The 71,600-nt window shown below is 44.3% G+C and overlaps 4 protein-coding genes across 4 annotated transcripts; 2 read left to right on the top strand and 2 right to left on the bottom strand.

Annotated features, from left to right (window-relative positions):
* Positions 1-17,070: 17,070 nt before the first annotated feature.
* On the bottom strand, positions 17,071-18,334 carry LOC127760832 (DNA damage-repair/toleration protein DRT102). Its single transcript, XM_052285134.1, has one exon. The coding sequence runs from the start codon at positions 18,189-18,191 to the stop codon at positions 17,253-17,255; it is 939 nt and encodes a 312-aa protein (XP_052141094.1). The 5' UTR covers positions 18,192-18,334; the 3' UTR covers positions 17,071-17,252.
* A 1,948-nt stretch (positions 18,335-20,282) lies between these two features.
* LOC127775975 (protein kinase and PP2C-like domain-containing protein) lies at positions 20,283-27,424 on the top strand. The gene is made up of 12 exons (XM_052302292.1): positions 20,283-20,541; positions 20,615-20,732; positions 21,248-21,414; positions 22,454-22,521; positions 22,609-22,832; positions 23,802-23,853; positions 24,293-24,815; positions 24,890-24,959; positions 25,035-25,254; positions 25,342-25,446; positions 26,053-26,148; positions 26,911-27,424. Exons 1-12 carry the CDS (start codon positions 20,421-20,423, stop codon positions 27,103-27,105), a joined length of 1,959 nt encoding a protein of 652 aa, XP_052158252.1. The 5' UTR covers positions 20,283-20,420; the 3' UTR covers positions 27,106-27,424.
* Positions 27,425-28,404: 980 nt separating this feature from the next.
* On the bottom strand, positions 28,405-30,726 carry LOC127775985 (bidirectional sugar transporter SWEET2a). Its single transcript, XM_052302302.1, has 6 exons — positions 30,425-30,726; positions 30,194-30,230; positions 29,854-30,070; positions 29,234-29,392; positions 28,939-29,058; positions 28,405-28,846 (listed from the first exon to the last, which is right to left on the bottom strand). The coding sequence occupies exons 1-6, from the start codon at positions 30,510-30,512 to the stop codon at positions 28,736-28,738; spliced, it is 732 nt and encodes a 243-aa protein (XP_052158262.1). The 5' UTR covers positions 30,513-30,726; the 3' UTR covers positions 28,405-28,735.
* Positions 30,727-45,826: 15,100 nt separating this feature from the next.
* On the top strand, positions 45,827-48,755 carry LOC127766539 (uncharacterized). The gene is made up of 2 exons (XM_052291613.1): positions 45,827-46,196; positions 47,765-48,755. The coding sequence occupies exons 1-2, from the start codon at positions 45,928-45,930 to the stop codon at positions 48,675-48,677; spliced, it is 1,182 nt and encodes a 393-aa protein (XP_052147573.1). The 5' UTR covers positions 45,827-45,927; the 3' UTR covers positions 48,678-48,755.
* The last annotated feature ends 22,845 nt before the right edge of the window (positions 48,756-71,600 follow it).

Raw genomic sequence — 71,600 nt, 5'->3', positions numbered from 1 at the left:
AACCCACTTCATTGTTCTCTTTTGTCAAGAACTGATCGAACTCTATAGAATTCTGCAAGAGGTACCGCATGGCAAAGAACGGTATATTTGAAACTACAGTGAGCAATCACTACAAATTTAATATGATTCACTCTGTTTAAACTGGTGGGCACAACCAAGGTTTTTCAATCTCGGCCATTAACCGCTTGGTTACCGCGGTAACGAGCTTACGGGTGTACATGAGTAACGGAAATTGATTGAGGTTATGATGAAATTTGTTCGAATCAAAAACTGTATTTAAAAATAAAAATAAAACTCCTTTAAATACTATTACCAAGTAGCTATATAGTAAGAAGTTATGAGAAAATATTGTGATTGGTTGAGAAAAATAAGTAGTTGGATAAATTAAAAGGTCAAATATTGTGATTGTTGGATAAGAGAATGTAGTAAAGAAGTTACTTCTTCTGTTTCATATTATAAGACTTTTTAGCAATGCCCACATTCATAAGTCTAGATTCATTAACATCTATATTAATATGGGCAGTGCTAAAAAATATTATAATATGAAAGGGGGGAAGTATTATATTTATAAGGAAAAAGTATGAATTACCCCCCGAACTATCGCGGTCATCCAAATTACCCCCCTAAACCATAAAACCGGACATTCTTTACCCCCAACTATACAAACCGGACGAATTATCCTCCTCGACCCAATCCGCGGTGGTTTTGGTCTACGTGACGTACACGTGGCATCCCAATCAGCGTTTTTTTAATAAAAAATTGTGGAACCCGCATGTCATACTCTTCCACTTTCTCCTCTCTCTCACTCTTCCTCTCTTCTCTCTCTCACTCTCTCTCACTCTTCGTCTGTCTCTCTCATGGATCGGCGGCGGAGGGAGACACGGAGCGCAAGTGCACACGGCGAGGCGTCGGTGGCGTCGCGGCGACGGCCGAGCGGAGGCGACTGCGGCGGCGACCACCGGCGCTGCTGGGTGAGCGGCGGCGGGTGCGGCTGGACGAGCGGAGGCGGCGGCAGTGGCGGGCTCGACTGGGGGAGCGGCGGCGGGCGCGGCTAGGCTTCTCACCCACTGCGGTTGGAACTCGATGCTGGAGTCCATCACCCATGGCGTGCCGGGGCGACGTCGCACGGTCGGTGACGGCGCTGATGGACGGCGGCGAGCACGCCGGCGAGAGGAGCAGGAAGGCGAAGGAGTACGGGGACGGCTGGACGACGACGCCAACGCCGCCTTGCGCCCCGCCGTGCCCGTGGTGCCCGTGGCGCGCGTGGAGCTGGAGCTGCTCCCGGTGGTGAGCGAGGGCGACGTCGCGCACCGCCCGCAGTGGATTTCCGGCCGCCGGACGCCGCCCGCCTCTCCACCACGCCCGCCGCGCCCCCGCCACACCCAGCGCCGGCCACCAACTCGCCGCTCCACATCCGAGACAGAGAGAGATTGAGAGGAAGAGGGGAAGAAAGAGAGAGATTGAGAGGAAAGTGGGGAAGAGAGAGAGGTGGGAGAGTATGACAGGCGGGTTCCACTATTTTTTTTATTAAAAAAACGCTGACTAGGATGCCACGTGTATGCCACGTAGACTAAAACCACCGTAGATTGGGTCGAGGGGGTAATTCGTCCGGTTTGTATAGTTGGGGGTGAAAAATATCCGGTTTGGTGGTTCAGGGGTAATTCGGATGACCGCGATAGTTAAGGGGGGTAATTCGTACCTTTTCCTATTTACAATATATTTTAGGATAGAGGGATACAAAAATTATTGTATTCTGCCGAACAAAGTGACGTTCTCACGTGAAATATCTAGTGCACCAAGCCAAATGAGAACAAGGGAATTAAGAAAAATGATTAATGGGCCAAGAACCCGGCCGGTACTATTTACAAGGCTTAGCCATCTGCTATGAAAAATACGATGTGTAATATTTTTAAATCCAACTAGTAAAAATATCCGTGGATTACAAAGGTCCATGCCACTAACAAACAATAGATTTAGGACTTGAGACGTCAACATACTATAAAGTGGCGTTTTCTTTTAATATCTAACCGCTTTTTCTTGTATTCTGTTTCCTTTTAAACTGTACTCGCAGTATATATATGAACTTACATGGTTGGATGCACGTAGGTACAACGAATTGTAAAAAGCTCATTTTGGTATAGTAACTTTACTTTCGTACGAATCTTGACTTCCGTGCGAATCAGGCTGCAATTATCCACGCAAACAAAATTATTGTAACGTCGCAAACTGATGGCATGGTAGCTTACATCTATTACTATGTTTTGGTGATCTTATTGCAATCCAACGAAAATGATAACTTAGATATGTAAAGTAAATGTTCTTTTTTTTTATGTATAGGACACAATTTATTTCATGTCTTGGAAAAATTCTATCCTCTATGTACTCATATGATGCTCACTTATATGTTCGGGACCAAGGAAATTTCTTCCATGTTTTAGTCTCCTGAAAAAAAATAAATTTAAATTCTCAGACACACCATTACACCAAAAAATTATTTTAAAAATTTTATTTTCATAATTGGTCATTTTTAGTTGTTTCACTTTTTTGTCTATCTAAATATTGCAAAAATCAAACAAATCTATTTATCTCATGTTGGTTGGTGATGCTAGCTGATTTGCTACCCTCACCATCCTTTAGTTTAGCGACATGTGGTGATAAACAAGACGTAGAAAGAGTGACGGGTAAGAAACCATGTAGATCAATCTGGTGAGCGCGCAAATTATAGCGGTAGATTGAAAAAGAAAAGAAAAAGAAGAGCCGCTGCATGTGCGTAGCTAGACCACATGGCGCCACAACCCAACCATGAGTGACCGGACAAGTGCAAACACGTAAATGAGTGGGAAAAAAAAGAAAACTAAAAAAATAGAGAAATATTTTATTTGTAAAATTCTTTGCAAATTATTTGAGGCAAGTATCGTGACAGGATATCCTATGTTTCGAGAAAATAAAAACAATAATTAGAAAAACTAATTGACATAAATAATTTACTCTTTGTAAGATTAAATCCTGATAACCATTTTTTAAATAAAGGGACAATTGCTTATTTGACCCCGTTTTGAACTATAACTGTCAATTTGACCCTACTTTTTAAAGTTTGTTTATTTGACCCTTCTTTTTAAAAACGAAGCTGCCGTATGACCCCCTTTCCACTACTCTGTTAGGGTTGGATAAAAGAAAAAAAAAGACAATGCTACTAATATTCCTAATGCCCAAAATACCCTCAGAAACCCTATCCATCTCTCTCGTGTGACGCTCTCTCTCTCGTTCGAATCCTGAGGCGGCGGCGGCGCTCATCTGAGGGGGCGGCGGCGATGCTTAGAGTGCGCATGGAGGAGCTCTGAAGGGGGAGTCGGGGGGCGGCGGGCGGCGGCGAGGGGGTGCTCGGCCGGCGTCGGCGAGGGGGCTATCAGGGGGCCGCGGCGGGCATCAGCGGCGGAGGGACGCGGAAGGAGCGGGTCCGTGCCGGCGCCGGCTCGTGGAGAGCGGAAGCGGCCGCGGTGGTGCCACATGGAGGGGACGAGTGGCCGCACCGGCTCGTGGGGGACGTTAGCGGCGGCGGCAGACGGGCATGGAGGGAGTAAATCCGCGGCGCCGCCGCCTCGTGATGGGAGGGATCAACGGCGGAGGGGAGCGGAGCGAGCGGATCCACGCCGGCGCAGCTTCGTGGAGGGAGGGAGCGGCGACATGCGGGAGCTCGGCGGAGGAAGTTGCGGCGGCGGTGATGTTGCGGATCCGACGGCGGCTCGATGGCGAGGAGGCGGATTCGGCGATGGCTCGACGGCGGCGGCGGCGGTGCTCGGCGTCAGGCAAGGAGAGGACGGTGGCGCCATTCCTCGATCTGGACGGGGAAGACGAGTTGCTGTGGCTTCAAAGAGGACGGCGACGCGGTCTTCTTGTTCTGAACAAGGAGGAAGACAACACAAACGTGTGTGAATAAGAAGGGCAAAAACATCAATTTTTGTTTAAGTTAACACCGTTACGTTGATTTAACGGAAGAGGGTCAGATCTGATCTCCAGTTCTGAAAATGAGGGTCAAATGAGCAAACTTGAAAAAGTAGGGTCAAATTAGTAGTTAGGTTCTAAAACAGGTCAAAAACGCAATTGCCCCTTAAATAAACTAGCAAAATACCCACGCTTTGCTATGGGTAAAAGAAAATATATGATAACATGTTATAGACATGTTTGTTTATGTGAATGCATAATATTCACTTCATTCAAGCAAATATTAGACTATTTTATAATATCAGAAAATATCAAGGACTAATTTATAAAAGTATAAAACTAGAGAGGGTGGTGGCTCACCACTAGTGTCTTTTATAATAGTAGCAAGTATCGTGACGGCATATCCTATGTTTTAAGAAAGTAAAAACAATAATTAGAAAAACTAAAGGACATAAACAATTTACTCTTTTCTAAGATTGAATCCTGATAACCATTTTTAAATATACTAGTAAAATACCCACGTTTTGCTATGGGAAAAAGAAAATATATAATAATATGTTATAAACATATTTGCTTATTTGATACGTAATATTCACTCGATTCAAACAAATATCAGACTATTGTATAATATGAGAAAAATATCGAGGACTAATTTATAAAAAGTATAAAAGTAGTGGTGGAGGTAGAACCACCAACACCAGTGTCTTTTGTAGTAGTATAGATATGTATTTTCTGCTTATATATAATATTTAGATATTTCAACTTTTATGAAAACGCTACAATTCTAATAAAGTATATATTTTCTCTTTTTCTCTTAATAGTATAAGTAATCTAAGCTATATAAAAAAATATTGACCATAATATACTACTGTCCTAATTGATTCGTCCTGACCTTTGAAAAACAAAAAATAAAATTCATTTAAAGATCGTTTTGAAACTCTAGTATTTAGAAGAATAAATGCATAAAAATCCAGAAGATAATAAAGCGCTTATCATTCAATATATACGGTCCCAAATGACCAAACGGATCGATGAGCAGCACTATCATGGGGTCGGATGGCTTGGGTTACTAGAGTACCTCTGTCCTCTCACTAACAAACCATCTCCTCCATAACGTGGTTGTGGGTGTTGGATCCATATCTGAAGTCTTGTACTAAATTTAAGCACCCCGATGCTTAAAATTGTAAAAAAAAAAGTAAAATGTTGAATGTGTGCTTTTAAAAAACGTTATTGTATTTATTTATACCCGTCACGCAAGTTCATGTACGTTCATGTACGTTGAGTATAGTTTTTTTTTCCCTTTTTCTCACGATATTTTTGAAACGTGCGCTGTGCGTTGTAGTAGGGGTTTGAAGGCCAATAATTGTGGCCTTTTACAGTTATAGAGATATTTTTCCATATAATTATCCAAAATCCCCACGCATTTTTTAGATGTTTCTTCATTTTCTTCTAATTTCCTGATATCTGATAATTCAAAACATTTGACTCGATAAAATCGACACATTGCGCAAACACCCTTGATATATTTTTTTTCCCGACCGGTCACCGTTTCCAATCCTATTGGTCTTGCCGTTCGAATTGAAATTTCGATTAGTAAATTTTTGTTTGATTTTTGTCAGTACCCCAGACGCAGTTACGTACTGCGGTAATCATCCATACAAATGGGGTGGCGAGTGGCAATAACCTCCAAGATCAGAGTTGCAAACCCTGGCACGATCGATACATCGATAACCTGAGCCATCTACTTATTCTTGATCTAATGATTCAAATCGACAGAGGTCGACGGCCGCGGCGGTGGCGGCGGCGGCGGCGGCGGCGGCGAAGAGGGCGTCGCCTCATGCATGCGCTGTGCCTGCTGCAGGTCGATGAGAGAACGCAGGCGCGCGGCGAGCTCGGCCTCGCGCGCGCGGAGCAGCTCGTTCTCGGCGTCCACGGCGGCGCACCGGCCCACGGCCTCGCGCGCGGCCACCTCCACGGCGCCGTTCTCGGACCGCAGCGCGGCCGCCTGCGCCGCCAGCCGCCGCCGCCTGCGCGCGCGCGACCGCGAGCGCTGCTCGGAGTCGGAGTACTCATCCCGCTTCCGCTTCCCCTCCTCCATCACCCGGCCACCTCCGATCCGTCAGACAAAATACCGCTCCAAAACGATAAGTATTATCAATTCGAAGAGAACGTAAGTAATTAATTACTTGGCTACTTGATTGATTTGCTCCGGGGACAACTCTTAATTAACAAGAGTAATTAACGACTTGAAAACTCTTGCAGGGTTTGGTTGATGATTAGAAGATGTAGAACCAGTAGAGGAAGGAAGACGACTGCACGAGAGCAAAGCTAGCTAAGCAGTGCGGCGCTGCCACTGCAAGAGAGCGACCAAACCTTAGTGAGTGAGGGGCGAAATTTATAGCAGAGGTTTTGCTTAGGAGTTAAGTAAGATCCTACTTTAGTGGGGTATACTTGGGCGATGGAAAAGAAGACGAAAGAAAGAAAAGAGAAGAAAGAAAAAAAAAAGGTGAATCAAACGAAAACGGACGTGATAGATAGGAGGTACTCCTACGCGACGGACGTCCGACGGATTCCTAAAAATCGGACGCCCTCAACGTTTTCTTTCTCACATAGCTCACACACACACACACACACACACACACACACACATATATATATATATATATATATATATATATATATACTTATTTTCTAAACTATAAATGCTATTATCTGATAGATTATTTATCTAATCTAAGGTATAATTATACCGTCGTACTCGTTAGAATTTAATCTTTGTAACAAGATCTCATATGATAATATTTTAATAGAAATATCGAGCATTGTTTCACCCATTATAGCAAATTGCTTCATCATTTAATCAAATGTGTTTCAAAGATATGCAACACTTAAAAAATATTGACTCGAACATCAATAACCACGGCATGAAACATTTAGTTCCAACTAGTGAAACATTTAAAAATAGGCATGTGAAACATCAATAACCACTGCGTGAAACATTTAGTTACAACTAATGAAACATTTTAAAAAGGGCATGTGAAACATATGTACAATATATTCACAAGAATTATTAATATTGCTAAAACATTTTGTAGACAACAATTTTTTTTCTGCAACAATTATAATTGAAATAGTGAAACATTAAAAATACTTATTGAAACATTTAAATAATATTGTGCGCAATATTAAAAAATATGTTGTAAAAAAATATCAGAACATATCAAGTAAAATCTTGTTGTAAAGATTTAATTATAACAAATACAGTGGTATGATTAGATCATTGATAGGATAAATAAAATATAAGAAAAAGTTGTTTAAAATGTGAAAACGAAGTTGTTATACTGAGCATCTAAGCACAAAAAAAATAATCGCAACATCATTACACAAAAAAGCATCCTAGCACCAGACAAACGTATACTAGTCCTAGCATGATGGAGATGTCCGATATTTGTGATTGCATCGGACGTCTGATTGTAAGTATTTTCCGATAGATCGTATAGCGAGAACTAGCTAAACCGCCTGCCAAAACGGTGCATTGGTATATAAATATCAGCAAATTTACAAGTTCAAATTTTGATTTTTTTTTTATCTGGAGTTCAAATATATGTTTAGATTATTAAGCTCACGAACGTGTGACAAATCTATCTATCTATTACTACCTCACGAATCTGGAAGCATGAAGAGCAATCTGTAGAGAAATTTTGAATTGTTTCCCTTAGCGTATCACTATGCCCAACGTATTCGGGCGCTCTAATCATGCTGCTCTCATCCTCCTTTGGTTGGAGGGAGTTAGTGATGAGAAATTAGAGTTTATGATATCTGTAAGTTTAAGTCTATAGTTTGGTTAAAAGATTTGGGAATTCGAGGGGGTTTGGGATAGGGAATTAAAAGGTCCAATTCCCACCAATCTTTTATCTGGGGGAGGCTAGGGAATTCGATGTGAAACAAAATAAGGGATGAAAAGTAACTCCCATAACCAATCCCACCATCAACTTCCTCCTTGAAACTCCCATTCCTCTTCTCTTCTCTTACCAAACAGGCCGTCCGTTCCTCGGTGGCGGCCAGCCGGCCACCACAGGCAGGGTGCCCAGGCTCCACCGCATTAACCAATGTATTATCACTTAATAATTGTCTAATTTAATTACTTCTTTTTGTGGAGGCTACGACACCAGCAGCCGTCAAGGGAACTTGTAGATCCGCTACTGGCCGTCGTGCTGTTCGCCCTTTCGCCATCGACGTGCGTGTTGTTCGTCCATTATCAACACAAGCTATGCGTCCACGCACCTTTTGAATAGTGGAGATAGAGATATAGATGTGTGTGCGTGTCCCATTTTAGATGTTTAAGTCCTTCTTGATTCATAGGAGGGCTTGAACCTCTCATTAGAGCAAGGTCAATAGTGCAGCCCACTACTAGCTTCAAATTATCTATAGCCAATTTATATAATAGTTGCTTACTATACTATTTGCATCTGGTCCCACCTGTTATACACACATTACGTCTTGGAGTCCATGCTGCAGCTGGCTACTGATCTGTAGCCCGCTGCCCTTCTCTCTTTCTTTATCTCTTTAAAATATGTTTATAGTTGGCTTATAGCCTGCTATTATACCTACTCTTACATGGGTGCTATTAACCTCCGTCAATCTAAACAATAGTGTCATTAATGTAGATGGGTGTCTTTCCGTAAGTTATTCCTTCACCCTTGCTAAAGAAATAAAGGGCCTGTTTGGAAAGTTTAAGATTATGAGAAACAGCTGGTTGGTAGCTAGTTTCTCAGAATCTGAAAAAGCTAGGTTTTTCAGTTTCTGGCGTTTAGTTCATTTCCTGAATTATACAACTACAGCTTCTCAGAATCTGGACCAAAAACTGAACTGTTTGGGGAGCTTTTGATTCTGGGAGAAGCTGCAGCAGCTAGAAGCTCCCCCAAACAGACTCAAAGGCTCCTCACTGGTTAAATGTCTCAAACAAAACACCCAATCCTATAGATACATCTGGACATATAGACTTTTTCTAGAACGAAGGGAGTACTTATAGTTTTTTGGGTAAATTGGAACCATGCCATTATAATTTTGTAAAGTTTGAGATATGCCATCGGTATCTCAATGACATGTAGGACCCATATGAGTCAATGACATGTGGGTCAGGATGGCATATCTTAAATTTTATAAAATTATAATGGCATGGTTCCAATTTTCCCTAGTTTTTTTTATAGCTTAATTTGGTATGTTTGTTATAACTTGTAAATATCAAATTTGATACATTCTCTGTCTAAAAAATCCAATTTTAAAGATGAATCTGGACAAATATGTGTCCAAATTTATCTCTAGAATATAAGCAAATGAGTATATCTGTAGTCAAATTTGTTATTTTTTTTTAACTTGTACAAGTCAAATTTTAACCTGTAATATGCAGAGTGATGTAATACATATTGATCTACATTATTTTAAAAAAAAAACATAACCATTTATTAGTTAGTATGTAATAACGAGTGGACGGCCAGTTGATAATTAAAACAGGCTCCCCAAACACAAGTGGAACATATGGATCACATCTAATACTCCCTCCGTCCCAAAATATAAGTAATTTTAGCATAGTGTCAAGTCAAATATTTATAACTTCGACTATTAATCACTACTATTATAAAAATTGAAGATGTTTTTGCTGGTACTTTGGTACGTAATCCGTGTATGAGTCGGTTTTTAAGTTTGTTCGCTTTTGGAAATATAGAACCGTATTTGAGTCAGGTTTTAAGTTCGTTCCCTTTTGAAAATACGGATGGAGTCGTATAAGAAATCTCTTTAAAAATTCGCATGCTAACTTGAGATGATCAGACTTCTAATTGTAGCTCGTGATTTTCTAGAAAAATATATATCCAAGCAAATTCTTAGAGTGAATTTCACCTAAACTAAACCGTATACAATAATAAGATTAAAATAATCTTCACCCGTTGCAACGCACGGGTATTTTTTATAGTAAAATAAAAAAGATCAATCATGTAATATTGATATTACTATATTTATCATTAAACAAACCGTCATAATATACAACTCTTTTTATTTAAAACATCTTGCTTTTATAAATATTCTTGATCAAAATAGCATCTCGAAGACCGTGTCGAAGTCCAAAAATACTTATATTTTGGGACGGATGGAGTATCTTTTACCTTCAAGCAGTGTTATGGTCACCTTCAAGCTTATGATAGACGAAACTGTTTTTTTTAAGGTTTGTTATAAATTAAGACGGGCATTCGTAATACCAACTTAATAACTCGAATAAATCAATTACCATCCACAGATCACACAGGGATAAAACAATCACAAATCTGCTTACAGAAATCTACAATACCCGCGACTCCAACCAAGAAGCAAAAAAGGATCTTGATCGATCGGCGAAGATGGACCATTCGATCCTGCGTGCACTAATCATTAGCCGGGCTAGACGAGCTCAGGGGTAAAAAAAAAAAAAAAAAAAGGAGAAAATGATATTGTGCCATCTTTAAAAAGGGTTTCGCTCAAATACCATGCTGGTGGTGGGTTTTTTTAAAATGGCACTTTTAACCGAATGTTACATACCTGAATGCTACTTTGGACAAATTGCCCTTGGCTCCTTCGTCCACCTGCCGTCGAGCGCGTAGTTCGCCGACCGTCGCGCCCTTGAGGCGCTCGGACTCAGCTACCATCCTCCAGCGGGCGGTGCCCCAGTCACAGGTGGTGAGCGTGCTGTGCTCCTCGTCCACGACGTAGATGGTCTCGCCGTCGTCCGGGGGCGACGCTGCCGCGGGGCCCTTCCAACCGGCGAACATGCCGGGCGGCATGTCCTCCCAGCGGTCGGCACTGAGGTCGAACACTACACGCTCCTTAGCGCCGCGGCTGCGTAGGTTGACCATGCAGACCTTCCCGCCGGAGCATACGGCCTCCGCGGCGTCGCGGCTGAACCGCCCGTCGTGCAGCGGCAGGATCGGCTCCCACACGGCGGCGGGCGGCGAGGCCGCAGGGTCCCACAACGCGCCGGAGCAGGCGACGGCAGGTTCGTAGCCGGCGCGGACACCTCCAGTGACGAACACGTGACCGCGTGCCGCGCTGGCCATGCACCAGCTATCCCCGCGCCGCTGGTCACCGACGAAGGTGGAAGAAGGGTAGAAATAGGGGTATTTTCGCCTGTTCGGGTATTATAGCGTGTAGGCTTCAGTTGAAAGTGGTATTTTAAAGAAACCCACTCCTAAAGTGGCATTTGAGCGAAACCCGTTTTTGAAGATGGCACAATGTTAATTTTCTGGTAAAAAACAAACAGAACCAAGACCTAATTAACTCAGGGAATCAGGATGATTGTTCGCCAGAGTAAAATAAACGGCACGCAGGCCGACGGCAAAGACGGGACGCGGGCCGACCACGTTGGGCCCAAACGAGTAGAATACAAATTAAGGGACATTTAAATAGTGGTTGCTTGGGTTTAGTCCCATACCGGGGAACCAAGCCGGCACGCTGCTCCTCAATTGGTGGCCACGGCGCCATCCAGGCGTGCCAAAGTGGAGGCACACGAAGAGCACGAGTGAGCTCGTGTGCTAGTTGGCAGCACGGCGTGCGTGGTATATGTGCACGTAGCAATATTTTAAACAACTTACTTATGAATTGATTTGATGAATTCCCTCTGAGCCCTGAGGAGCATCCGCCACACTAGCAGCCCAAGCGCGTGACACATGCGCTATGCAATCATCTTTTTTTCTCTCTTTTTAATTTTTTTTATTGAAAAAAAAAACTAGAAACATACTACACGGTTCAGAATACAATTTATTGAAACTGAAACGACCTTTGATATCCTTTGCATAACATCTTCTATTATAATAGGCTAGATGAGAGATGTTTTGACAAATATGCACTAGTTCTGATGATAGTAATCTCTCGCATCCTTAGCCAATATGTCTGCGCTCTGCCATCTTGTTAATTTCTCTGAGAATCCATTTGTCCTGCATCAAATTGTCCGGAATATTTGTTTGAATTTGACTAAGGAAAGGCCTCAGACTCCAGTGTCCTGGCTCATCTTCAAAGTTTCTCCTTATCATTGCGTTTATCATCTCGTTGTCGGTCAGGAAAATGGTACCTGCTAAGTCCAAAAAATTTGCTACCTCCATCGCCATTTGAAGAGCCAACAATTATCCCTGCAAAGATGATCGAGCTACCAAAATAGTAGCTTTTAGGGCAGATACAATAGCAGGCTATAAGCTAGCTATAAACATATATTAAAGAGATAAAAGAAGAGAGAGAAGAGCATCAGGCTACAGATCTGTAGCCAGCTGCAGCACAGACTCCAAGACGTAATGTGTGTATGACAGGTGGAACCAGGTATTAATAGTATAGTAAGCAACTATTGTATGAATTGGCTATAGGTGATTTAGAGCTAATAGTGGGCTATACTATTAAACTTGCTCTTAGAAAAAGTGCATTTTCAGTGCTTGGTATGTGGAAGAAGGCTCCAATTCCAGCATGGTCATCCACCAGGCTGCATCAACATAACACCTATTACCCCTCGGAATATCTGGTATTCTTATGTGAGTAGTAACTTCGTCATGTTCGTCTTGATTTTCCTGCTGAGATGAGAATTTGGCATAAGTCTTCCCCATTGCTTCAGCTGCAAAACAAACATCAGTAGGTTCTCTATGTTTATTCTGAAATTTTAAGTCATTCCTATATTTTTCATAATTGCCACAAAAATAGATATGTTAGCCTCAGAAATTCTCCAAGTTAGTTTACTGAAAGGACAAGCAAAAAGAAGATGATAATCAGACTCCAGCTGCCCACATCTGCCAAAGTTGAGCGAAATATCTCTCATTCTGCAATTTAGCCTCTGGGAGGAAGAGCCTCTGAGTAATCTCCAAGCAAAAGTCTTCACTCTTGGAGGAATCAGTTTATTTTTCTAAATTTGATTCATGAGGGGAAGGGTTTGGGTGTTTACCTGTTGAACATTTTGATTATCCATTTTAATTACCTGCGACATTTCACTATCATTTTTTAAGAAATAAAAATTACCTGTGACATAGTAGATGCTACGGTACGAAGGAGGTAATGCATCATCTTACTGCCAAGGTGACCGCCTATATCTTGGCAGTTCCAGCTCAGCATCGTTATGGCGCTCGTGGCGCCTTATGGGCTAACACCGATGGCCCATGAACAGCGCAACCATCTTCCTCCATCCCTTTCTCCCCACCTCCAGCAGCAACAGATTGAGCTTGATGGACAATTTGCAAAACTTCCCTCCGGTCCAACCCCATTCCCACCAAAACCAGAAGCACCATCCTCCACTCTTCCGAAGGCAGCAAATGCAGAAGCAGAGCTAGAAGCCCTAGAATCCTGACACCAACACCCATCAACCATACCCAGAACTTGAGGGGGGTGTTTAGATCCCACCCCAAAAATTTTTACCCTGTCACATCGAATGTTTAAACACCTACATGAAATATTAAATATAGGCTAACAAAATAATTAATTGCACATATTGTGACTAATTTATGAGACAAACCTTTTAACCCTAATTGTTCCATGATTTGACAATGTGGTGCTACAGTAAACATTTGCTAATGATAAATTAATTAGGCTTAATAAATTCGTCTCGCGGTTTACTGACGGATTCTATAATTAGTTTTTTTATTAATGCCCGAACACCATATGCGACACCCTATAAAATATCTGATGTGACACGATAAAACTTTACACCCCTGTATCTAAACACCCCCTAAATGGGATTTTAGACTCGTGTGATGGGATGATTCTCCTCTGCAATATTGTCCTCTTACGTGGGTTCACTGACATGTGGGCTCACATGTGGGCTCGTTGGTTGTGGGGCCCACATGCTAGCCACTCAAAGTCAGAGAGCAATATTGCAAAGGATTTGTTTACCTTGTGATAAAATATATCATGTCAACTTGGTAATGCACACTAGCCATGTGCATGACAAATGGGCTATGCAATATTTTTCTTCTTTACGAGTATACCTTTTACACTGCCTTCATTGTGTTTCTCAATTTCTTCTCCCTAAGCAACATCTCGTTTGGGAAATGCAACACTAAAAAGGCAGAAAGGTGCATCTTATCTTTCTTCTTGCTCCACCTCCAAGAGGCCAAAACAACATGATGTCTTGAGCCCTTATTGACATGCATGATGCATCTAGCTTAGAGGGAAAGAAAACAATAATATGTTCATAAGCAGAACAGACTCTGCAGTTCAGAGATCTAGCAGACATAGATGTGTCGTCAGCCATGTGAAACAAGCAACTGGAGCTTTTGTTGATCATCACCAGCATCAACTGGATGGGTGAGAATTCACCAGGATTCAAGGATAATTATTTCAGCATCATGTTTGTGGCCAACATTTTATAATATAGGATGTACCCGTTGATATCAGCCAAAAATCGGGCACAGATCATCAGTGTTGTAACATCAGAATGCTGCTTGTGGATGTCATTTTTTTTATGCTGTGGTTGTCAAGCTGTCAACCATGACTGCTTCCAAGTTCTCACCAAGCAAACATAAAGAAAATATGCATAAATTAGGTAATTGCTACTCAAGATTTCTACAGTTTCCTGGTAGAAAGATAAACTAAACATATTACCATATCATAGAAAGGGTATAAGGTCCCATTCTGTGAGGTGCAAAAGGCCTTTTTGTGTGCGTTTTGATTAAGTTTAGCTACTAGTGCTCAAAGCCTCGACAACAAGAGAAGCTGCTACAACATAAAAGACATATCCAAAAGTAGCAGGACCCATAACTGAATGAGGCAGCCACGTCATGCAAATTTGCAATGTCGAGAATCACTATAGTTTAAATACCCACTTCACTGTTATCTCCTTTCAAGAGATGGTGATGATTTCTATAAAAATTCTGCAAGAGACTGCAATTTAAAGAATGGTACATTTGAAACTACAGTTAGCAATCATTAAAGTTTTGCAATGATTTACTACGTTTAAAGTTTAAACTGGTGGGCACGAAACATTGTGTTGAGGCCAAAACAATAAAACAAGAATAAGGCGGAGAAAATATAAGTTGAGGTTAAAAAGAACATAAACGGATGAAACACATAAAAACTGATCAATGTGATACCATTCGGATTTCTAGAATCAATGAAGCCGGACATCTGACTAGGATTAACATTCTACAGCACTAAGAAATCTGAAGAACAGCAATAACGCATGCCTATGACAAGTGAGAGTTACAACTTACAGGTGATACCTTAACTTAACAGAAAAGAAATGGAAAGTGCCATGATATGGTCCCAAGCAAGTCAGAGATCATGCGCGTTATGAGACAATTATGGTGCTGATAGATTGAAGATGTTTGAGGGTAGAACATAATAGTATCACTGATTGACTGTCCCACTGATGTTCATACTGCTTTTTTATATTAAGTTGGTGCATACTTAGAGTGGTTTCCATCACTTGGTACATCAACAGAATTGCTTACTTTGTGACTGAATGATGGCAGCAGTTATATGATTGATGCTTGAACTCCATTATGCATGATAGTATCAGTGACACATTAACAACTTGGAAAGAAAAGAATAAATGCCCTTCAAGGACAATACACACTGGTGTAATATTAAACAGTAAAAGGTTACCTGGGTGACAATATCTTCTCTACGAAGCATGTTCGATAACAAGCATTAACAGGAAGCAAGATGGAGAGAATTACAGATGAGGAGAAGAACTAGCACACCGATAACAAACCTAATTCTCAACCAATCAGAACCCAGATGTGAACTCTATGGATTGTAAGAACAGAAACAGCAACTTACATGCCAATTGCACAATTATCACAGTAAATGGTTGTGTTATTAGCTATTTGATTTATACGAATTTATATAACAGAGTTATATTCATATGCCGATAGCAGATGGAGGAGACATGATGTCAGTTTTTACTACTTTTTTAATCTATGATCAAACACCTTACTTGTAAGCTCTTTCTGCTTATTCTCTATGAATTAAATCCTTGAAATCAGGCCAAAACACTTTCCCAGATGTGGGGACAACACTATTATAATTGTGAAGTGAAATGTGGTGCATTAGAAATGGAAGAGAATTTCCATTTTCTGGGGAAAATCACCTAATGTGTGGTTTTGGAGCTAAAACTATCAGGTACTCCTGTCAATTCACTTAATTGTATTGGTATGATTATAGAACTTCATCACTGAAAGTTATCTAACATACCTTCCTATGGACAAACCTCACAGAATTTGATCTATCTCAGATTCTTCAGGCTCAAAGAGTACTTTCAGAGAGGAGGCCAGAACACTATCACAGTATAGCAGCTATGAGCCATGAGAGCAGCCCAACCACTGGACATTGTTCCAAATGTTTTGCAAGATACTTCTGCATTGAGCTTGCAGGGGAGCAACAATAGGCAAATATTTTGCAACCAAATTTGAAACTGCAACTAGTTTATGGTTAATCTATCGCGAAGACTGATCTTTGGTTGTTGCCATACAAAAGGAACTACGTAGAACACTCCTTGTTTTTTTTTTCAACGATATTGCTTGGCTTGTAATCAAATCTTGCCATCCACAACAAGTCTCCAAGAAGTTGACCATGCTAGAACTACTGCAAACTCGAAACATTACATTGTTTGAAATTCTGTAAGGTTTAAGAGTCCTGAGAAGGACTTTATCCTTCAAATAAAATGCTCATCAGATGATTGTCACATTGGAGCCTAAAGGTGAGATTTGCAGTTGAATTTATGGAGCAGGTTCAACACTCCATTAGAACTACAATTGATTCATAGTTAAATAACCCAAATTTCTCAAATGTTGATTTTATTTTATCATCTGATTTCTATTCAATTTCTGAAACAACTTTAAGCTGGACTTATTAACTTGTAGTCTCTGTGTTCTTAACCTCTACCAGTTCAATGCTTTGCATCAGAGATAAAACTATCTTTTAGATGGTCATTTTCCAGCAAAAAATAATCCAACTATTTCAGACATTCTGGGACACTGAGAGTCATGAAACAAATAGAATTAAGTACTATTCAAGCCAAAACACTCTCGTGGTTGCGTAACAGCTAACATTAAATAATTGACAACCATAACAATCAACATAATTGCCACAAATTTGTGGAAAGGCATGAGTTTCAACCTTGACCAAGGATACAGCAACCTTGCAATACGCATTTTATTATCCAGCTCAGTATGTACAAGCATATCAAGGTCAAACCAGCAACATTCTGTAGAACAAAGCATGGTAGTACTAAAACACAAGGAATGGGGACATGAAGGGCACCTTGGCAAACAACCTCATCATCACACATGGGCTATTGGGCCATGGCAGCCTCACTTGGCGGTTGCTGCTCCAAGCTCCGCATCGATGGCGCTGCGCGCGGCGTCGAGGTCCTCGTCGAGGAAGATGTCCCAATGGCCGTCCCAGCGGATGAAGAACTCGGTGTCCTCGAAGTACTTGACGCGGTGCACGTCGCCGGCCGGCGTGAAGAGGAAGTCGCCGTCGACCAGGTCGTAGCTCTCCTTCTTGGTGAGGTTCCAGACCTTCTTCTTGCCGCTGATCACCACCAGGTCGTGGCCGAACGTGTGGTGGTGCGCCGGCTCCACGCTCCCGGCCTTGAACCGGACGTACGCCGACGTGGGGCTCTCCCGCACGATCCGCATCTCGCCGCCGGGCATGATCCCCACCGGCTCGAACTCCATCCCCTTCCTCAGGCAGCAGATGGCGCAGGCGGAGTCAGGGACGGAGGGGACGTCGGGGATGGCGGCCATCTCGGCGGGCGCGGAGTCGAAGAAGCGCTGGATGTCGTCGGGCCAGGGGGCGTCGCCGGAGGCCGGGCACGGGGCGCGGAATGGGGTGGCGAGCCAGGCGTCGGCGATGGCGGCGGCGGCGTCGGGCGGGGTGGAGGAGCCGGAGAGCGCGAGGACGTTGCAGGCGTTGATGGAGCGGGTGTTGACGGCGTCGGCGGCGGTGGCGCAGTGGGTGGCGTAGACGCCGGGGTACTTGTTGGCGAAGATGGCGACGCCGGCGCCCGTGCCGCAGACCACGACGCCGCGGGCCTCGATGGCGGGGTCGGAGGAGGTGGCGGTGGCGACGAGGCTGCGGGCGACGGCGGCGGCGGCGGCGTAGTACTTGTCGACGCCGAGGTCGACGACGTCGGCGACGGAGGGGTGGGCGCGGAGGTGCGCGACGACGGCGTCCTTGAGCGGCTGGCCGAAGGCGTCGGCGGCCGCGAAGATCTTGAAGCGGCGGTCGGCGGCGGCGGCGGCCATGGGGGATGGGGCGGTGGATGTCGCGGTTGCGGGGCGCGGCGGGGGCTGGATGGATCTGAGGGCGAGGCGAGGGGAGGGAGCAGAGCAGTGGCCACAAGTACGACAGCAGCAGTGAGTGAGCTGAGTGAAGTGAGAGAGGTGACCGCGGTGAGGAGGACGACCACGACCAGGGCGGCGATCGTACAGATATTTTATCTGTTCTTCTTTGGTTGCGTCGAGTGACACGTTGGTAAAGGCCTAAAGAGACAAATTAAGTTATAATAAGGAAATAGGAGGATCATTTGTCTGGAGGTTGTAATTTTGATAACTTAGGCAGTGTTTGACAAATATCTAAGGGAAATAATTTCCCACTCTTCTTTAAATCTTAATCATTCATTCTCTCTCATCCATTTAATCATAACTCTTCATTCATTTCCCAATCCCAATCTCACTCCTCATTTCCCATTATCCAAACACACCCTTAGGTTTTACTACGTCTGCCTAAAATAAGTGCAGCCATGGTAATCCGTATCTAGCATTTGACCGTCCGTTTTATTTTAAAAATTTATGATTTTTTTTAAAAAACTAATCACACGTAAAGTATTATTAATATTTTATCATCTACTAACAATAAAAGTACTAATAATAAAAAAAAATTCAAATAAAACTTGGACATGAGCAGTGCAAAACTGCACTTATTTTGGGACGGATGGAGTATTTAGCATAGCTCTGAATCTCAATCTACAATACTCCCTCCCGAAAAAGAAAAACAATCCTAGATTTGAACTGGACACATGATTAGATTGTTTTTGTATGGATGGAGTAGATTTGATGTTTGTATATTAAATTGATTTTATTGGAATGATTGTAGTTCTAACTCTAGGGATCCAATGTTCGGATGATGAGAAATTTGGGATTACACCTTTAGATATGGATTTAATTCTAATACCGCTTGCAAATGACATATAAAATGGCACCTCATCTCCACTATAATGTCATTTCTTGCCTTTGTATAAAATAAGAATGAATTTGCCTTTTCTTTTTTATCATGAGAATGAAACACCTTTGGTTGAGTCGATTTAACAGGTCAGGTCTTCTCACTCTTACAATATCCGTCACTAACCAATGGCATCAACCATCATGCTCCACCTCCACCCACTCAAAATCCATTGTCACCATCCTTCCGGGAAAACCTAGCTTGATCCTACATATTCTCTACAGTACCTCCTCGATATTCTTTATTTTATCGTCTAATAGCTGTCAAATACTATAACTTTTGATAAGGGGGTTGTGTCGCTGATGCTTGCGCTCGGAACTCACACAACAATACATAGTCTTAGCTAAAACAAGACAGCCAAATACTTGGGTGCTAATTATACCACTCGAGCCATTGGTTTCAGCAACAATTTTCATTTCCCACTCCCTATTCTTAACTATCACAATAAACAAATAGTGTACATATGGCAGCCGTGTAGCTAGGGGTGTTTCTATTGTACCTTGATACTCATACTTATTTGACTTGGGCTCAATCCATTGCAAGAACTTACAGTGATCTCCACTTTCCCTTACCCATTGTGACTTGTTAGCATAGAGTTGGCCTAAATATATATCGTATTATCGTGATACCAAATCATCATTCATCCAACTTATGAGAGGAAAGAGTATAGGGCCTATTCGGCTGCCAGCGCTTGTGTTGTGCGGCTGCAACTAGCTGCCGTGTAGCTATAGAAAATACAAGCCGAATATATTGATCATCTTTTTGCTGAAGACTGGACTTGAAAACTTTTGACTTGTGATCGTTTATTTATTATTGTATTTAAAATTACAAAGCTCTAGAACATTGTAGAACTAATACGTTCTCTAATGTAACCTGAACGGAATCATTGGCTTAAGAAAATGACGATGCCAGCTGACGCTTGAGCGCAAAGTGAGCTCTCTTCCACAGCACAATTGCACACCTCAGACGAGACTGGTGGTGGGGTCAGGTGGGTTACTCGTCGCCTTCAGCCCCTGGCATGTGGATCCGTACGTGAGGGTGGGCCCCACACGTCAGCGAGGCAGACAAAAGACAAGGGGCGAAGTCAACGAATCCCATTTCTCGAGTCGTTGGCCGCCTCCTCGCCACGCCGCCCCTGCCCCGTCCACAGGCACAGCCCATACGATTTCCCTTCTGAATCCGCCTGATCGCCTCCTCCGCCACCGCCGTGTTCGATTCGTCTTCCCGCGGCGGCGGCGGCGGCGGCGAGGAAGATGGGGGTGGAGGTGCCGCCGGAGGAGTCCAACCGGTGCGTGCGCGGGTGCTGCCGGAGCGCCGCCATCCCGCTCCACCTCCCGCCCTCCTCCTTCTCCCTCCTCTCCCCCATCGCCAAAGGTAACTAAATCCTCTCTCTCTCTCTCTACGCTCTACTAGTTCTGACGAGGAAAATGGAATGTGCCGCGCGCAGGGTCGGAGAGCACGGTGTACGAGGCGCGGCTGGGCGGCGAGCGCGTCGCGGCCAAGAAGCCCGTGCTGTCCACCTCCGACGACCTCGACAAGTTCCACTACCAGCTGCAGCTGCTCTGGTGGGTACTCCCCATGTTTGTTCCGTTGCCTGTCGAGTTTCTCTCACTGTTGTCGTTTGGGTTGCTGATGCTCGAGATGGAAGTTAGTGCTCATAACCGATGGGATAGCTAGCATTTTATAGCTTGGCAGAGACTTGTGATCATAAATTTATCGGTGAGTCAGGATGACCACCTGACCAGTGCTTGTGTTCCATTATTGCTTGATCGTTAGGCGGTAATCTTTTGGTGCAAACAGAGTGTTAATTACGAACCCTTATGCAATAGTATATGGTAGCTTTAAGCTGTTGCAAATATTGATTGATTTCATGATGAAAAGCAGGGAGTTTAGTTTCTTGGATACTTGCCGACACTTGTAATTATGACATGTAACGCTTGTAAAACTTGCAAACTATCATTTCAGCTTTCAACTCTTGGCTTGAAAATGGTTGTTTATATCCTGAATAAGTGAAAACATACTTCTTCAAGAATTGCTCTTGACAGGTTCATTGAAATAAAATGGGTCTATGTCTGTGCAGTGAACTGGATCACCCAGGGTTGGCGAGACTGGTCGCAGCACATGCACGTCCTCCGAATTACTTGATGTTCTTTGATTTCTTTGAACCTCCAAACCTTGCGGACAAGATACATGTTGAGGAGTGGAACCCTTCTGTGCAGCAAGTGGTCACCATTGCCACTGATCTAGGTCCCAATTTATTGCAATCAAGTTTCCTTTTACTCTTTGAGAGATTGAATCGTGTCATGTGTATGTTTCTTTTCTATATTAGAATAAGACAAAACATGGCTGCCTTCAAACCGGGAATGCTGTTGTTTTAGGACCCATCTTGATATGTTTGATTCAATCGTGAGTTGGCAGTTCCCCACTTGTTTCAAGCAATTAAGCAACTTTTTAACTCCTGTATCACTTCTGAGCTTGACGCGATGATTTCTTGTCATCGTATCATACGTATTCTGGACTCTATAACATGTGAGTTCTGGCCTACATGAACATTTTCTATTTCTCAATATAACTTTAATATTATCTACTGCGTTTAGTGACTTCTTTTAGAAACTAGTGAGGGTGTAACTTGGTTATGTTCTTTTGTGCTAGCAATTTTAAGTAAGGTAATTAAGATCAGGATCCTACGCAGAATTGCTTTCATATGCTCTAGATCACTATTTTATATGGCTAGGATCAGGATTGCAATGGTCATGTAGTATTTTCAATGCAGATATATTCTGAAAACCCTTGTTCTTGATCTTAGAGTAAATAATGGCACGATAAATGTTTCCGACACATTTGCAGCATTTCTGTTGAAAATACCGAATTTTTCCCTATCATTTTTGTCCTTTCACATGTAGCGATTTTTGAACGATTTTTCATTTCCTTTTTATTAATATACCACTGTATTTCTCTGCTAACCTTTTGTGGTACGGTGCTTATTATGTAACCGAATGCACAAATGTAAAATTAATTCATGGATAGCTAATTTCCCCCCTGAATGTTAGGTGAAATAAAAACAAAAATATTCCTCCTGAAATATAGATAAGAGGATGATAGTAAGATCTTCTTAAAGTCCATGAACCAAGTATGAACAATTAGTTCTTACTAATTCAGAATGAGAAATATGTCATTGTGTTTAGTTTGTTATTCTAATTTGAAGTTTCTTGCTGGCTCTAACTTGAATTGAACATCTGTTGTTGATAAAGCGCAAATTAACATTTATTTTCAATGTATATTGCAGCAAAGGCTCTTCAATACCTAAACATCCTTGGCATAGTACACAGAGATATAAAGCCTGCAAACATTTTGGTAATTTTGTCTTCTATATTGAATGATTTAAGTTCTACACATAATGCATTTCTACATACATTAACAAAGTCTAATAATTGTGTACAGATAGATAAGGACTTCCATCCACATTTAGCAGATTTTGGCTTAGCCATGTACCAGAAGGACATCAAGCATGTTTCAGTTGAAAACTGGAGATCATCTGGCAAGCCTACTGGTGGTTTCCATAAAAAGAACATGGTTGGGACATTAATATACATGGCACCAGAAATTTTGAGAAAGGACATACATACAGAGAAATCAGATGTATATAGCTTTGCAATATCTATCAAGTAAGCCATTTCTCTCTTGGTATTAACTGCAGTTTGGCCTCATATACTTCAAATGTGTACTCCATTGCCTGAGAAAATACGTTTGTGTTTTCTTGGTGGTATGCATGACATATTGCCTCTGTTTCTGTTAAGTACCATATAACCAGTCCACGCATATGTAGATGGTTGCTTGGAGGTAAATTGCCTTTTCTGTGTTGGAGGATTTGGTGTTTCCCATATAGACTTGCATTACATATACACTTCTGCTAGGTGATGTATTCTATTTTTTTTTTGTGCGGGGAGATATATTCCATGTTGAACAAATGTTGGACATGGAAACCTACACGAATGTTCTCTCATATCTGTAACTAAGGGCCATGATCACAAAATGTGATATTCCTATCATTTTGTTCTCTGTTGTTGAATACTAGTTCATATAAATCACGTTTTATTTTGGTTGTGTGGCTTGCAGTGATATTAGCACTGTATTAAGATAAGCAACCAATCAACCAATTTTTATTGTGTTATGATCATGTCTTGTTAAGTCCTGCAAGAAAATATATACAAGTTTAACTTTTAAATTTTAATAAATGCTTTGACATGGTGACTGATTGACTATATCTAGCTGCATATCTAGTCGTGCAACCTGGTTTTGGTGACAACACAGTATACTCATCTGCATACACATGCTGCTTCTGTTGAACTGTGAACATTACGGATTTCACTTCCACTGATAATAACATGACTGTAAAAGGGACGAGGGACACATTTGGCTAAATTATACTAATTGTATACTTTGGCCAGCTGATGTGAAATGCTCATTTGAAACAAAGCTGCATGGTTCCAAATGTTACTTGCACACTCTGTCCCACTCTTTCTCAGGCTTTTTCTTACCCTGTGTACATAAAATAATTCAAAACAAATGAAAATACTCAACTAGCTTAGGTTTTCATGTATTAACAGTTTCATTTTTTTTTCATCAATTTACAGTGAGCTACTTACGGGTGTGGTGCCTTATACAGACCTACGAGCAGAAGCACAGGTACGTATTTTTTGTTCTTTATCTTTGTCTCTTTCACATTTTCACTCCAACAGCACAGGTTGTTGTGTATGGTTTCTAAATTATATAACATCATTTTGTTAAAAATTCTAATTGGACATGCATCTAGCCATCCCCACACTTGAATACCATTTATTTCATGCTGCCCTAATGGAAAAGGTACATTAAGTGCTTTGACATTCTATCCCATTTAGAAATTTGGGTTGTTTGCTATAATCTTTAGTTCCTGTTGACTATTTCTGTTATATCCAAATACTTGAAATTATAGCATCATTTATCTTCATATATGATTGGTTGTACAATCATGCATGTGCGCCTCTAGCCCTGTATTAGCTTTAATTACATATATAATGCCATTGCTGAAGCAAACATGTGAGATACATTATTTTCTACAATTGGGAACTCATTGATTTTTCTCTAGGCACACACCGTTCTTGAAATGACTTACACCGAACAACAACTTACAGCAGCAATTGTTTCTCAAGGATTGCGCCCAGCTCTTGCCCTTCCTAAGTCTGGTGCTCCACCTAGCCTCTTGTCACTTATCCAGCGATGCTGGGACTCTGATCCTCAACAGAGACCATCATTTAAAGATATAACTGAAGAGTTAAAAATAATTGAAAAGCATATAGCTGTAAATTCTTGCTCACTAGCATCTCCTGCAAACAAGAGTCAAAATGGCAACACAGAAGTTCACCACTATCAAGAAGCATTGAGCTGGTTGAACCAAGGGGAGTTGTTTGCAAAAGGAAACAAATTGGACAGTACAGTTGACCATTGGTCTGATATTTTCGATCAGTCCTCTAAGTACTGTCCAACATTAAGTTGGGGATCTTTTGCAACATGTGGTCGAAGAGAAACAATGGAAGATACCCATTTTATGCTTCCCCACATGAGCGAAGAAAAGGATCTGCATGCATTTGGCATTTTTGATGGTCACCGAGGTCTACAACTCAACAATTGACAATGTTCTTTACTAACTTTTGCATTACCATATCTTACACCACAATTTCTACAGGTTCAGCAGCTGCTGAGTTCTCAGTTCGAGCAGTCCCTGGTTTTCTCAAACAGTTTAATTCCAATACAAGGTATGGAATGGATGCAAACAATCTGATGACATTTTTCATGCCTGAAGTCTCAATCTGACTTCTGTTTTCTCGTAGCCCAACTGATGCCCTTACAGAAGCATTTGTAAGGACTGACATAGCATTTCGAGAGGAATTAATTCTTCACCAGAAGTCAAAAAGGATAACCCAGAAAAATTGGCATCCTGGTTGCACGGCAGTGACAGCACTGATAGTGAGAAACAAGCTTTTTGTAGCGAATGCTGGTGATTGCCGGGCAATTCTGAACCGTGCTGGTGAACCATTTCCTATGACCAGGGTCCGCATAATATTTCTTCTTTATTTTGCACGCTTCTTGAAATTTAAGCATTATAACATAAGATATGTTTTCATTCTGCCTTGGTAGGATCATATTGCTAGTTGTCCAAAGGAAAGAGAACGGATTGTAAAGGAAGGAACTGAAGTCAAATGGCAAATAGATACATGGCGTGTTGGTGCAGCTGCTCTTCAGGTGCTAGCTTTTGCTCTTTATGGCATGTGCTCGCATGAGTATCATTCACTATGGTAGCCATGATTAGCTGTAGATGCATGATATAATCATTAATTTTGATAACAATAGAAAAAAAATGCTCACATAACATTATACGCCCTCTATCCATGAGTTTTTTTTCAGTTGGTTTTAGAACTGTTGAAGTGATATTATGCTGTTTCTGCAAATGGGGTTGTCAGCTACGTAAACAGCAAGCAATATTCCTTTCTGTACTATGAATAATACAATACGGAAATGCCTATTGGAACTCAGCCAAGGTATATGCTAGCACACAGTGTCCAAAGAAGGGCATGGATTTCAAGCTTACCTTGCTGAGGTCCAACCACAGATACATACGCTACTCTGCCCAAGATTCTACTTGGGTTAATTGGTTTGGGAATATTATTCGTTCTTATCCCCACCTCCCCCCCCCCCCCCCCCCCCAAAAAAAAAAATCGTTCTATGCTTTTGCACACTATGAACGATCTCTTGACACTTGCATCGGCGTAATTATACTATTTCTTGCAGAAATAAAAGGATAACCGTAAGGTCTGTAGTTTACACAAACGAGTGGTTATTTTTTGACAGGTCACACGGTCCATTGGCGATGATGATCTTAAGCCAGCAGTCACAGCACAACCTGAGGTTATAGAAACCATTTTATCACCTGATGATGAGTTCCTGGTATGTCCATTTTGTTTCTCTCATCTGTGCGGTTTCTTTCATTCTCATACATCAATTTGTTATATCTTAGAATACCAAAGCTAACACCAGTGTGGCATAAAAATTATTATGTCATTATTGTTCGATCGCTGTTAATCTGTTCAGTTGAATGATTGGCATCAGCTTCGGAAGTTTGGCTGTGAATGCTTGTCTTATTTCAGCCAAGCAATACCTTTATTTCTCCCTTGTAGAACACTGAGCAATTACTGCCACCAAAATATAGTAGTAAATCCAAGCCTATGTATGAAAATTCTTAAGTTCTGAGAAATAGACCAATGGCCCTTTTCTTTATTTTGCTTTCATATCTTATAATGATATCAGAGATCCAGTATTATTTACTTCTCCAAAATTTCTATTATCTGCATTGAATGGGCAAATTACTTTTTCTAATTATTTGTTAGGGAAGTAACTAAACTACGTTTCTTTGAGAAACCCCTCAACATGCCTGGCTCTGCTTGGCTGCAATGAAACTCTTTCAACGTTATTGGGCATTATGCTTCTAATATGTATATTTGTGTTGTTCCTAATTTAATGTAAACACCACCATTCAAAAAAGAGAGGTCATTGCAAAGTTTCGACTTCATACATACTACTCTAGAGATGAACCTCAAAACAGGGTATCTAGTTTTGGTGCTTCTGCGAACACCCAAGAGATGCACTGAAACATGGCATCAAAGATAAGAAACCTCATTATAGATTCACACTTCATTTGGTTACCTGTAGGTGATGGCAAGTGATGGATTGTGGGACGTGATGAGCAACGAGGATGTCCTGTCCATCATCAAGGACACAGTAAAAGAGCCTGGAATGTGCTCCAAGCGGCTGGCCACGGAGGCGGCAGCGCGTGGCAGCAAGGACAACATCACTGTCATCGTTGTGTTCCTTCGCCCCGTCTCCACTGCTGAGCGAATATACTAACCACAAAGCCTTGTTGGTAACTTCATCATTTGTCAGAATTTTTAGATACTATTATCACCACTGTAAAGGAAAGAAGCCACCGATTCGTTCTTGTACACAAATTGGATTTGCTGATTACCCTGTCTAGGGCAGAAAGATGATTAATCTTTCTGATAGGAGATATAGCATTCTTTCATTGGTCAATGTTTATGCAACTCTGATTCATCTCATTTGTGCACCTTCCAGGCCAAAAGAACAAAACATATTTATTCAATACTTATCTCAATAAAATTTTGTGGAATTGTCGATGGTCCAACTTTAAATGTTTCCACCATATTTATTCAATACTTATCTCAATAAAATTTTGTGGAATTGTCGATGGTCCAAGTTTAAATGTTTCCAGTTCCTCGTTGTATCAACACCTGCTAGAAATCGTTGAATGATTCATACAGGTACCGAAATTTTGTTCGTCAAATACGGATAATCCGGAGGCAACCTGTCGTTGCCAAGCCGTGAGGCACGTGAAAAATAATTATTGGTCCCAAGTGTACTTATCTTAATAAATACAGTAACTGTCACGAGATATCTCATGCATTCATGCAAGGTCAAATAACCCGACTTAAAATATTTTTTTTCTATCATTGTCTTCACATTAATGTTGTGTACAAACCACAATCGTGGATTAAGTCTACGCAACAATGATGCTGTACACTTAAGGAACCTGGTACCTATATTCAAATATAAAAACTTGATCACATTACAGCGAAGCTGACCTGTTACCTGTACAACAAACGATCACTCCATCTCAAAAAAATAGAAAAAGATCACTTGCTTAGTTGTGCCGCTGTGTACGAATAGGAGAAATCATGAATCAGCTATCTTTCTTACAGAAACTTGAAATAAATCGGATAACCACGGCACTTGTTATATCTTCAGAAATTTCTGATAACCTCAATCTGGTGCCAAACAGAGATATCAACATCAGGTCAACTTTCTCCTCTGAATTCAAGCTTCCTGGTTGTAATTTCGTCCAATTAAGGCAATGTAACTGACATTTGGATGAAGAAAGCAACTGAATTCATCAAGGTCCAGTTGCAATTTAATACTATCAACTGCTCTGTACTAGAAATCAGTAGAGGGGTGACGTTTCTGTATTCTTGTGTTCAACAAAACAAAACGTGCAAGCTGTACTGAGACACCAATAGCTTGCAAGAAAGCGATCCCAATGAAAGCTACTCCCTTGGAAAGCCAAGTTGAGACCACTTGAATTTTCTCACCAACCTTTGGCTAAATCAGGAGCCAGAAATTTAGAACAAATAGTAAGTGTTAATGCTTGCTTTCGGATTTAGCTAGATAAATTTCACCTCTTACAGCTCCAATTGTAGATTGTGACGATTTTTGTTTCTGATATACAAAGGTATCCAAGAACCAAGAAATGATGTGGCAGCTAGCAACAGAGCTGGAAAACTACTTTCAATATGGTATACCAAAATCTATTTGTACATTTCAAACCACAAAACAATTTTACAGAAGAACAGTAAACACCACCACCACCACAAAATCCAATATGTGACAACTGATAAGAGAAGCGATGATTTTCCAAGAAACAAAGGCAGGCAAATTGCTTGCAGGACCTTGTTCCTTAGCATGCTCATGTATGTGTGACTAGCAATGGGAGGCTGTCCTCTCTTGATCCTTTTCTGAAGTAGCCATAGAGCACCAATTGAATGACACCCAAAACGGTTCCAATCCCATTTGGAATCTGAAATTGACAATTCAACAAGATGAATGCACCGAACAGATATAATGCTAGACAGCCAACTAAGCAAAAGCAACAGCTAACTGGAATCTTACATATATGAAGAAATCATGCAGTAGAACTCCATATGCGAAGAACGATACGCTCATCAAGAACATAGAGAGTGACAAATAGAAGGGCATGTACTCCACGCTCTTCGTCCTGATCACCAGATTCTGTTGAAGACAAAAAATGCATAAAAGAAAAGGATCAATACACTGTTGCTAAGAATATTTCAAGAACATGAAAAGATTAGTCAAGGCTAACTGTATCAAAATGCACAATGTTTACTTGAAACTACAATTTATTGTGGATTATAAAAACTAAGAAGTGCAATTCATTAGAACTCACAATGATGGACAAGGGGGACGCAAACATGAATATGAGGGACGCAACACTGAGGTAACCGACAAACAATTGCCGTGTTTGGTGATCAAACAACGCCAGACTAACATACACAATTAGAGTGAACACGCCGAACACCATAACCAGCAGGCTGGACACCTTCACCTGCAGCAACATACCATTTCATTAGAGAATTTTTACGGTACAATATACTACTAGTATATACCATCGGTATAAATGATCTAATGGTGTAGATTGATTTGATCTTCTACTCAATTCGATTTCGATTGCAGTATAAAATTTGAAAGGTAAATTTGTCTTTTTTTTCTATCGTCAAATCATGTTGCCGCCACGTGTCTCATCTATAAAATGGTGGTCAGGACAGTCCTGCACTAATACACAACGAGATCTAGGACAGCGTACTTACAATTAGATTAAATCTGAACCACAAATTACTACAATATCTTTTTCAATTTTCTATCAAATTCGTAACGCGCGCTTCTTTACACTGCCAGTAAATACTGATAATATAATGGTAAGGGAAAAAAAGAAGAAGTCAATGGTCAGAAGAGCATATGCTGGGAATCTGATGAAGGTGGCAGGGAAGGTAAGGTAAGTTAAGTTGCCCTGTTCTTGGCGTCGGCGAATGCGATGAAGGTGGCGGTGTAGGCGAGCTGGAAGAGGGCGCCGATGGAGTTGACGGTGGCGACGAGGACGACGCCGTAGGAGACGAAGGGGAGGCCGTACCAGAGACAGATGAGGCAGTTGAGCAGCGAGTAGATGTACGGCATCGCGGAGAACTGCTCCGTCGATCCGTTCCGGACGATCCTCTTGAACGTCGGCCTGCAATCAAATCCAACAACAGCCATTCTCAGTTGTTTGGCATTGCAGCGATTCGACCAATCCGGACCAAGAAATCAGAAAATCACAAGTGGGGGGGAAATCAGAGAGTGGCCGGGGGCTTACAGCGGGGAGATGAAGAGCACAAGAGCGAAGATGTTCCCTGCAGTAATGGGTGACAGACAGCAAACATGAATCAAATAAGCACAATCAACTGCCAAGAACATCTGAAACCTCTCCCCAATCCAACCAAGATTACCAAGAAGCAAGAAAGGAAAGAGCATCGAAGCACCCCAAAAATGGGAAGAGAGAGATAGAGAGAATGGGAAGAAGACGAAGAAGAAGCAATGGTAGTACCTGCAATCCCAGCGCCATAGCAGCAGACGTCGTGGAAGGGGGAGCCGGTGCTGGTGGCCGCCACCGATAAACCGAGAGCGTTCATCATCAAAGGAAGCTAGAAACAAGAAAGCCGGCGGCGGCGGCGGCTCGGCGGTGGGAGGCTTTGGCCTTTGGGGGAGGGAGGAATCCGTAATCCGGGGTTTCTTTCTCTCTCTAGCTGTTTCTTTGGTTGCTGGTTTGGGCGGCTGGCTTGGCTGCCGTCGTACGTGTCCCGTCCGCAAGATATAACCATGCGGGGGTTCGGGGGATATGTCGCCGTGAAATCGTGGGGAGATTTTCTTTTTTGGTTTTTTGTCGAGGATAAATCCTCGTCGTTTTTCTCTTTTAATTTCCCTCGTGTCATGTAGAGTAGTACTCCACCAGGACGAACGATACGATAGTAGTAGTACGATTACGCGTATCGGGTCGGTCTCATCCGGAGAGCGGATGCGTGCGCGGCGCCCGGGATGAGAGTCCCGCGCACATGCGTACTATACATGTAACTACGACTTGTTGTCTGTCTCCTGCTGCTACGTGGGTCTCGTCTCTCTCTCCCCGTCTTGATGTGGATCTGCCAGCTACTTCTTCCGTGGTTTACTGCTTCCTCTTGTGCTACTTCTTCTCCTCCCTCGACCTTGTGCACTGGCGATTGGTGATGGAAGGCAACCGTATTGATCTTTTCTGGAAACTATAGCGCGTGGTAAACCGTAAACACTCCATAAAATTCCTGTTTTATGGCACCATCCAGGCAATATTTATTCCTTTCATCCTAAAACACGGCTATTTAATATTGGTAAATTTTGCTACAAGACATCGTAATTGTGTGGTTTTAGCTAAGGGACACCGTGAAAGTGAAGACATCCCATAATCGTGGATATTTGCCGATGGACACCGCGTTATTTGCCGTGCTGACGTGGCGGACGGGAGGCCTTTTTTTTGACACGGTCGGACGTAAATACCCCTGTGCAAGAGATAATAAGGTTATGTGGGGACCACTTGACGGTGTCCCCTCCTTCTCTTCTTTTTCTTCTCTCTCGATTTCTTCTCCTCTCGATCTCTCCTCCTCATCTCTCTCCCTCTCGTTTCCCTTTCTCCCCACGTGCGTGCGTGCCCGAGCGGGATGTGGCAGGCGCATGACGGCGCAGCCAGCGACCGGCCGCAGCGGCTCGGGCTGAGGCGACGGTGGCAGCCTGAAGGCGGCCCGGCGGCGTCGGGTGGATGGGGAGGCAGTGTGGTGGACGGCGACAGCGTCGGGCAACGCCGGCGGTGAACGAGCCGCCGAGCAAGGCCATGGGCCACGCCGCCGTGACGAAGGCGGACACGGGCGGCACGTCGCGGAGTGCGCGCCAGACGGTGCTGTTGCACTTGAAGCCTGAGCCGAAGCTGATCTGCCAGACGCGGTGGCCGCGGCAGACGCGCCCCTTGGCCTCGGTGTAGGCGAGCTTATATCAAAGCGAGCTGCTGCTGGTGTTAATTGCACATTAGGCTCAACATCCCGACCTCTCTCTTTGATTTCCTGCATCAATCAAGCTACGCTTGGTTAATTAATTAACTCACATATTATTGTATATCACTCATTATTGTTTGTTCTAGATCGATCACTTTTGTGCGTGTGGTTACCTCGATGGTGGAAGCAAGAGCAATGGCAGTAGGCGGCGGCGGCGGCGGCGTGAGCCAGATGCAGCCGTCGTCTTCGCTCCACCACTCGGCTACCGCCTGAGGCAGCAGCTCCACTTCCGCCGGCAGGCATTGGGTGGATGGGGAGAAAAGGCCGGCGCAGCGAGGAGGTGCCGGGGCAGCGCCGGGCAGAGGAGGCGGAGGTGGAGGCGTTGGGTGGTCGCGGAGGCGGCGCCCGTGCGGGCCGGCGCTCGCAGTGTGGTTGTGGCCTCGAGCAAGACGAAAACGGCAGTGGTCGCGGTGGCGATTCGTTCGGCGGAGATGGAGGCCGGAGGTGCTGACAGTCGTGGTGGTGAAGTGGCAGTGGCGCGGGGGTGGTGCTCGCGCGGGAGATGTGGCCGCGCGTGGTGGCAGCGGCCGAGCGTGACGATGGCTTGGCGCGGTGGCGGAGAGGGGAAAGTGGTAGCTGGCAACGGTGGGGAGTGGCCTGACGGGAGGCCCTTTTTTTCTGACGTGGCACAAGGGTATTTACGTCCGACCGCGTCAAAAAAAACAGACTCCCGTCCGCCACGTCAGCACGACAAGTATCCTTTAGACGGCGCGGTGTTCATCGGCAAATATCCACGATTATGAGATGTCTTCCCCCAAAACTTCACTTTCGCGATGTCCTTGAGCTAAAACCACACAATTGCGATGTCCTGTAGCAAAATTTGCCTTTAATATTAGGCTGAGTTCTTTTTCCAACTTTTTTTAACTCATCTTACTCATGTTCCGTGTGCACGCTTTTCAAACTAGTAAACAATGTGTTTTTCATAAAAAGTTTCTATACAAAAGTTGCTTAAAAAATTATATTGATCAATTTTTTTAAACAAATAACTAATACTTAATTTATCACTCGCTAATAGTCTATTACGTTTTTCGTGCACTACAAATGTGTTTCCAACCAGTGGCGGATCCAGAAAATCGATTCGTTAGTGTCATAACGTGTCTATCGGTGTCATAGTATGCTAATTATGTTTATATCATAGTGTTATAATATATGGATAAGCAATTTTATTATAGATTTTGCCGAAAGTCGTCGGTGTCGCCTGACAGCGGCCATTCTACTGTAGATCTGCCCCTGTTTCCTAACCCTGGGAAACGAACACAACCTTAGGCATAATGTGTATTACTACTACGAAAAGGAGTTTGGACAAAAACTCTTATGAAAAAAAATGAACATATTCGACTACTTGATACAGTCATAGAACCTCTGCAGTATAGTCAGGAAATTCATTGTTATTAAATACATAACTCATTCTACATATTAATTAGCTGCATTGAAAAAAAGTAGGAAAAAGTACACGCAAGGTCCCTCAACTTGTTAGCCAGATACAAAATCATCTCCCAACCGTAAAACCGGACATCCGGCGTCCCCCAACTTACAAAACCGGTCACAATAGGTCCCTCGGCGGTTTTGACTCCGGTTTTATCCTACATGGTGGCTGACTCAGCGTGGGACCCACGTGGGCCCCACATGTCAGTATGACATATCATCTCACTGTTTCCCCTCTTTTCTCGTCTCTCTCTTCCATCTCTTCACTCGCGCCGAGCGTTGCTCAGCACGGCGAGCCGCCGAGGCGACGGTGGTCGGCCTGGAGCTCAGCGGGGCGAGCCAAGAGAGACGGCGCTGCGGGCTTGGTGCAGCGCGAGCTCAAGATGTTCTCCGAACACTCCACGCAGGGGCGGCAGGGTCATCATCGTCGAAGGCGGCGTTAGCAGCGCCGGGGAACGGGTTGTCGTCATTGTCGTTGTTGTCGAGGAGGCTGAGGAGGTCATCGGCCGTGGAGATGAGGAGGGAGCGGGAGCGGCGGCGGGCGCGGGAGCAGCAGCCGCGGTGCGGGGAGGTGGCGGGCGAGCAAGCGCGGCGGCCTGTCCAGGTCAACCTGTCCGGCGAAGGCAGCGTGTGAGCATGGCGGCCAGCGAAGTGGAGTAGAGCGGTGGCGGTAGGCGGGTGAGCACGCGGCGACCGGCGAAGCTGAGTGGAGCGAAGGCGGCCTCGGGTCACGTTCCCGGCCTCCGCCGGCGTTGTCACCGCACGAGCCACGTTCTCGACTAGGGGTGGAAAAAAAGCTTGGGCTCGTGAGCTCAGCTCGGGCTTGGCTCGAGCTCGCTTAGCTCGGCTCGGCTTGAATGCCAAACGAGCCAAGCCCAAGCTTCCTTTTAAGCTCGGGTCTGAAACGAGCTGAGCCCGAGCTAGCTCGCGAGCCGCTTGATTTGGCTCGTGAGCCAAGGCCATCATGTATTTATATAGATGATTTTATTTTCTAGTGGAGTTATTATTTGTCAATATGTAATTTATCATCTATATTTTGATATTTTGATGAATTTAATATATAAAGCTATTTTAATTTTACATGTTGATGATTTGTTATCGCTTTTCTTAATGATTACAAATTATATAGCTTCAATGGAAGGCTCGCAAGTCAGCTCGAGTTGGCTCGAGCCAGGAAACGAGCCGAGCCAAGCTCATGTTTTAGCTCATTTCCCTAACCGAGCCAAGCCATGCCAAGCCTAGCTTGTTGCAAGCCTTTGCAAGCCGAGCCGAGCCAGGCTTGGCTCGACTCGTTTCCACCCCTATTCTCGACGCATAGTGCGAATCTTGCCGAGCCACTTGACCAGCGTCGTTGCCACATCACCACGGTTCAGAAGCCTTAGCACGCGAAGCTGAGGAGCCTCTAGCTGCGAGATCGACACCATCTTCCTCCTCTCCGGCCACTAGTCCTCACCGTTGATTTCTCTCTTTCCTTGGTGAGCTAGAACTCGATTCCTCGCGCATACACCTTCCTGGGGACATTGCTAAGCCCCTAGACATCTTCTTTTAGCAGCGCATCGACCGGAGTGGGCCGCCGCCGTGAAGCCGACGCCATCCGCCGTCGCCAAGCCGATCCCGAGGTCGCCGTCGTCGTCCAAGCTTTACCAAGTCACGAGCTATCTCGAGTAAGCACCTAAGAAGGCCGACCCTCTTCCCCACCGCGTCGGTGATGCCGTCGACGCCGCATCGGCCCTCCTCTCCGCATCGATGATGATGGCTGCAGCCGCGCGCCGCCATTGCCGACCGCACGAGGGGGACGGGGAGGCCGGCAAGCTCGTGCAGCCCTAAGCTCGCGCGCCGCCACCTGGGAGCCGCCGTCACCGGCCGCACCACCCTCTGGCCGTGCGCACCACCCCTGTGCGAGAGCAGAGAGCGAGAGGGAGGAAGGGGAGAAACAGAGAAAGAGAGAGGGTGCTGACATGGTCTTCATGACATCTGGGGCCCACGTGGGTCCCACGCTGAGTTAGCCGCCACGTGGGACAAAACCGGGATCAAAATCGCCGAATGATCTATTCTGACCAGTTTTGTAAGTTGGGGAACGCCGGATATCCGGTTTTACGGTTGGAGGACGATCTTGTACCTAGCTAACAAGTTGAGGGACCTTGCATGTACTTTTTCCAAAAAAGAAAGTGCAGGAGAATAGGTCCAACACATTTCTGAAAGTGAAATTGGATAAGGATCCTGTGCAGTTTGAACAGGGATCGCAACTTCAGCAACAAACAACATTCCGAGAATCAGGATGAAAGACATTAATGGCTCTTCAACTTGACCAGATGGCCTACAACATGCACGCACAGTAGCTGTTACAGCACTACCGACAACAGGATTTTGTGGCCACGGCATTTGCTGTACATTATCTCGGACTCGGAGCAATCCATATTGTTCTCTTTTGATCCAACAGTGTCTTTTGAACCTGACTGTTTTTGCTTTTGGGGTCTTGTAGCTTAGGTTAGTTAGTTGTGAGTTTGTTCTAGATGTGGTTTTCGTCAAGTTTTTTTTAATTAACTGTATATACTATAAGGTGTCTTATTTTCTTTTTAAATAGAGACACCTCCTTCTATATGTAAAGCGTTATCAACCGCCTAACAGTTTAAAAGTAAGTTGTCGTTAATTAAGTTATTGTTATGTTGTCATTAATATTGCTCGGCCTCGCTTCTGGTATTTTTGGGTTGAAGTGGTTGCTATTTGAAATTTTTAATTGAGCAGATTACCTTATAGGGGCAGGCGCATGATTTTGAGGGTTATTCAAAATTTGCACTATAGTATCTAACACACACACCCACACACATGGCATTGATGAAAAAGAATAATATATTTATTGAAAATATAATTAGTTGTGAAGGAGATAGGGGAAAACATGGGTATTCGAATGGATACCCAATGATCCCCTGGCCTCGCCCCTGTTACCTTATTTCTCTAGTACTAGATGGTGCCTCGCGCTTTGTTCCGCGATATAAGTTAAATAATGGAGAAATGATAAATTATTTGGATTGAAATTTTCAGAATGATGATTTAGCATGTGCATGTTTAGTTTTAGAATGAAATAATTTGTAGACATAATTACTATATGCTTGCATATTGAGTTTTGTGTGCTTAATGCTTGCATGTAATTTTTAGGAGTGCTTGCATGTTGAACTTTAGGTGTTCAGTAGGCACTAGAGAATTGGCGCACCAAATTGTGCGCCCTTTTATAGCCCGTTCAATAGGATTAAATTCTTCTAGTCTTTAATAGGATTATCTTAATTTGTATTAAATTCTTGCTTTAACATGTCGATCATATTTTGTTGAAAATCATCATATTTCCATCTTTTTATATTATGTGTTTTCTATGTAAGTCTAATTATTTAAGATATCTAATCTCAAAAAAAATATTTAAGATATGTAATATTTTTAAAATACTGATTATTTAGCCTCATATTCAACTTAAATAAGCCATGATCCATCAATAAAGATTCGTAGGTAGAGCCTAGTACATGCTTCTTTAGTTTATTTAGAAATTATCATCTTAGCTACGTTGGCAGCTCACCTCTAGCTTGTTGGTGGAAGTTTTCTCCTTTAGTTTTTACATTTTCTTTACCTTGACTTTTATTTCTCTTCAATTTTCCCGAAACTTTACGTACATGCTTTTTTTAGTTTATTTAGAAATTATCATCTTAGCTACATCGGCAGTTCACCTCTAGCTTATTGGTGGAAGTTTTCTCCATTAGTTTTTACATTTTCTTCACCTTCACTTTTGTTTCTCTTCAATTTTCCCTAAACTTTTCTCTTCAATTTGATTGATCGGAGAAGACATATATAGAAATAGATATAAAAATATACAAATATTAGATAATGATCTAATTTTAAATAATTAGAAGGGTGAGGCTTTGAACCCAGATCTTCTAGCCCACCACTTTGTGAAGCTAGCCGAAAAATCCATTGCGTTTATCTGTAGAAATGGATATTGTATTTGGTTTGATTGAATGGGGCAGATAGTTTACTTGAAGGGGGAGGATGGTTCGGAAGACTCTAGAATCTGGATGACTTTTGTTTTTTTTACTTTTACAATTTTTTCCTTGATGATAATCTCATATTTATCTAACAAGTTATCCCTGCCACGTGGACTAATAGTTGGTCGGTAACCAGCCAGCTTGAGATGATTTGACTAGAAAATCGGCGAGCCATTTGGCACGCCCTTTTTAACCCATCCTTATACATACATCAATTTAGAAATTTCGAAAGATTTTTAGTAGGTTTAGGTCAATTTCCTTACATTCTTAATTCAACATGTGGAGTTATTTAATTAAAAATTATCATATTTTCATCTATTTATGTTGGAGTTATTAAAAAGAGTTTTTATGTAATTGTAACATCGTTTGAAATATACTTATTTTTAAAGCATAAATTATCGAGCCTCATCTTCCGCTAAATAAACCATGGTCCATTTATAAATAGGTTTTGCAAATGGGCATTTTTAAATAACGACCGTAGTGTTTTTTTTACGTAAAAAAGATCATTAATAAAATAAAATTCTCCCTCCATTCCAAATATAACAGTTTTTAGTATTCAAAATTTGTCTTATAATATAGCAAAATATAGCAATTGATTAACGACTATCTTATCTCAACCAATCATAATATCTCATTTAATTTGTCCACTTAATCACATAGTCTCTTAATGCCTATGCCTAACTTCAATCAATTTTATAGATCTTATAATGACACAACTTTTCTCACCAACTTAAAAAAATATTGTTCTATTTATTCCGCCCCCAAACAATTTATTTCTAACGATTCTCCTACAAATTAGTAGTGGGGAGAAATACCACTATTGTCCTTATCAATTCCTTTTTTTTTCTAAATTCCAATTAAATGTGTATACCTTGGATTGATTGGCCAAAAAATGATGTTATTCTGCGGTAGAGGGAGTACGTAACAAACCTTTTAGAGCAAGTACTATAAAACATCCTAGCACAACCTGCAAGGAGCCACATTGAATTAATGGGTGAGGTGGAGGTGAATTTGTGTGTAACTTAACTGGGTAAGTTTCTTATGGTAGAACCAGCACACTCGGGTTTAGCTAATTATTCTTTCAGTGGTAGACGATGTACCCGTCAACAGAGATGCGTCCGTGGTGATATCGTCAATCTCAAGATATGCCGGCCTAGTCATTCGGAGGTGTTCATAGGATTAGGGTGTGCTTGTGTGCATTCATTGGGGTTCATAGAGATGAGTGCGTGCGTATTATGAGTGTGTACATGTACTGTGTTTTAAGAAAGTGTGCGCACCATTGGCGCACCATCTATATAGCCTGTATAAACTATATTTATACATTGAATATACATACTATTTATTGTTTTATACTATGTGGCAAGTTAAAGGCATGTTTTGGTTAGTGCCCAAATGAACCTTCCAAAAATTTTGTAATGTAAAAAAATTGATAAATTGACAATAATTTTAAGTTTTAGTACGATAGGCTAAATGTGTTGTTCAAAATTCTTTATGCATCACTAATATTTGATAACAAAATGCATCCACATATTTATATTTTATCCCAAAATAGTATGCTTTAAAATGGCACCAATCTAAACAAGCCATGCGTAATTTTTTAGTACTAACTATTTTTGTTGTTATGAGACGATAAAACATGAATAGTATTTTATTTGTGACTTATGTTTTTATTTTTTTTAAAAAGATAGACGGACGATTAAAGTTGGATGTGAAAAATCATGAGTGGACAGCTGTGCTCCCCTCAGTCCTCCTGAATATGCATTTTTCACCGCTGTTCCTATTTCTCTTTTTTTTTTTCTGTCATCACGGCCTCAGGCAGCCTGCATCGGAAAGCATACACAGGCGGACAGAGAGAACAGAGAAGACGTTGTCGTTGTTCTCCCTTTGTTTCTTTTCTCGCCACTGCCGGCAGGCATGCGGGCAGATGTTGAGCTGCTCATTTCTCTCTCATATTCTCCACCTCATGACGTATCACCTCCTGCAGCGAAGCTCAGCGTGGTTGGTGGCCGACGGAAGTTCTGCTTGTGGTCCAGCGTCGATTTCCTCGGATTTTACGGCTCAACAGGTCAGCACCGTCTCACGATGAGTGACGGACGAATCCGGCAGAAGAAGGGGAAGAAAAGAGAGGAGATGGCGTTGTGCGCGGTGGTTGTCGGCCGACCAGATTTGTCGTGTGGCGTTGCCAACTGCAATCGCCCTTCTCTTCCCCATCCTAAAAGAAGCTTCTTTTAGGATCGAGGTGGCTCTCCTTGCCTGTTGATGGTTGACGATGGCGATTTGTGGGAGGGGAGATGGCGGCGGCTCGCGGGCAGGCAAGATTGACTTTTTTATTTTTATCCTTTTTTTCTTTACAATCCGCACCACATTTTCGGATTTTTCCCTATGCATTAATTCCAGATTTATCTTCAATTGGAACAAAGACTCAAAGATTGCAATGTGGGCAGATTTTTTTACTGAATTTTTAATCAAATGGCTATGCGTAGTGACAAAACTATGGAATTAGGCAAGGGACGGGGCTAACTGCTCGTTGATTTTTTTATTAGATTCTTTTTTTTTTCCTATAGGATTTTTTTCATCTGCTTCCTGGCTGTTCTAGATGACGAAGTTTGTAAAAAACCCCTCTTAAAACTTGCAATATACATTTAGGTCCACTGGACGTATTTTACACCGTTGATATACTATCGTGCGGCTGATGGAGAGGTGGGATACGTGGCGCCCTTCTCCATCCGAGAATTCGGCCGGTGCTCTAACCGTGGTGCCACGTGGGCCAATCAAGAGCTAGGGTTCTAACCCTGAAATCGGTATTAAAGATTTGATTAGCTAGAAATTAAGAAGAGATTCATATTCAATTATGGTATATGGTCTGTTATTACATAGCAGCCCGTAAATACAAATTGCCTGTAATCGTACAGCCTCATCATTTGGCTTTTTTCGTAATAAGCCAAAACGGCTTATTAGAAAATAAAAATGAATTTGTAGGTAAAACTTTTATATATGTGTTCTCGGTGACTTAAAAGCCAATGCTGAAAAAGAAACTACGTTGAAAATATCTCAAAATCAATGTCAAAATTAAGTTTGAAAATTCAAATTTTGGCTTTTTCTTTGGCTGAATAGGCCATCCGATGGGAGCCGTAGAAGTTTCGATTTCTTTTTTTTTCTTTTTTTCTTTTTTTTTTTTGCAAGGAGGGAATTCGATTTCTGTACTGCCATCGCAGCATAAGTTCCGTGATCTGCAGCATAAAAGCCGCCCAAGACAGGAGACGGGGTGACGAACGGGTGGCGAGATAAAGTCCGATCGGAACGATGGCACGCGAACGCGACGGCAATATTGTCCCTTGCTCGTTGTCACCTTCTGACAATATTCGAGCATATCTCCATGCATAATCCTAGCCGCTATCAACAGCTTAATCCTAGCCGTGTCGTGCTTGCCGGCCTGTGGTTGCCACGCGCTCGCTAGCTTTCGCTGTGCTTGAGCTGTTGACTGTTGTGCATGTCCTCCCACCTGATCGGACCAGTAGAAAAAAACCGAAACCAGAGCCCTCATTAGTTTGGTTCAATTAAAAGACCGTATATACAATAGATTCGATCTTCTAACCAAACCAAACCGGTAAAGGGCTTAGGGTTTTTTCGGTCGGACCGTCGGTTCGATCTATTTCTAATAACTATGCCTCTAACTTCTAACTTAAAATAGGGAGATAAATATTACTCACATGTGAAACCCACACGTTAGTGACACACGTCTTTCTGATTTAAGTTAAGTTAGGGTAGCCTGGTCGTCATCCTATCTCGATCTGCCTCACCTACGTACGTGACCTGATTGATTCGATGATTTGGCCGGGTTTGGTGGCCAATGGATGATATAGGCCATGCCGCCTTTCACGTAATCGTACCAATCGGTAAAAGTGACGTTTGGTCGCTTTCGTTGCCACGCAAGCTGCTTGCTCGCCTCACTGGCTGGTGTGTATGTGTTCGTCGATCGTTCATGCCTGTTGATTTTTTATCAGCCTGTCATCGTTCATGTCTACCGTATGTGTGTTTGGTGATGTCACGGGTGAGGCATATGCAACCAGTGGTGTCGTTTTCTTTTTGGCTAGAATAAGCAAGTAGCCAGAGTGGTTCAGCAATCCATGAGATCACAAAAAGGAAAAAAAAAAAAGAAATTGGCAATGCAACAATGGAAATGCTGCTCATCCTCTCTCTAGCTCGGATGAGTCGGATGGTTCTTGCTTGGGTTGGGTCAGGCCCTCAGCCTATGAGAAACTCAGATTACATATATGTTTCAGCCCATATTTAGAACTTTAAGTCATTTACCGTCCCTCAACTCTATCTTGAGTTCATTTGACATCTCTAAACCCCAATACCGGAAATCTTCACCGCTAAACTATACAAAACTGTGCAATTAGGTTCCATAGCAATAGAGATGTCTAGTTCCGCTGATGTGGCATCCTAGTCAACAAAAATAAATAAAAAAATATGAGCCCCACCTGTCAGCCTCTACTTTCTTCTTTTTTTCTTCACATGCCTAGGAGGGAGAGGGGGGGGGGGGGAGAGAGAGGCGGCCGGCGAGCTGGGAGGGAGGGGAAGGCAGCGGTGGGAGAGGAGCCTCGACACCACCTCTGGGTCACGCTCACCGCGGGCCTCCTCGAACTCTGACGCGAGAAAGAGCGGGGCGGAGAGCCAAAGGCGGCACCAGCAGGAGGAGGGCACGGCGGTGCACGCACCGTCCTTGCGGGGAGGCGCAGTGGGCCTCCTCGAACTCTGGCGCGAGGACGAACAAGGCAGAGAGCCGGAGGCAACATCGGCGGGAGGAGAGCATGGCGGCTTGTGCCATTCCACACTCCGTGATTTGCGCCGACACTGCCGGCCTCGCCATCGTCGCCAGCTGGGACACCAAATCTGGGGAAAGTGGAAAGAGAGAAGGGACGGATGCAACCTCGCCGCCACCCCTCTATGCCACGTCGACCTGCCGTGGGACCTCAACATATGCGCTTCTGGGCTTCTGGGCTTCCTCGGGGTTCTTGTCGACAGTGAGATGGACCTCCAACTTCTCCCCGGTGATGGCTTCGCAGCCTACTCCTCACCTTGCTCACACCTCCTCCTCCTCCTTCGCTCACGCTTCTTCCGAGCCCCTCTACGTCTCATCTCTCCTACCACCTCAGCCGCCTCACTGCCCCTCCCCCTGTCGGCGCTAGCCGTCAGCCATTGCAGTGGAGAGAAATGGGAAAGTAGAGAAAGGTGGAGAGTGACTAGAGTAGAGGGGAGAGGAGGATTGGAGGAAGAAGAGAGGGTATCCACTGACATGTGGGTTCGGTCAATGGTAATTCAACAAGGAGGGCCCAGTCAACTTGGCACGTAAGCATAAACAACCCCCTATATACTGCCACAGGACCTAATAAGGGGTGGAGATTTCTGGTATTGGTAATTGAGGATGTTATACAGACTCGGCGTAAAGTTGAGGGATGGTAGATGAACTTATTCCTTAGACTTTTGAGTTTTGACACCGATTGCCGGTGTTGGATTGGGCTTTATGCTCTTCCTGGAAACATTTCATGTTTTGTTTTGTTTGTTTTACTATTCTGAATTTTCGACCAAAGCCCTTATGTAAGGTTCTGCTTTTTGTCAACTTTGTGGTGCTATAGAAACTACTCTCTCTGTTTCAGGTTATAAGACATTTTGACTTTGGTCAAAGTCAACCTATTTCAAGTTTGACTAAGTTTGTAGAAAAAAATAATAACATTTTCAACCCAAGACAAATTTATTATGAAAATATATTCAATTATTGATTTAATGAAACTAATTTGGATTTCCATATCAATATCATATAAATAGTGGATTTCCATATCAATATCATATAAACTGGATTAGGACTATTATCTGATATGGGGCTTGAACCAGTATAATCTTTATCTCCTTGTTTGCTAGATGTCGTATCACGTAGATCCTCGTACCATCGTACCCCAATACCCTATTTATCCGGTCTACGGGTATCCCCCATCGACACTATCCTAAATTATGATTGATTCCAGGTTAATTTCTAGAATTCAAGACAAGACTAGGGATAATGCATCACAAAGTAGGAAAAGAAGCCTAGAGTCTAAACAATCAAGCAATCAATCACTTTTCAGGATGGTAGATGCCTTAGCTAAACTTATCTAGTAAGACGATTTAGCCGATATCGGCAAGAGCCCTAAAGCGAAAACTAGCCGATAGAGCTAAATCGAGATACTAAGACTAGATTAACTAAGACATATGATAGCAGATGGTCATGATAAAAGGACTAAGATATCTAAAGCGACATAATAGCCCTGATAGCACAAGCCATCGAGACGGTTACCTCTTGTCGAGAGAACTCGCCGAAAAGAAGAACAAAAAGGGTGGCGATGCGCCAAAGTTGTATTGGATTGTCTCTCCTTTTACATTGGCCTGGGGTTCATATTTATACCCTAAGTACAAAACCAGTCCATTATGGACACGACTCAAACCTTTCTAAAGATAAAATACAAACCATATACGATGGTCTCTTACCAAACCTCACAAAACCGACACAAATAACCTAATTAATAGATATAATTGCCTTAAATGAGCTCTATCTCTAATTGGCAATGACGGTTAAACCCAATTTAGGCCCATGCCGAGCCCAAGTCATACCATGTTGGCTGCATCGGCCGTTTGCCTTATCAGCTTGACCAACTTAGACTCCGTTTTTCAGCCAATACAGTGTCCAGCCGATGTGCAGTCCGACTCCAAATCTAACTCGATTCCACACCAAATCCGCTTTGATCTTGTTCTTTCTTCTCCAAATCTGATGCAAAATTCCGTTGTTAATAGTACTCCCTCCGGGCTGATAATATTAGTCGTTTTGGACAAGGGTAAAGTCAAACTTTAAAATCTTTGACTACAAATAATTTCTAAAATATTTATCTTAAAATATGAAAACCACATGTGTAGATTAGTCTTAAAAAGTACTTCCATAAAATCATAGATTTGTTGAAATTTCTATATGTTTTATAATAGATAATAGTTGTCAAAGTTACTTTTTGAAGGCCGTGCCCTTGTCCAAAATAACAAGTATTATCAACCCGGAGAGAGTAGCTGATATTGCGAATAGTAATGGCATTTATCTAAAATGGCATATTTATAGTGGCATAGATCTAAAAGAGAGACGGCCACAGTACGCTCACCGCATCTAACCCTAGCTCCGGCGAGCTGCCACCATGGATTGCCTTGTGGCCTTCTCCCGCCACTGCCAGCAGTAGGATCCTCCTTGCGACAGGCGCGATGTTTGGGGCATACAAGATCTACTACCCCTCGACTATGGTGGCCCGGTGCTGCCGCCTCGTGCAGCTGACCAGTGCGGTCGCAACCTTCCTCAAGGCCATTGTGACATTCCTCAACGCAACAACCCTGGTGTCTTTCGAAATCTTCGACTCCATCTGCTTCGTCTCGGACGAGCTCCCCCGCAGTTGGCCAAGCTCGTCGCCTCTCCCGAGGTCCTCGCACCGTCGTTGCGATATCCAAGGCCATCATTGTTGGGATAATCCGCTGAGTTGGATCTACCTTCGGGCCTAGCTCTGGCGGTGATGGGCAGTGATGCAGAGGAGACAAGCGATGGCGGCCCCTCCTCTCCTCTGCCACCTCGCCTTGCTCGGAGACCACCAACCGATGATGTCGTCTCCTTTGCCAACACTGTGAGCTCGAGGCGAGCCAGAGCTAGCGCATGGCTGCCTAGCTTCCTTCCCCTCACAGTGGCTCCCTGTCGTTGTCGCCTATCTCCGCCTACTCCTCAAACCAGCTTCCCACTGCTCTTCTTCGTCAGATGTCGAGGAATACTATGACTTCACTAGGGTTGGCCCTCTCCGATGGCCTCATCAACAAGTTCTTCTCGAAATCCGGGCACAATAGCGAAGCTCCACTGAGCTTCATGCTAGCAAGAGCATGTCCCTCCCCACGACCCTGTCGCCGATTTCATCTCCGCGACCGAAGTCCACTGCCTAGTCGTCACACGTGGCCGAACCAGCCTTCGTGCGTTCGTTGCTGCTCACCGCCAACCCCTTAGCCACGGCGTTGGCCTCCCGCAGCTGTCGTCGCGTTAGTCGAGTGCATCCTTATCATTTACATGCAGGACCTACTTCTATTTTTAATTCCTGTGATGACTAGGCCGCTACGTCAGCATACTTGGACCAAGTCAACTTGCCACATGAACAAAACCACTTTTAGAAACACCGAAGGAGTGAATTTTACACCGGTTTTTGAAGTTGGGGGAGGGGTTATATCCGATTTTACGGTTAAGGGGTGTGATTTGACCAAGGGCAAAGAGATGAGGGAGACCCCAAAGAAAAAAAGACTTACTATTCCTGAAAGAAACTACTACTACAAATTAACCGGCGGCGCGGCCCAACTGGCCCTTGCACCGGCCCACAGCGACCCAGACCCACTCGCCGTCGCCGCCGCCGCCTCCGCCTACTCCCTCCCGCGCCGCCGCCCTCCGGTTGTCTTCCTCGCGGTTGCGGCTTGGCGGCTACATGGGGAAGAAGCGCAGTGGCCATGGCCATGCCCCGGCGGCGCCGCCCAGGGCCGGGAACCAGGCCGTGTCGCTCCGCGAGGAGAGCTCCGGGAAGACGCGCGCCGACGCGGCCTCCCTGCTGAGGGTCCAGCACCTGCAGCGGCTGGCGGCGTGGGCGGGCGGGGAGGCCAGGGTGGGCCCCCTCGGCGCCCTGCTGGGGCGACGCCTCGCCGCCAACGCCGAGGCGGCCGGGATACCTCTGGCCGCCTCCACCTTCCTATGCCAGAGGTCAGGGTCACTGCTTACTTCTTACTACACCTCGGTCGGATGCTCGCGTCCTTCAGAATTTGCCTGTGTGTTGTGGGGCAAAGTACTCAATTCTTCTACTGATTTGTGGTTAATCGTCTCTCAAATTGTTGCATGATATTGAAGGAACAAAATCTGCCCCTTCCCTTGAATTTAACCATTGCAGATATTATTAGTATCATAATCCCCCTCATACCTCTAAGAAATTGCGGTAGTTTTATGCTAAGCAGCATTTTAGCCAGTTTAAGGACCTGCCCGGCTAGATACTATATCCTATATTCCTAATTTCCTATGCACCATAGAAGTATCAGGCAGCCTTTTGATGCTATCTAGTCGTGTTAGTGCAGCTATTCATATAATTTTGCACTTGCTTTTTTTTATTGGTGCAACATTTGTCTATCAGTGAGAATGACAGAGTGATATGTAGCTTTAATGAACTCAATCGATACATTTCATGAATCAGTTTTATGAGATACAGATAACCAAGTCTTGAAGTTCTTTATAGCAAATAATCGAAACCTATTTTACAGGTATATTGTAAAATCGAAACCTATTCATATGATTTATTTAGTTGGATCCATGCTTTGCATTGTGCATATCATTCTCAAACTCTCTCTTTGTGATTGATTACTCAAGTTCTAACCAAATTGTGCAAATCTCCTATTCACAAAGCAACAGTTCATATTGGCTTGAACTGATTAAGTCACTAGGTAGTATTTTTTTTCAGTTATATTTATTCTGTTATCTGTCGGCAACCACTGTTGTTGCAATACTGTTTCACACGGCTTAAAAACTGCTAGTTCATGAGAGCATCATACCCTGTAACCTTGTCCACTAAGTTCAAACAAATGATTGTGTTTTTTTTTTTTTTTGAAAATCTTGTAGTTCGTTACATTTGAAGCTTACAACGACAGTATGCTGTCGAGATGGATGAGGAAAATCCCCAACCTAGTAAGCTAAAATTGCATGCTACGGGTCTTACAAATTATTCACTATCGCCATTACAAGTTGCGAATACTCCTGCTGTCTTCCAAACAAGGATTTCCTCTTTGATTTCACACACTAATTGTTCTGTGCTTCGAAACTTCTGCTCGAACACACGCGCATTGCGCTCCTTCCACAGGAACCAGCAAATTAGTGCGAAGACAGTGTCAAAAATGTTCCTGTAGCCTGTCTGAAAATGCATTCTCGCTGTCATCCACCAGTCTGCCAGGCTCGAGTCGTTGATTGTAGGCGGTGAAACATACTATGTACTCCCTCAGTTCCACACTATAAGATGTTTTGGCCTCTCCATCCTTCATCTAGATTCACTAACATCCTTATGAATTTGGAATATATGAAGCGCATACATGGACCCATGTATGAATCTATTCAAAACCCAAAACATCTTATAATGTGAAACAGAGTGTACTTGGTAGTTCAGTTTCCTAGTTATGCTATTTTTTTTTTCTACTGTGCGTACCCATTTGTCTGGATCATAAGCATTACTACTTTAGATTAGACCAATATCTCTATAGGACTTCTGAAGAAACATTCTCTAAACTTTGCAGGTGTGAAACAGTCTTACAGCCAGGCTTCAACTGCACCATCCGCATAAAGAACAACAAAAGAAAAGCAAAGCGACGCAAGAAGTTAAACACTTGCCAGAACAGCATTTCCTACCTGTGCCATTTCTGTGGAGACCAAAACCTAATAAGGGGCAGCGGAAAGAATATTATGAAGGGCTTGTTATCATCAAGAAAGCCAGTTGGCATGGATGTTACCAGCATTAAGTTGAAAGGGGACAGTAATAACAAGAGATTAGTAACTATAAAAGAGGGCTTGGAATATTCTCAAGGAGCAGTCTCACAACTAGAGTCAACATCTGGGTTGAAACAACGAAATCTTGTAAAGAACGAGTATGAGGAGAGCCCAGTACCCAATCTTCTTGACGAATCTATGGAGAAGGAGGTAGCGTCTTCATCGGTGGAACTGAATCAGTCAGCATCAGCTACTGATGAGGAAAATGTCTCACAGAAAATAGTAGTAACAATCACAAATGAAAAAAGTACGCATGAAACTGAGCCTGTTTCTGCTAACAAAATTGCAATATGCCAACCCGATGTTCCTTCGAAAGCAGAATTTTCAGTTGGATCAAGTTTTGTTACTCCTCGAAAGAACAAAGTGGTGGATGTGACGGACCATAAGGATTCTGCAGAACTGCTCAAGACAAGAAGCATTCAGAACAAGAAAGCGGAGATGCCAAGTTCAGTTACTGGCAAGGCCCCTACAATGCCTACCAAGTCAGCTCCAAACGATGGTATGAAAAATAAACCTGTAGCAATTGGTTCTGCTCAGATGTCTGGTAGTTCAAGGAAGCGGGCAAGAAAGGGGTGGACTACGCTAAAACAGATTGCTGAAAAGGAAGAGCTTGAGAGAAAAGAGAAGATGGGTAACTTTGTAATTCCATTCTTTATGCAATAAGAGATCTTACAACTCACGCCAAATGTAAAGTTTATAGTTGGTGTATTTGTTGAGAATTGCATACAAAAATTTTGATCATATTTTGAGTTACTAAAATTTGACCATCACGCAGTATAAACGAAACATGAACTGCCCAGAGGTTAAGTGGGGGAAAAAATATCTTAACGAATGGATTCCGGTATTATGGCCGAGTTTAGTTGCAAACTTTTTCTTTAAACTTTCAACTTTTTCATCACATCAAAACTTTTCTACACACACAAACTTTTAACTTTTCCGTCACATCGTTTCAATTTCAACCAAACTTCTAATTTTAGCGTGAACTAAACACACCCTATATAGCAAATAATAAGACACACCGAGCCTTTACCATTACAAACTTATTAGCAAGAGTCGTATTTAGTTCGGTGCCAAAATTTTTTTGACGTATACAGATACATTTAAATTATTAAACGTAGACTAATAACAAAATAAAAAAACAAAAAACAAATTATAGATTTCGACTGTAAACCGTGAGATGAATCTTTTAAGGCTAATTAATCCGTCATTAGCAAATGTGGTTACTGTAGCACTTATGGCTAATCATGGCGCAATTAGGTTTAAAAGTTTCGTCTCGCAATTTAAATGCAAACTGTACAATTAGTTTTTTTTCTATATTTAATGCTCCATGCATATATCCAAATATTTGATGTGACGGAAAAATTAGAAGTTTGAAGAAAAAAGTTGAAATCTAGGCACAGCCAAGGTTGAAATCCCATAAAGCCAAATTAGTCATCAGGCCCTTGCACATGTTGGGCGGGCAGGTGCCGATCGAGCCAGCAGCCGTGCCGTGTGGGGTGGCGTGGAAGTCGTTGAGTTGACGAAGATGCGGTTGGCGTCGCCGAGGTCGCAGCCGATCGATGGCGTCATGGCGGGGACGATACGCGGTTCGGGCTACCGGGTTTGGCCCCCAATCCCACGTGATGACGTCTATTGCGGTGTTTAGTTCCACGGCATGGTGGGGACGCGGCGGTCCAGAGAGATTTGATTTTTTTAACCAAATTTAGTGTTCTTTTCTTCTGAAGATAAAGATTAAGTTTTTTACGTAAAACGATGTGGTATTAACGTATGATTGATTGAGTTTTAATTATTACAAACTTAAAAAATAGATTAATATAAGAAATGCACCATTTTAGCGGTTTGAAAAGTGTGCCACGAAAATCTTAATCTTCATCCAACTCTTGTTGGACAAAAGAATGTGACCTAAGTACTAACCATATGCTTTTAGGTGCCAATGGCTTTGTTTGTTTGGTGTGTATACAGGGATGCTCTAAACTGGGGTGGTGTTTGGATCCATAAGTCCTAGGGACTTATTTTAGTCTTAGAACTAATCACTTTAGTCCATGGCTGTTTGGTTATAGGGACTAAAAGGGACTAAAGTTCATTAAATGCGCTGCACAATGACCATATTACCCCCTAAAACCATGCAAAGTGGACTGCACCATGCCCCTTGCTGCAGCATGCCGTTTGCTGCCGCTGCTAGCACTTTGCAAGCAAAACCATTGTTGCTGCATGACAGCACAACCAAATGCAAGCCAAATCAATGTTTCATCCCAACATCACATGATTTAATCCATCATATTTGGACAAATACACACCTTCAGCAAGCCGAATCACAAGCAATAACCCCTCATCATTTTCATCATCAATATCATAGCCCAATCACAGAAATTCAAAGAAGCTCATACACATCTCAAGTTGTTGAAATACATCACATAAGTTCCAATGTTACAAATTACAAGCACTCATGGTTCAATTGACAAGTTAAACCAAATACAATTCACAATAAATTTGAACCATTCATTACATTCCTTTCAAAGACCACAATCCATCGGCAACCCAGTCCCGAAATTAGTTCATGACATGCGAGTCCAAATCGTTTGTTGGTTCGCTAGATGGAGAAGAGGTTCCACCCAATGGATCATAATTTTCATCTTGGTCACAATTGTCGAACTCTGCATCATTTGACTGTCTCTAATGAAATTATGAAGTGCTATGCATGCATGGATAATTCTGCTTTGCTTTTCCTGCGAGTAGCTAGGTAAACTAAACAAAATCCTCCACTTGTTCTTCAAGACCCCAAATGACCTCTCTATGACATTCCGACACGAAGAATGGCAGTAATTAAAGTGCTCCCTTCTTCCCCTTGGCAATGTGCTTTCGTTGTACTCTTGGAAATGATATGTTATACCCTTGTATGGTGCTAGATAACCCAGCCTATTTGGGTATCCCGAGTCTACAAGATAAAACTTTCCTGGAGGTGGCTTTGGAAACTTGGCACTAAATCTTTGCCAAAGAACCATTGATGTCTTTGCTGAACTGCAAGAAGTTTGGGTGAGAGCTAAAGGTGTTCCATCAATTGCTAGAAGTGAGAAAGTCATGATGAAGATTGCTCACTTTATTGGTGATCCTATGGAAGTGGATGCCATTAGCCTTATCAGAGAGACAATTAGGGTGAAAGCGCTCTGCAGGGACCCATCAAAAATCTTTGGGACCTCTGAATTTTTTTTTAACAGAATTGGTTATAAGATCACATGGAATCCAGAGGGGATTAAGCAGTCTTTTCCACCAGAAGACCCCAAACCTAGACACAAGAGAGACTTCAGAAGGAGGAAAGAAGATGACGACTCTCGGGATAATGATACTGAAGAGGTACAATTTCATAAAGAAACTGAGAAGAAAACAAATACAACTTGAAGCTCTCTGAGTAAAAAACAGGAGGACAACAGAGAGGAGGACTTGGAATCTGAAGATGAATATGGGAAGGTTGGTATCCCAGATTACTTTCTTGACTTGTCAGAAGATATCTTATCAGACAAGGGAATGTTGTTACTAACATATCCTCAGAAAGGGACTGAGGATATGTTAACCCTGTCAAGACAAGTTTCTCTGATAGAATGTGGGACTCCTAAAATATCCTGCTCTGTTCCTAGGGAGCATCCCTTGAATCCTAGGATGACAGATGATGCTAGAACAATTTCTGGGGGAGATAAAATGTTCACACTAGCAGTTTGTAGGGGGGAGTTTCAGGCCAATAATCAAGATCTGGATAACAGCAATACTAGCATCTCTCTCCAGGATCTGATGGATGAGGACCTTAGACAGCTAGAGGATATTGTGAGAGAGGAGGACACTCAGGCTAAGACTGGTGATGCTAAAGGGTTTACCCAATCTGGGAGCAAGAAGATGAAGAAGAAAAAGAAGGACTCAGTGGTGGCAACAAGACAGAGCTCGAGAATTGTAAGAGATGGGGTTCTAGTAGTAGTGAAGGCCCAGAAGAGGACATCAGCTAAAAATGACATCACAGGTATGAATAGGTTCTCTGTTCTTACTAATGTTGATGACACTAAACTTGCTTTAATTGCTATAGATTCTGGTGTTAACCTAGGTAGTTCTGAAGTAGAAGTGGTAGAAAATATTAAGACAATTAAGGCAAAAGAGAGAGCTCAATCTTTGATTAGTATGGCAAAAGAGAGACCAAGTAGAGAGGGGGAGATTGATAGACTGCCTGAGCATATTGAGATTGATGGATGTGTGTCACCTCACATCAAGGCCAGGGGCATAGAGCTGAGTGCTGATGGGGGTGATACAACACACAACAAATGTCAATGGATACTCTTTTTTGGAACGTGAGGGGGTTGAGAAACCCTGAAAGAAGGAGACAGTTGAAAGAGGTGGTGAAAAATAACAATATTGAGATAATCTGCTTGCAGGAAACCATTAGAGTGAACTTTAAAATGAGAGAAATCAATTGTGGAGGGAGGAATTTTGATTGGTTAACTAAACCCATAAATGGGCATTCTGGAGGTCTTTTTTTAGGAATAAAGACATATTTGTTTAACATTTTGGATAGGGATGTAGTGGAGTTTTTCATTAGTATGATGGTGGAATCTAAGAAATGTATGAACAAGTGGACTATTATAAATGTGTATGACCAGTTCAGAGTGAAAAGAAAGGTGGCTTTTTACTAGAATTGTTAAATAAAGTTACAGGACATCAGGATGAGATCATTATGCGAGGTGAATTTAACATGATTAGAAGTACTGAGGAGAAATCCAGTGGGATGATAAATAGAGCATGGCAGAGAGTTTTATTTCCTTTATTGCATATGATGGTTTAAGAGAATTACACATAGTAGGTAACAAATTTACTTGGACTAATAAACAGACAAATCCAGTGAGGGAGGCATTAGATAGAATCCTGGTTTCTGCTGGTTGGGAGAACATGTACCTTCTCACTCTGGTTAGAAGTCGCTGAGAGTGGGTTCTGTTCATAATCCTATTGTGGTGGAGTTGGAAGGTCACCAATCAAATCTGAATAAGAGGTGTTTTAGATTTGAAAGAGCTTGGTTATCTCGGGAGGGCTTCAAAAGCTAGTTGATTGAGAATTGGCCTGAGAGGAGGAAACAACAAATATTAGATCACTGAAAGTGCCAGGGGACGATCCTGAGAAGAAAGATGAGAGGTTGGGGACTTAATTCAGAAAACAACTTAAAAAGAGTGAAGGTGGACCTTCAGAAGCGCTTACAACAGATGGACGAAGATGCAGTTGCTGGACAACACCAGATGAGTGGGAGCATAGGTATTTCCTTTAGGAGAAGTTAACCCAAATCTATCATGAGGAGGAGGTGTACTGGCAGGAGAGAAGTGGTGAAAAATGGATGTTAGAGGGTGATGCTAACACAACTTTCTTCCATGGGGTTGCCAATGGAAGAAAAAGAAAGAGTACAATCAGATCTCTGGAAGATAATGGTGAACAGATTGAAGATCCTCTAGAGCTCAAGAAAGACATTAATCAATACTACAAAACTTTATTTGGTTCTGAGGATCCACCAAAGATTTTTTTGAGTCAGAACATGTGGAGGGGGCATGGTAGTCTAAATCCAGAGGATAATGATCTCATTTCTAAACCTTTTTCTATGGAGGAGATTGAAATAGCTTTGAGAGAGATGAAGACTAATACAGCTCCAGGCCCTGATGGTCTCCCTGTGAGCTTTTACAAGGAATTTTGGGAACATATTAAAGGACATATAAAGGAAATGATTGATCAGTTGTATGAAGGTACCCTGGAGTTATGGAGGTTGAATTAGGGAGTGATCACCCTGATACCAAAGATTAAAGATGCTAACACCATCAAGGCTTTCAGACCTATTTGTTTGCTAAACATATGCTTCAAGATGCTAACGAAATTCTTGACAAACAGACTTTGTATGGTAGTTAGCAAAGTGATAGGGGAGGATCAAACAACTTTTGTCCCAGGAAGGCAAATCTTAGATGGAATAGTGATCCTCCATGAAGTCTTACATGAGCTAAGGAAAATACACCAAACTGGTATTATTTTAAAATTGGACTTCAAAAAGGCTTATGATAAAGTTCAGTGGTGCTTTTTGTTTGATGTGTTGAGGAAAAAAGGTTTTTGTGAAAAATGGATTGACTGGGTGAAAGCAGCAACTATAAATGGGAGAGTGGCAAGCAACATAAATGGGGAGGTAGAGGAATTTTTCAAAACTTATAAGGGAGTAAGACAGGGAGATCCCTTGTCCCCTCTTTTGTTTAACCTTGTGGCTGATGCTCTGCCTGAAATGCTGAATAAGGCCAAGGAGGCTGGACATCTCAAAGGGCTGGTCCCACACTTGGTCCCTGGGGGGCTAACACACCTTCAATATGCAGATGACACAACCCTTTTCATGTCCAACTCTGAGGAGAATGTGATTACTATGAAATTTCTGCTATACTGTTATGAGGCCATGTCTAGAATGAGGATAAACTATCAAAAGAGTGAAGTAATTGTTGTCGGGGGAGATGAAGAAGAGACTCAGAGAGTGACTGATATGTTTAATTGTAAACCTGGGAAGTTACCTATTACTTATCTAGGCTTGCCTATAAGTGATAGGAAATTGTTGGCTTCAGAATTAGCTATTCCTGTAGATAAGATTGAGAAGAGGTTGGCTATCTGGAAGTGTGAATTCCTTTCTTATGGGGGAAGAACTATTCTTATCAATTCTTGTCTCAGTAGTGTCCCCATGTATATGATGGGGTTCTACCTACTACTTGAGCAAGTGCATCATAAAATGGATTCCATCATATCCAAGTTTTTTTTAGGAAGGCTTAGGAAAGAAGAGGAAATATCACATGATGAGATGGGATGCTTTAACCAGGCTTAAAGACTTTGGTGGGCTTGGTTTTATTAATACAAGAGTGATGAACAAAGCCCTATTGTGCAAGTGGATCTTTAGGTTAGAATCTGGAGTTGATGAACCATGCTATAGACTTCTCAGGAAGAAATATATGAGCAGAGGTGGGGGGTTGTCACACCCTAAAAATCCCAAATGTATAAATTGTTGTTTAATTGGAATTATTAGAAATGATTTTAAAAGTCTAGAAGAGAAGATCTAATTTTAAATAATAAATTCCAATATAAAAGTGGGCTAGATAAAATTTCATTAAATACTTGCTTGATTCTATAGTTCCTAGATTTTTCTGGGATTTATTTGAGCCAAGGAAGTATTTTTAATAAATGGAATTGCATTTCATGAATAATTTAAATTGAAAAAGTTTTAAAATTCCTCCTTTTCGCTTTGGGCCGAAAGTCGGCCCAAAACCTCTCTCTCTCTCTCCCCAGCCCAGTCGGCCCGCAGCCGAGCCGCCGCTCGTGCGCGCTCCCTCCCGCTGACAGGTGGGGCCCACCTGTCGGGGTCGTCGTCTTCCTCTCGCCACCTAGCCACGCCCTAGCCGCCGCCGCCGCCCTTCCAATTCCGCCGCCTCTTTCCATCTCCGGTCAAATTGATAGAGGGGAAATGATCCTCGGGATCCCCTCTACCTTTTCTCTTTTGGAATCATCGGCTAAAATCGCTTGGAAAGTGCTGGATTCGATCTCGAATCGGATTCCTCTCTCTCTCCCGAACCCTAATCTTTCCTTTCCGTCGCCGGCCGCCGTGGGCCTTCGTCGCCGCCCTCTAGCCCCTATTTAAGGACCCCCGGGACCTCCTCTCTCCGCCGCCACCCTCGCTTTAGCCCGCCGCCGTCTGTAGCGCCGCCTCCGCGTGAGACCTTGCGCTGCCGTCGCCGCCATTTGTCCAGCCGTGCGCCGCCGTCGCTCCGGTCGTCGTTGTCGCTCGGGAAGGCCGCCGTCGTGATCGCCAAGCCGTCGCCGTCCTCGTCCCATCCTCCGTTTCCGCCGAAGATCGCCGGAGCACCGCCGTCGTCGTCAACCCGATCGTCGCCGCCACTTCATCCTCGTCGCCGTTGCCGTCCGTTGACCATCCGCCGTCGTTTGGGTCACCGGTGAGTTCGCCGCGTCGCCCGCTATCTGTAGGTGTCGTCCGTTTGCGCCGCCGTGCCGTCATTCGCCGGCGAGCATGCGAGGCCGAGCCGCCGCCAGTGGTGATGTCACCGCTGACATCATCATCGCCATTTCCCATAGACCGCGGTAGATCAAGATGATCTCGGCCGTTCGTTTTGAATCGATTAGATCTCGGCCGTCCGTTCCGTAAACCGCCGCCGTGCACCCGGTCCACCATGAGCCGAGCCCGCTGACGCAATAATCCCCTTTTCCTTTTCAAAAATAATTCATTATTGCGTCATAATTCAATTAAAATCTATATAAATAATTTAATCCGATTTAATCTACGGAAGAAGGGGAGGATGATGTGACCATTGCTACTACAGATACAACCGTTGCTAACATCATGGATGAACAAGAAGATATCAAGATCAAGTCCTCCATGTGCTGGAATCCGATTCGGCCACCTGCTACACTGCTGACTTCAAACGGCCGCCAAATATGTATACGACCTCCGTTTTTAGCCCGTGAGTACTTGATGGAAAGCTCTCGGAGTCCTCTTTCCAACGGATCCAGCCTCATTGCCAAATTCCATCCAAGTCATCTGCAGATGAAGAAACAAGGTGTTGTGTCACCTGTCATGGGCCTTTGGGCTTGTAACTTCGTTTGGGACCCTGGCCCAAGTGGGGCCCATGTGGGGTGCACCCCAACCAGGTGGAGCACGACCCTAGAGTCCCCTTGGTCATCCTCCTACCTCTTTAAATAGTTAGGTACCCCTTCAGGGTTTCTCGAGTTTTGTTTAGATTAAAGTTTAGCTTTGCTACTTTGCCGGGTAATCCCATGAACGGTTAGATCGCCGGTTTGCTCGTTACGGAACCCCAAACTTATCATTGGTATTCAAATCCTATTTGCAATTCAGATTACTTTTATCTTGTTCTTCGATTTGCTTGCAGGAATAAGGTTGATCTGCACCGGCAAGATCAACAACCCACGGAGAGGTGTATCGATCGCTAAGGCACAACATAACAACTTCTCGTACGTGTCGACGCGGGATACCCGTAGACCGGATATAGAGGGTATTGGGGTACGCTGGTATGAGGATCTACGTAGTATGACATCAAGCAAACAAAAAACAGGGATTGTATTGGCTCAGGCACCTTGATAGGTAATAGCCCTAATCCAGTTGGTATGGGATTATATGATGGAAACCACAGATTACAAAGGGAATAGCAGAACTCGATGATGCCGACGAGACCGTAGTCGAGTTGGTCCGACTAGATCACCCGGCGACTTGGCTCCTGTAGGCTCCGACTTCGTAGGCTGTGGTGGTTGTGTTGGCGGTGAGATTCGATGCCTTAGGTCCTCCCGGGGGGTCCCTTTTATACCGCAGTTCAGTTGGTCTCCAAGTAGAACTCGGAGACATCGGATCCCACACGATACAGTGACGACCCAGTTCTATCCGAGTAGAACTCCTTCCATCTATAGACTCCATGATGAACTTCCTTAACGTGTACAGAAAACATCCGTATACACGCAGGTTTACTATATCAGTACACGACGTATATCTAAGGGTAGAGGGTATACCTTATCCGTAACCCTGACAGTAGCCCCCGACTTCTGCTTAAATGAACTCATGTAACCGATCGCAACTTCTGATATCGGGGTTGTTGTCGTTCTCGGCTGGTCGATCTCGGTGTGAGAATCGTAGAGACAAGGAGTAATCGACAACACCATGTGAAGTTCAACGGTCATGAGTGAATTTAAATTGAAGTCCGAAAACTGCTGTGCGTAACAGACCCAGAAATTTCCGGCGGTCATCTCTCTCCTTTCCTTGGAATTCGCATCGTCGGTAGTGCGTTTATTTAAGGGAGTTTTGGGGATCCATTTTGAAGTCCGCTTGCTGCGAAAAACTTTCCAGCCTCCAAGCGCTCCTCGCCTTATCTGCTCCCGCAAAAAACCTTAGCTTGCTCATCTCGGTCCCTTGTCCACGCGATCTCTGGCGGCAATGGATCTCGACAGGTTCACTTCCACCAGCGCGTCCCTGAAGAAGCTGTAGGAGGACGGTGCTCTCCCTGGTCACGGGACCATGGAGAGAGAACCAGGAGGTATTGAACCCGAACCTGTCCTAGGTCGCATGGTTGCGGTTGAGGACTATATTCTTTGCGGTTTTCGTCCTCCCCCTCCGAGTTTCTTCTTCTCGTCTTGAATTTCTACGGTCTTTCTTGGCTCCATCTGAACACCAATTCCATCGCTTTTCTCAGTATTTTCTCCTATCTTTGTGAGGCCTATATTGGGGTAGAGCCCTTTCTTGATCTCTTCCGCTTCTACTATGAGTTGTGCTGGATGGAACCTAAAAAGGTGTCCGGATGTGTCGGTTTCTGGCTTCGGGATGGCCTGAAGTCGCGATACATCCCCTTCCAGTGCTCCTCTTCTCGTAGCAAATGGCGGGCGAGGTGGTTCTATCTTCAGATAGAAAATTCGGAGCAACCAGACAAGATTTCATAATGGACCGCCAAGCTCGCCCTAACCTCCTCCCTTCAGTCTTTCATCGATGTCATCGATGACCTCCGAGTACGAGGGTTGTCGGGGTATGAGGTCGCTGCCGACTTCATCGGTAGGCGGATTCAGCCGCTCCATGCGCGAGCCCATCCAGCCTTTGACTATTCTGGGCCGGAGGACGCGATCCGGGTTTCTCCTCGGGGTATTTTTCTTGTATTTCAGATTGCATTCTTTACGTGCATGTTCCTCCTGACCTATCGAGTTCTACTTCTCGATCTTACAGGCTTAAACAGTGAAACCGTGGAGCGCCGCATCGGTCAGGTGGTGATCAACGACCCTACGACAGCGAGCAACGTCCCCGCCCCCCTATGTGAGAAGGGGAAGGCCGATCGCGAGGCTGCGATCAACGTGAGTGTATTTGAGAACTCCTTTAGTTATGCTTTTGTGGATCGCACTGTGACTTCATGTATGTAGGCTCTTCCTCTAACTGACGTCATCAGGCCGCTCGCGGACCACCAGACAGCGGCCTCGTTAAAGGAGGGCATCGCCAAGGAGGCGTCCGACGTTGCTACCTGGCAGCAACATTCCGGAAGAGAGGGAGGAAGTTCTCCTCCATGCTCGGGAATCGTCGGAAGGCGCCCACCCCATCGGTAAGCCTCTCGGGTCCTTTATCGCGTAGTCAGAAGATCTTGTCCTCACACCATACTTATTTTACTTAGGCCTCGGACGCGTCTCCCTGCCTCAGCGACGGCAAAGGCTGGTGACGCTTGGCAAGAAGTAAGTAGATGAGTTTGAGGTATTTTAATTCACAAAGCTTTGGTAGCCTGACTTTATGAAAATCACGGAAATCATTCACAGGGCAGCGCGGGCGAAGGCGGCGCAAGACAGGTCTAGAGCAGCCTCCAGTGTGTCTCCTGCAGCGGCCTCGACAGATGTCGTGGTCATGCCCTGGGACCGTGAGGCGACGCCCAGCAGCCCTGCCGGTGGCCTTGTGCCTGCTCAGGGCCCGCCCGCTGATGTCCTCACCTGGGGGGAGCTCCAAGCTGAAATGGAGCGCATGCTCCAGGCTGGTGCTCGTGGCATAGGACGCGAGATCGAGGAGGCCAGGGCGGCGGTGGCATCGTTGGCGAATGAACACGCTGACAGGCTAGCGCGTGACCTGGCGGAGGCCCGCAAGGACCTCCAGAAGATGAGGGAGCTGGTGGCCGGCAACGAGAGGCAGCGGCAGGGGCTCAAGCACCGCATGTCGAAACTCGAGAACAACTTGTTGGAAATCCGTGGCTCGCTGCGAGTTACCTACACTGGGCTGCACCAGCTCGCCGGAGAATGCAGCGTCACGACCACCATCCCAGTGAACCCCGATGAGTTCTCGCTGACGTCCTCACTCGCGGAACTGGCCACGGCGATGGAGGAGATCCCCTCCAAGCATGCGGCCAGGATCAGGGAGGAGACGTCCAACGGGATCTACACCGGGGTGTGCCACGTCCTCGCGTGCGTAAGGTTGGCACACCCTGAACTCGACCTCCAGAGGATCTTGGATCAGGGGGCTGCTAACGACGTGCATAAGGGCGTGATGGAAGAAGTCGGTGACTTGGGGGAGTCTGTTCTCCCCCTTTTTGAAGAGTAGGATTTCAGTTCCCTTGTACTCCTTAATCAATCGTGCTTGTAAAACTTTCGTTGGTTCAAACTGCCTTTTTGTGTGCAGTCATCACCTTCGTTTCCTTTAGCATATTGATTCCGAGTACTTTGTTGTCGTTGTAGAGATGTCGATGTCAAGGATGTCTAGCAGCGCAGGCAGCCTGAGTCACAGGTAGTCGTTCCAGCACTTGCGCTCGAGCCGTATGTGCCGCGGGACGACGTTGATCAAAACTTGTCAGTGGGAGCGGGCATGGCGACGACTTCCTTAGGTTGGTACCTTGGTCCTCATCTCCTTTGCTCTTTTTGTTCGGATCGACTTAATTTGCCGTGTTCTCGGAGAGGGGCACGACTTGACTTAGTCATTCCCATGTTGAGCAGACCTTGAGAGTGCATTGGCCGATCGAGATCGTCAGATCCAATATTGGAGGATGAAGTTCGAGGTGGCCGAACTCGAGAGGACTATGGTAGAAGTTAAGAAGGACTAAGCCGTGGAAGCACTCCGAGGACACGAGGTGTGGTTCAACTCGTACCCCAGGAGCTGTTATACGGCCATGGCCGGAGTCTACAGGGAACTCCGAGTACCTTGCGGGAATCCCGAGGAGTCGACGGCCGGATACATCTCGTGGTTAAATGGGGCCTGCGCTCAGCGTATCGATGAGGCCCTGAAGCAGGAGTGTCGTCGATCGAGCCGATATGCTGGAGGGCACGTATTAGCCTGTATCCGAGATCACCGCCCGTAGCTACACCTCGAATTCCTCCGCGAAGGGTTTTCACATTCTCGGAGGACTCCCGCAGAGATAGATGATCTGGCGAAGTCGATGGCGCCGCTTGCAGAGAAAGTTTTCCAGTCCATGGACTAACGTTGGCCTTCCTAGTAGTCTTTATATCCTGTGACAAATATCTCAGGGGGACATGTAGTATATTTTGGAATATTTACGAATAGTAAGAAGTACTTGTGAAATAGAAAAGAAATCTATCTAACTAAGTTTTCTTACTCTGGATGCGCTGTGTATGAGTGTTTTCTCACTTCGCGACTTCGATCAGTCACTTGAGTCATACAGTCTCCCTAGCCCCCAGCCTTGTCACCAGAGAATTTTTCTAGGAAGATAAGGCTTTTGGACCTTTGACCTGCTTTGGTTGAACAAGCACTGATCCTAGCCCCCAGTCGTGAAGTTGGAAAACCCAATTTCCGATTACACGGCTTGGTTAATACGCACGGCGAGAACTCTTACACGACCAGATCTTACATGGTCTTTCGTCTCTTCATGATCCGACAAGGCCTTATCGGCTCTGGGCGTCCCCAGCTGAAGTTCCCTTAGGTTCCTCGGAGGCCTTGTCAAGACGGCGTAAAGGGACATGAGGATAGGTTTCAACGCTAGGTGTCATCGTGGTAAGGGATCGTCAGGAAGAAACACTTTGATTGTGATCTTTACCTGAAAATAAACTTTATTGAAGCTGTAAGATGTCTTACAAGTATGGATACTATTGATTTATACATAGAATTTATGTAATTGATCAATGTTCTAAGAATTTGCTAACTCGCGACCATCGCCGTCTGCAATCTTGAATGCACCTGGCCGCAAAACTTGCGTGATCGTGTACGGTCCTTCCCATTTGGGTGAGAGCTTGTTACGCCCTGCTTGGCTTTGAACCCGTCGGACCACGTAGTCGCCGATCGAAAGTGTGCGTGCTCTGATGCACTTCTCGTGGTATCGGTGAAGGGCATGTTGGTAGCTGGCTACTCTGACGGTAACTCTTTCTCGATGTTCCTCGAGTAGATTCATGTCGTCATTTTGCTGCTCCTCCTGGTCCTCATCGGAGTATTTCTGTACTCGTGTACTCTAATGTCATAGCTCAGTGGAGAGCATGGCCTCTGAGCCGTACACGAGGAAGAAGGGTGTCTCCTTGTTGGAAGTTGTCGGTGTGGTACGCACGGCCCATAGTACAGAGGGGAGTCCTTCAACCCACTTCTTGTCATGTGACATCAGTCTGTCGTAGACACGGGTCTTGATTCCTTGCAGTACTATGCCGTTTGCTCTCTCGACCTGTCCATTGCTCTGAGGGTGAGAAATCGAAGTCGGCACTGATGAACTAAGCCGTTGTCCGTTATGATACGGTGAGGCAATCCATATCTGCAGAATATCCCTTTAATGAATTTGATGGCGTTGTCGGCCTTGATTTCCCCTATGGGTGTCGCTTCGATCCACTTGGTGAACTTGTCGATCGCCACGAATAGGAACTTGTAGCCGCCCTGTCCTCGTGGGAAAGGTCCGAGTATGTCGAGCCCCCAGCATGAGAACGGCCAAGTAAGAGGCATAGTCTGGAGCGCCTGCGCTGGTAGCTTTGAGTGTTTACTGTGAAATTGACATGCTTCACACCGCCGAACCATGTCGCAAGCATCTTTAAGGGCGGTCGGCCAGAAAAACCCTTGTCGAAAAGCTTTTCTGACCAATGTACGACCGGCAGCGTGTGACCCACATATTCCTTCGTGTATGTCGAGGAGGAGATGTTTGCTGTCGTCGGGCGAGACGCATTTGAGGAGTACCCCGTTTGGTGCCTTCTTGTATAGATCGTTGCCGATCATACAGTAGATTTTGTCTTAACGGGTTATTTTCTCGGCTTCCGCATCGTCCTCGGGCAACTCGTCGCTACTTAGGAATTTGATGAGTTGGGTCCGCTAGTCTTCTATGGTCTCGATGTCGGCAACGACGTGTTCTGCCTCTGTAGCCCCCGAGCTGACGTCGGGGACGACTGTGCTATCTTCATCGTTTGCCTCTTTCACCGATGGCTTTGTCAGGATATCGAGGAAAGTGCCAGGTTCAAGTGGCTCTCGTCTGGACACACGCCGTGCTAGGTCGTCGGGTTCGATGTTGTCCTTGCGATATACGTGTCGGACTTCGATCCCGTCAAACCTTTTCTCCAGCTTCCTGACTTCTACGAGGTACTAGGATAACTCGGGGCTAGAGCATTTGTAGTCTTTATACACCTAGTTTGCGACTAGTTCGGAATCTCCTTTCACGATTAGTCGTTTGACTCCTAGTGCAGCTGCTGCTCTTATCCTAGCGAGTAGTCCTTCGTACTCGGCTATGTTGTTGGTTGCCCTGAAGTTGAGGTGAATTGCATGCTTGAACTGATCTCCCGAAGGTGATGTCAAGATGAACCCTGCCCCTGCTCCTTGGCTGTTGAGTGCGCCGTCGAACGCCATTGTCCATGTTTCGCTGTCGGTTTGACTGTCCGACCTGTTTTCAGGCATAGTCCAGTCAGCTACGAAGTCGGCGAGGACCTGGGACTTGATGGCTGTTCGTGGCACAAAGTGGACATCAAACTGGCTTAGCTTGATTATCCATTTCGCGATGCGGCCGACAACGTCTTTGTTTCTCACGACTTCACCAAGAGGGAAGGAGGAAACAACTGTGACCCTATGGACTTGGAAGTAGTGGCGTAGCTTTCTTGATGTCATGATTACTGCATAGAGCAGCTTTTGGATCTGTGGGTATCTTGTCTTCGCGTCGTGGAGAGCTTCGCTGACGTAGTAGACTGGTCTTTGCACCTTCTCTCTCTCGACAACAATGACAATACTCACAGAATATGGCGTGGCCGCGATACAGAGGAATAATTCTTCATTAGGTTGGGGAGCAACAAGTACAGGGGGAGACAGGTAGCGCTTGAGTGCGATGAACGCCTCTTCGGCTTCTTGTGTCCATACAAATTTGTCTTGTTTCTTCAGCAGAGCGAAGAAAGGTTGTCCTCGTTCTCCCATCCTAGCGACAAACCTGCTCAGTGCCACAATGCATCCAGTCAGCTTCTGGACTTTCTTGAGTCTTGTGGGCAATTTCATGTTCTCGATTGCCTTGATCTTTTCAGGGTTTGCTTCGATCCCTCTCCCGGAGACGAGGAACCCGAGCAGCTTGCCCGATGGTACTCCGAACGTGCACTTCTCTAGATTGAGCATGAGACGATATCGTCGGAGGTTGTCGAACGTTTCCCGGAGATCGTCAATCAATGAGTCGCTTGTCTTGGTCTTGATAACAATGTCATCGACGTAGGCCTCGACATTGTTCCCAAGCTGATCGTTAAGTGCCCCTTGGACCATGTGTTGGAAAGTGTTTCCTGCGGTTATCAGTCCAAACGGCATCTTAACGTAGCAGAATACACCGAACGGCGTGATGAATGCTGTTTTCTCCTCGTCCTCTTTTGCCATGCTGATTTGGTGGTAGCCGGAGTAGGCGTCAAGAAAGCTTAACAACTCACAGCCAGTGGTTGAGTCCACCAATTGGTCTATTCGAGGAAGAGGGAAGTGATCCTTGGGACACACCTTGTTAAGGTCGGTGAAGTCGACACACATCCTCCACTTCCCGTTGGCCTTCCGCACCATGACAGGATTGGCTAACCACTCTGGATGGAGTACCTTTCTGATGAAGCCAGCTTTGAGAAGCTCGTCGAGCTCTTCTCGTATGGCCTGTTTTCGATCTGGTGCAATTCTCCGCAGTTTTTGTTTTACTGGCTTGGCATCGGGTCGCACCATGAGTTTGTGCTCAATCACCTCCCTGGGGACCCCCGGCATGTCGGATGGCTACCAAGCGAACATGTTTGCATTGTCGCGGAGGAAGGTGATGAGCGCGAGTTCCTATTTCTCGCCTAGCGATGCCCCAATCTTGACGGTCTTGTCAGGGTTGGCACTGGAGAGCGGAACGATCTTGATTGCGCCGTCTAATTTCGGCGTCTTATTTGTTTTGCTCACTTTTTTGGGTGGCTCAGCTGTGGCGGGTGGGTTGGGCGTGTGCTCAACCATGTCGAGGCTCCGCTTGTCGCATTGCACCACCAGCTTTGCATTCCCCTGAATAGTGATTGTTCCCTTCGGCCCGGGCATCTTAAGCACTTGATACGCGTGGTGAGATGCGGCCATGAACTTCACGAGTGCAGTTCTCCTGATGATGGCATTGTATGCTGTATCAAATTTAACGACATCAAAGGTGATCTGCTTTGTTCGGAAGTTATTTGCTTGGCCGAAAGTCACAGGCAACGAAATCTTGCCCAATGGCTTGAATGATGACTGAGGAGTAATTTCGTGGAAGGGTTGATCAGTGGGCGTCAACTCGCTTCGTGGGCTCCCCATTGCGTCCAAGGTGCTGGTGAAGAGTAGGTTAATGGAGCTGCCGCCATCGACGAGAACCTGTGCGACCTTGATTTTACGAATAGTAGGCTCGACCACGATCGGATATCGTTCTGGGGTGACAGCAGTCTTGGAGTGATCTTCATCTGAGAATTCCATCTTCTGCTCGGACCACTTCATCTTGGGCACAGCCCCCTGCCATGTTGAACAAACTTCATGTTCCCCTTTCTTGTACTCTCGCTTCGAAGAGTACGCCGTAGAACCTTCGAAGATGTGCGAGACATGGAGATCGGAATCTGGGTATGCTGAGTCCGAGTCCTGAGTAGCTGCTTCCGCGGCCTCCTCGACTACACATACTCGCTTGCTCTTCTCCAATGCCAGTTGCTTTGCGAGCGACTTTTTGAAGACGAAGCAATCTACCAGAGAGTGTCTGTCCGACTTGTGTATAGGGCACCATATTTTCTTCGTGTCGTTGTCTTGTGGGTCTGGGTGATTGGCAGGGTCCGCGTACTCTGCGCGAGGACTTCCATTTGAGGTTTCATTTTCCCACTCTTGCGACTCTTCTTCTTGCTTGATTCAGGTGTGTCCTTGGCTAGTTTCTTCTCTCCTCCCGTCTTCGGCTTGTCGTTCTTGCGTCTCAGTGCATCGTCCACGTGGGCGCATCGATCGACAATCTCGAATAGTTTTCGAGCAGTCGTAATCTACCTTGTCGCCAACTCCTGCATGGTATAGCGATCTCTGACACTAGTCTTGAAAGCGCGGATCACAGAAGCGTCGGTGATTTCGGGGATCGTATTAAAGCGCCGAACGTAGTCCCTCAATGATTCACCCGGATTCTGTGTCAACGCGTGTAGGTCGTCTTTGATCGCGTGGCGCTTGTAAGTTCCTTGGAAGTTAGCGACGAACTGCTGCCACAGATCTGCCCATGAAGAAATCGAGTATGGCAGGAGGTGAACTAGCCATGAACGTGTAGATCCTTTCAACGCCGCTGGCAAATAATTCGCCAACGCGTTGTCGTCTGCTCCGGCAGCGTAGAGTACTGTGGAATAGACCTGAAGGAATTCTTCAGGGTCGGTGCTCCCATCGTACTTCCCTATTGCTCCCGGTTGGAATCTCTCGGGCCATCGGACATCACGTAGAGCACGGCTGAAAGCTCTACACCCACCGCCGGGGGCGATGGGTTGTCGGCGATCGTATGTCCTCCGTCGATGTCTGTCTGACGATGAGGATGATGAGGATGACGATGATGACGATGAGTCACTTGGTTCTGGTGTACGATTACGAGGGTGATGTCCGGGTTCTTAGGAGTCCTGTCGATGCTCCCCGTTGTTGTCCCGGCGCCGATCTCTGTCGTCGTCATCATTATGGTGGCATCCTCAACCAGTATCGCCTGGCACCCGCTGCTCGCGATCATCGCGTTCGTGGCGGCTGTGGTGGTTATCACGGTCTCGGTTTTCGCTCGGGTGTCCTCCTCGCTCTTCATTCTCTAGACGTCGTGAAGAGACGCGATGTCGGGAACGATTTTTGTTGTCTCGCGTGTGTCGTGCTTCTCGACGGCCATTTAGATGGTCACGAAGATCGCTAGTGTCGCGAGGTGAAGGAGTGACTTGTCCAGGTGATTTCTGCTGCTCAGGTGGTTCGCCATTGGCACCGCCAGCTGGCGGTTGTTCTGGCTGTGCTCCGGCAGCGGCCTCCTTGAACACATTACTGAGATTAGCCATTGATTCTCGTAGTCGTTCTGTCCACCGTGCGAGATCATTGTTCAGAAAAATATCATAAGGGGTTTCCCTCAGTATTGTGTTGATGGCCCCGATGTGCTGGGCCGGTGTAACCACTTGATTCTTCGCTTCCGCGTCAGCGCGCGCAAACGTGCTGGTCCCACCGATAGCAAACACATCGCGTGGTGTACTCGTCGACGATGAGCCCTGGTCTTTGAGCAAGTGTAGAACTGACGGCTCATGGCGATCGATGTCAATTACCCCAACGAATTGATCTGAGATGTGCGTCGCTCCTCATTCCTTGTCCGTATCTCTAAGAGAGATTCGTGACTACTGGACCTTAGGAGGACGCTGAGAAGAACCTTGTAGCTTGAGAGGTCGTGATTCTTTGTCTTGTGAATAGGACAATAGACATCACGAGTTGGAGAAGTACGTTTAATACCACGCTCTTTGTAGGCACGGATCTCAGCTTGTACGTCGAGAAAAACCCAACAAGCTTGCAAGGTGTGTTTCCTGGTTTTGTGGATAGGACACCAGGACCTTGTCGCCTCGGAAGTTGTTCTTGTCGGCTCGTGATTCTCATCAGAAGGACAAGATTTGGCCGCACTAGGATCCTCCTCGGGCTCGGATGTTGTCGACGTTCTGTTCTCCACTTCTGCGGGAGGATCCTCCGAGATGGAGTCGTCCAGGGTTGTAGCCACGGCGTTCTCGCTTCCGGTCATTGATGGACCAGTCGAAATCGGCACCGTGGTATAAATCGGGAAGACAATTTCGCCGACTTGAGTCCACACCAGCATTGTCGAAGCAGAGACTCCTTGGTTGATGCCGGCTTTGACGCTGTTGTCGACGAAGCTTGATGAAATAGTAGTAGAACCTTGAGCACCAAGTCCCCCTACCTAGCGCACCACTATCGACGGCGGATACCCGTAGACCGGATATAGAGGGTATTGGGGTACGCTGGTACGAGGATCTACGTAGTACGACATCAAGCAAACAAAAAACAGGGATTATACTGGTTCAAGCCCCTTGATAGGTAATAGCCCTAATCCATTTGGTATGGGATTATATGATGGAAACCACAGATTACAAAGGGAATAGCAGAACTCGATGATGCCGACGAGACCGTAGTCGAGTTGGTCCGACTTCGTAGCCTGTGGTGGTTGTGTTGGCGGTGAGATTCGATGCCGTAGGTCCTCCAGGGGGGTCCCTTTTATACCGCAGGTCAGTTGGTCTCCAAGTAGAACTCGGAGACATCGGATCCCACACGGTACAGTGACGACCCAGTTCTATCCGAGTAGGACTCCTTCCATCTATAGACTCCATGATGAACTTCCTTAACGTGTACAGAAAACATTCGTATACGCGCAGGTATACCATATCAGTACACGACGTATATCCAAGGGTAGAGGGTATACCTTATCCATAACCTGACAGTACGGTTGTAGTCGGGTCGTCAACGTTTCTCACAAATCGTAGTTGTCATCAACTCACCGAAACATCGGGCCAACAACAGCCTTGAGTGTCTCGAGTGGAACTCAGGGTTCATTAGGTGGTATGAGAGCTTTCGTTGCTCGGTTAGTTTTATCTACCTACTACTAGAAAATAGCCATAAAAAAATTGCATCCTGTACCTAGCCATATTTGTGCCATTGCATTGTTCATTCAGTTTTGCTTTGTTGAGTTTTGTGTTGCATTGTCTAGTCGTGTTGCTGGTCTTAGCGTTTAGTCCGTTTAGAGTTTCGAGTTCTGGTCACATTTAGTACCACTGTCGCCGCCGCCGTCGTGTGTTTGTTGTCGTCGGGACCTATGAAAACGGAATCGTCTCTCCGTCAGGGTTTCATTTTTCTAGTTTTCAGAAGTTTCTGTCGGTTAGTTTTGAAGTTGTTGAGTAGCATCTAGTGTTTGTGTTTGCCGTGCATGTGTGCGCAAGCAAGAAGGGTGAGAGATTTTTGTAGATTGGATTCGGTTTCCATACGTCAGGAAGGAGGAAGGGGAATTTTTTTTTTGATTGGTATTAGTTTCCAGATTTCCACCTATTCGGTTTCCATCTAAGCCGAACCATCCCACCTATAGTACCCACCACCACCGTGACTGCACAGTCCGACTCCCTCCTCCCTCTCCAAATCATTTCTGAGTCGTGTCAAAAATTTAGCGAAATTCTGTTTTATGTCGGTTTCGATATCTGTTTGGAAAAACGGAACTGGAATAAATTCAGCATTCCATTTTTTTATAATTTTTAATTTTGGTGTGGACGTTTTCAGTTGAGTCCCTGCAATTTTCATATTTATGTTTGTGTCCCTGTGATCTTACATTGAGGTCCTTGAGTCTGTTTTTTGTTAAAAAAAAAGGCTGAAAGGTGCTTAAAAAAAGAGAGGAAAGAAAATCCGCACCGAAAAAAAAGAGAAAGAAAAAAAAAGAAGAAGAAAGAAAGAAAGAAAAAGAAAAGAAGGAAAAAGAGAAAACCACTTGTTATATTTTGGATCGCTTGGATATATCAGAGAGTGCTTGAGTTGTTTCTAGTGCTATCTTGTGGTACCGTTTGTGTCTAGACTCGCGTCTCTAGTACGTTCTAGCCTAGGACCAGTATGGTACTTGACTTTGAACCATTATTCAACTTTGCATTCTCTGATTTGAGCATTCGCTATCCCTTTGCTACATATTTAAGCCTACCTAGAGCTCCACAGATTTGATTGCAGCCGTATAGCAAGTGTTTGCCAAGGCATCGATACATCCCACCTCCATTGGGGTGTGTCGTTGAGTCAGTGTATGTCAACATTCCGCTTGCTTTGGTAAGAACTTGTAAGAGCTTGGTGAAAAGCTTGAGTGTGTGTGATATTTTAGTTGCCACTACCTAGTAGTTGATAGGAGTGTGCATATTCTTGTTTATGTTTCTTGTTTGCTACTAACCATGGTAGGATTGCGCAAGGGGAAACGAGATGGTCATGCTCAACATCAACTTCTTCACCATCAACGAGATATAGCGACTTCTTCACGCTTTGCATATAAGGTACATGATAATGATCTTGCAAGGGTAGAATCTAATTTGCCTGTTTTTTATGGTAATTATGATTCCGCCGCTTATGTTAATTGGGAGCCAGCAGTAGACAAACAATTTGATGAGTATGATTTCTCTAATGCTCAAATGATTAAGGCTGCTAGCAATAAGTGTACCGGTTCTGCATCTTTTTGGTGGATACTGTTGGCAATAAGCTTGAAACTTGGGATGAATGCAAAACAATGATGAGGAAAAATTTTGTATTTTCATATTATAAACGTACTCTCCTTGAGAAATTAGAACATCTAAAACAAGGTGACAAAACCGTGCGGGAGTACTTTTCATGACTTAAAAATTTGTATCACTTATAGTGGTTTAAAAGAAAGCAACGAGAACACAATGACTAGATTTTTTAGAGGGCTTAATTCTGATTTTCAGGTTGGGTTTATTAACGTGACATATAATCATATAGGCCACTTGTTCATGCTTGCTTGCAGTATTGAGAGCAATATTTTAAAGAACCCAAGGGAGAAACAATCTATGCTTGTGCCTCCTATTACTGACATTTTGCAGGGAGCTCAGAACATTCACCATGAGGAGAAGAGCAATATGATCGAGATGCCATCTCCATCGCTCACGAAGGAAGAAGAGAAGACTGGTGCACCTACATTATCTGAAGAAAGTTTGCAAGGTAAATTAAATGGTGCTGAGATAAATGAATGTGAGTATTCTCAACCTGAGCTACACATGTCCACTTTTCATGCTATAGTACAGCAACCATTAGTGGAACCAATTGCTGAGATGCCTTTGTCACAAGTTGATTTTCTTGCTGTTCCTTGTGATAAAGAAGAGTTGTGTGATAATGCTTCACTTATATCCATGCCACAACTAGTGAATGAACACGCTATTTCTAGTGTTTCTTTGTGTGCTAATTTTAAGCATGTTGTTCACATTGCTAATGATATTGTGGAATGTAAATTGATAACTTCTTTAAATACTTTGGGCTATGTTCAGCTTGATGATTTTTGTGAGCTCAATAATTTGGAGGAGAAATTATTTGCTAAGTCTGATTTGCCATGTCTAACTAATGCTATTTTTCATATCTTTGGCGAATATAATGATAGAGGAATATATTTGGTGCATAGAGTTTTCATTTGATTGGATTTAGAGAAACATGTTAATGCTAATCACACTACTTCGAGTTTCTCTAGTTTGGATTGGATGAAACAGGTTATTTTGAATGGACTATGTGAAGAGCACCATATGGAAAAACCGATGACGGTTTTCCGTGAAGAAGGGGAGGATGATGTGACCATTGCTACTACGGATACAACCGTTGCTAACATCATGGATGAACAAGAAGATATCAAGATCAAGTCCTCTATGTGCTGGAATTCGATTCGGCCACCTGCTACACTGCTGACTTCAAACGGCCGCCAAATATGTATACGACCTCCATTTTTAGCCCGTGAGTACTTGATGGAAAGCTCTCGGAGTCCTCTTTCCAACGGTTCTAGCCTCATCGCCAAATTCCGTCCAAGTCATCTGTAGATGAAGAAACAAGGTGTTGCTTCACCTGTCATGGGCCTTTGGGCTTGTAACTTCGTTTGGGGCCCTGGCCCAAGTGGGGCCCATGTGGGGTGT

Source organism: Oryza glaberrima, chromosome 1 (genome assembly GCF_000147395.1).
Source record: "Oryza glaberrima chromosome 1, OglaRS2, whole genome shotgun sequence".
NCBI lineage: Eukaryota > Viridiplantae > Streptophyta > Magnoliopsida > Poales > Poaceae > Oryza > Oryza glaberrima.
Note: the sequence above shows the minus strand (reverse complement) of the source record. Positions and strands in the feature narration are given on the sequence as shown.

Bases quoted from the DNA above. Each gene is read 5' to 3' on its own strand.
- LOC127766539 (XM_052291613.1), top strand. From the start codon at position 45,928: ATGGGGAAGAAGCGCAGTGGCCATGGCCATGCCCCGGCGGCGCCGCCC. The intron at 46,197-47,764 runs GTCAGGGTCACT...TAAACTTTGCAG, and splicing joins TCCACCTTCCTATGCCAGAG to GTGTGAAACAGTCTTACAGC.
- LOC127775985 (XM_052302302.1), bottom strand. From the start codon at position 30,512: ATGATGAACGCTCTCGGTTTATCGGTGGCGGCCACCAGCACCGGCTCC. The intron at 29,393-29,853 runs GCAACTTAACTT...ATGTTGCTGCAG, and splicing joins TCGCCGACGCCAAGAACAGG to GTGAAGGTGTCCAGCCTGCT. The intron at 29,059-29,233 runs GTGAGTTCTAAT...TGTCTTCAACAG, and splicing joins CGTCCCCCTTGTCCATCATT to AATCTGGTGATCAGGACGAA.
- LOC127775975 (XM_052302292.1), top strand. From the start codon at position 20,421: ATGGGGGTGGAGGTGCCGCCGGAGGAGTCCAACCGGTGCGTGCGCGGG. The intron at 20,542-20,614 runs GTAACTAAATCC...TGCCGCGCGCAG, and splicing joins CCTCTCCCCCATCGCCAAAG to GGTCGGAGAGCACGGTGTAC. The intron at 24,960-25,034 runs GTATGGAATGGA...GTTTTCTCGTAG, and splicing joins CAGTTTAATTCCAATACAAG to CCCAACTGATGCCCTTACAG.
- LOC127760832 (XM_052285134.1), bottom strand. From the start codon at position 18,191: ATGGCCGCCGCCGCCGCCGACCGCCGCTTCAAGATCTTCGCGGCCGCC.